This window comes from Abramis brama, assembly GCF_963993115.1.
Source record: "Abramis brama genome assembly, chromosome: 5".
Classification (NCBI taxonomy): domain Eukaryota; kingdom Metazoa; phylum Chordata; class Actinopteri; order Cypriniformes; family Leuciscidae; genus Abramis; species Abramis brama.
Window position 1 is genome coordinate 38,342,725 of NC_139967.1, and position 72,089 is coordinate 38,414,813.

General features: G+C 37.4%; 2 protein-coding genes across 7 annotated transcripts in view; both read right to left on the reverse strand.

Moving 5' to 3' along the window:
- Positions 1-535, reverse strand: part of slc30a5 (solute carrier family 30 member 5) — a 9,934-nt gene extending 9,399 nt beyond the window's left edge. The window contains exon 1 of the mRNA XM_084115671.1: positions 156-535. Within this exon, the coding sequence (XP_083971797.1) occupies positions 156-226 (71 nt within the window). The 5' untranslated portion in view covers positions 227-535. The remainder of the gene's footprint in view (positions 1-155) is intronic.
- Positions 536-21,677: 21,142 nt separating this feature from the next.
- On the reverse strand, positions 21,678-48,299 carry pik3r1 (phosphoinositide-3-kinase, regulatory subunit 1 (alpha)). 6 transcript variants are annotated; one of them, XM_084114995.1, is made up of 16 exons: positions 47,960-48,299; positions 46,213-46,835; positions 33,526-33,621; positions 33,361-33,435; positions 31,384-31,515; positions 29,473-29,674; positions 29,303-29,385; positions 24,666-24,768; positions 24,446-24,544; positions 24,147-24,327; positions 23,922-24,047; positions 23,692-23,834; positions 23,426-23,602; positions 23,240-23,314; positions 22,986-23,156; positions 21,678-22,757 (listed from the first exon to the last, which is right to left on the reverse strand). In XM_084114995.1, exons 2-16 carry the CDS (start codon positions 46,541-46,543, stop codon positions 22,568-22,570), a joined length of 2,184 nt encoding a protein of 727 aa, XP_083971121.1. In that variant the 5' UTR covers positions 46,544-46,835; positions 47,960-48,299; the 3' UTR covers positions 21,678-22,567. The 6 variants fall into 6 exon arrangements, with proteins under 6 accessions (XP_083971121.1, XP_083971122.1, XP_083971124.1 ...); XM_084114996.1 differs by having other exon boundaries at positions 24,446-24,540; positions 24,662-24,768; XM_084114998.1 differs by lacking the exons at positions 29,303-29,385; positions 29,473-29,674; positions 31,384-31,515; ... (2 more) ...; positions 46,213-46,835; positions 47,960-48,299 and adding an exon at positions 27,444-27,867.
- Between the last annotated feature and the right edge of the window lie 23,790 nt (positions 48,300-72,089).

Here is a 72,089-nt window from a genome sequence, read left to right on the forward strand (position 1 = left end):
CATCAGCACTTACAAAAAGGTATGTTTATCTTTAAACATACTACCGTGGTAAAACCAGCGTCACCACCTCATAACATCAGTGTAACGTGGTACTGCCATAGTACTGTAAGAGTATTATTTAGTGTAATATTTAGACACTCTTGTTTTAACGTTACCTGGCATCTGGAACCTCAACTCGCCCCAGCTTCCCACTGGAGATGACATTACTGCTGTATTTTTCATCCATACTTCTGCTGCTGTGTGTTTAAGATCTTAGACTGTTTATCTAAGAGCTCATCTTTGAGAAACAAAAGCTGTTATGTGTCTAACTGCGTTAGCCTGTTTAAGTTAGAAAGCTGAAACCGAAAATAAGAGCACAATTCAGGGCCCTTTGGTGCTGAAATCGCTCATGAAGTGGTAATCCACAACAGTGAACTCTGAAATAAAAACCGTTGATTTTCGAAATACATACTGAATGATAAATCTATTTTCACTAGATAGCAGCTACATTATGAACTGATGTGGTGGTTGAAGTGACGTGAACATTTCCTCATATGGCTACAATCTATGAAGCCTTTCAAAATAAAAGTCATGTATCGCCGAGAAAAAATATTTACATGAAATATATCCTGCTAATTATGTTATTTCTGAATACAAAAGTTACAATTTTATTGCTAATTGTGATATATGTAAAAGGAAACTTTAAAGAGATAACTATAAGTCCTTTGATTTAAACATTTTACGTTGACTTTTCAATAGCTTTGAAATTCGGTTGTAACGTCATGATCCATGTGTAGAAATGGTAAAAACAGGTCATTCCTGGGATTCGGTGCCTCTTGTGTCCCCACTCAGTAAAGCTCATGTCATGGTGATCACTGATCTTACTCCCTTAAAATGCTGGACAATGTTTTAAACCGGTCTTAACACCATTTGAGTTCATTAAAAGTTCATTTAAAAAGAGAGAGAGAGAGATTTTACAGCATTTTGAACCAACATGTAGGCGTATCACCATTTTGCCTATGCCCCCATCCCAATTTCACGATAAATACACTTACCATTGGGGATATTTTCCGTGTTTTTTTGTTTTGTTTGTTTTGCATTGTTAAGCATATCAGTAAATATTCTATCTAATGTATGTATTTTTTTTCCAATTATTAAATTTATTTTAGCAATTATAATCAAGGTTTTTAGCTTGTCCCTCAATTTAATGTCCACCCTGTTATTTTGACCACTTTCCCTTTAAATGAAAGTTGGAAAAACATCACATCATAAAGCTGCCATCACTTCTTTGGAGGGAAAACAACTTTTGAAACTTATTTTAATTGTCTATTTTTTACCAATTTTATCTGTCAAATTTGATGTGGTCAACCTAGTACATCCACCCTGTGAAGGGAATTTTTTTAAAAGTTAGTAGAAAAATCAGTTTTAAAATTACAATTTAAAAGACCATGCAATCACTATGATAGTGATTGCAAAAGTAATTCATGTTTAAAGTTGAAAAAATGGTGTATTTAAATTTCTTTGGGAATGTTTACATTATTGCTTCCCATCTAAATCCAGTTCAAACTAAAGTAATATAACTGGTTGTATGTGAGACATAGGAAATCATCCATCCATCCCTCCATCCATCCTTTAACACTTTAACACAATTCTTTATCCATTATTTTGTCCATTCTGTTATCACTTTGTACATGTTAAGCATTGTTTTTTTGTGTGTTTTTTTTACACTTATTTCATAAAATCAGCAACATGCTAATAATTCAGTGAAAATGAAATTATGAGTAGTTTAAAAAGTAAACAAAATGCCTTTTAGGCATTTGTACCTGAAAATGAAAAATGTAAAATTATGTGTTTGTGAGAAAGTAAGAACAATTCATACACAATATTCATATTTTCTGAAAATGTATTAACTGATATGCTTTTAAAGGGACAAAGGTACATGAGTTTCACTAAGATAATTTACACAGTGCCCATATATTAGAATAACACTAGAATGTCCCTAATAGGGTGGGCATTTTTGATCTCCCATTTCATTTATTTTGTTTAATATGGTTACGTTTATTTACTCAAGGTTGACCAAAATAATTTTTCAAATGTTTTACATTCCCCTATCATGACTACACAAAATTTTAAAAACTGAGTTTAACTTTCTATATTTCATACTCTTTGGCCAAAAGGCCATCATACCAGGAATGACCGAAACACGACATTTCATTCACGTCATTCTCGTGGTACTTTGATGTCAGACACCGATCGGCCTACGCAACGCGATTAATAAACAGAATTGCATGCGTCTTGCGGAAGAACATTGTAGCTATTTTTCTCTGTTTATATACAAGACGAGTCATAAAATAGTCTGAATATCCTGAGTGATTCAGGATAAAACAAAAACACAGTTCAGAAGATTCATGATATCCTTATAAAATGTTGTACATTTTGAACAAAAAAAAAAAAGTTACATAGTGTACCTTTAACATATTTATTTTTATTGCTACAAGGTGAATCGTGTGTTATTGATTTAGAACAGGCTACAGATGGAGGCCATGACGTCAGAAAGATGTTGTGTAAAGTGCCATGACTTTTCTCATTGCTGCTGTCCTGCTCATATATCTTCATAATGTGCTCAGCAGAAATGCTCACTTGAATAGACTGTATATCTTTAATGTCTGCAATTGTCACCTGATTCTATTTGCCATGAGCAGTGGCCTTTTAGAGTATGGCTTGAGGTCACGGTACAGTTTAGAGACGTGCTATTTTCTTTATCTTAAATAACTTGCATGTAAATGCACTTTATACACTAAAAAAGACTTAAGGTTATTGTTCCACAGTGCACTTTTATTTAAGATACAGTGGAATAACATGATTCATTGTAACAGTTGGATCAGGGGTGATTAAACTGCTGTTTTCTTTCCATTTCTTTCAATATCTTAATGCTAGTATTGCTGTTGGTGCATATAGGCCTTGATTTTTCTAATAGCAGGCAGATTTGTGGTAGTCTGTGAGTTCTCAAAGAACATTTTAAATTATATTTTTTTTATTTTTTTTATTTTTTTTTAAATCAGTCTCCTCAAAATGGCCTTATGTAACCATTTTCAAAACACAACCTCTAGATGGCAGTATGGTGCAAAACATGGTTTCAAACCCCTCTCAAGAGAACCACGTGTCAATCTGTTAAGTACTTGAGGCCACCATGAGGTACAATCTTAAAGTTAAAATGTATTCTATAGATTATAATACAAGGAATGGAGTAGATACATTCATACATCATGTTACACTTTCATGTACGCAGAGACTCTAGTCTAATGCTTGTTAAAAAAATATATATATTTTTATTTTTTCAAACGTGCTGCAGATTTTATTCTTCAGACTGAAAGGTCAAACTAAATCTTTACTATTAAATGCAAGATGTATTCAGAGGCTGTCGAATGCTATGCTATGCCAACATTCGAGTTCATGTCTCCGGTCAGCCCTTTTTGTGCTTTCTCGAATGATGTGACCACATAATTATATAAGATTGCAGTAAAACTGGTTTCTCCTGCCAGAAATGCAAGCAAAGGGACAGTGGGTGGAGTAGCAATGACATCACCGAGTCACCCAGCGTTCAGAATGCATTTAGAGGGAACAGAAAGGCAAAGCACGCTAGAGTTTTTTCAGAGGAAATGAGTTGCTTTCAGGCAGAACTGCTATATTAAGTGCACTGCAAGACTCTGCACAGTGTGTGACCATTCATGCTTCACACACATTAGCTGTATTTGGCAAGAGCTGTGGCTTTCAGTGCCAAGACGGAAACTTAAAGGAGGAAAAGAAGCAGGCAAGGGCTGAATATGTAGTAATTAAGTTTTTCTTCCTCCTTTACCCCCTTTTTCCCACTGCTCTGCTCTGCTTCTTGATTGACTTTTGGCCACTTGGAACAAACTGTTCAAGGAACAGGCAAGGCCTTTGAAGGCTGGAGGCCGTTAGACAGAGCAACTGTATCAACACATTTCTCCTGCTTAGAACAACACAGAACACATGACAGTCAACTATGTTTGCTTTCTCTGGCTAGGTAAACATTTTGCAGTGTACCAGTCTTGCAGAGATCAAACCAGATAACTGTTTAAAAAAACATGCTGTTTTCAAAAGAAGGCCAAGCCATATTACTAATGCTCATACTCAATCTTTCAAAATACTCCTCTGAACTCCCCTAAACTTTGGCGCCTATCTTGGCGTTACATGTGATGCCGTGACCCGGATGGCAGTGAGGTTTAGGGGGATGAGTGTAACTTAGGGCAGTAAGAGTTGTGCGTGTAAACCTCACTCCTCTGGCCTCATGAGGTGCGCTAGCGACTGACATTAAAGCTGCTTTCTTTTTAGCACGCCTGCTTCCCATGCCAAAGAGACCCTGCTCGGAGCGAGTTGAGTAGGACCGGTTACATTCAAACTGGGGTCTCTGGCATGGGAGGCGGCCTGGCCTCAAGAGGCCAGAGGAGTGGGGTTTACACGCACAGCTCTTACTGGCCTACATTACTCTCACCCCCCTAAACTTCACTCCCATCCGGGTCACGGCACCAAATATAACCGGTCCTATCCGTCCCGCTCCAAGCGGGATTCGAACCGGGGTCTCCCACGTGGGAGGTGGGCGTGCTAACAAAGATGGTAAGACTGCAGCATCTAGCGTCATTCGCTAGTGCGCCTCTTGATGCCAGGGGGGAGCAGGAGAGGAGACTTCAGTAAAAATCTCAATTTGTTCTTATATTAATAATACAAAAGATATCTAATTCATTAATTTTGAATGGCTTTTTAGTACAGAATACCGGAAGACATTGTCAGAAGCTAAAAATATGACTGTGTCATATTCATCATAAAGTGTTAAAGGAAGAGTAAAAAAAAATAAAAAAAAAATCTGTGTGCCAAGTATCAGCACTCCAGTCATGTTGTTAAAGTAATGATTATAATAAAGTAATGATTATTTACTCATCATCAGCTTTTTGTTATGTGCCACAAAGTGAAAATTATAACCAGTGTACCTTAGTCCACCAAGGCACACAATGATGTCAGGATTTAGAAAACAATAATAATCCTAAAAATATATATTTTTAAGTAGATGTGAGTGTTGCTTAGCTAGTTTAACCTAGCTAGACATGGCTTAACCTTGCATGGTGTTCTGTGAGGTTGCTTACTGACAAAAGTCAAAAGAGCCCACCTTACTTGTCTTCAGATATGGCTCAGGCTCTTCCTTCAACTATTTGTAATTTTATCATTCACCAGGGGAAAAGTGGAGTAGATCACAACAGCACACCTCTTCTCAACAAGCCGCATGATTTCGGGTATCATTCATGTCTGTACCACAAACAGTGTAGGACAAGGTTTGTTCAAATGCCTAGCCCTAAGTATGAATAACAGCCATAGCGATGCTTGCCTTAGCAAGCACCACTAATTAAATGTTATTCGGGAATGGTGGTAAGGTTGGGCTATCCAATGTCATTTTGTAAACAATAATTTTAATTTAAAATAGGAATGCTTTAATAATATTTGGATTAAATGTTTGAATAACTCCATCCAAATTATATCTTGTTGACAATATCTACAGATTTGAGGATTAGTGTTAATACAGATATTCTATCTGTATAACTGTTTTTATAATGGCTGTTGAACCTTACCAAGATTTTATTTTGAAAACATGAACCAAAGCCTTGATTTCATCTGTGTGTGTTGTGAATAAGAGGTCTTAGCACTGTAAACCTTTTGTCACTACCACACAATATTCTGCTTGAGAAATATGGTGATTTCAAACTCTACACTATAAAAAGTAAAGTAGCCACAAACACATCTGTTATTTGTTGTTTTGGTTGCTTTGCATGCAAGGTGCATGCGAATTACGTTTTCACTTGTTTTTAACAATCTTGATGACCCCGTTCAGATATTCTGTATTTTAGGCCTCCAGGAGGGCAAGGCATGATTAAAGTGAACTTGCAAAGCATTAATCAGTTTAAAATATATATATATATATATACAGGTTGATAGATGGGGCAATAAAAAACTACTAAAGATTTTTTTTTTTTTTTTTGGATGCTGTTCACTTTATTGAAACAATTCATTTAATTTAACACAGTTGTATCAGGCTTCTTGTTCAGACGTTATTGCTTCAGTCAATGTTTTCCTTTTGAAATTTTCAATCAAGTAGCTCAATCAAAAAGGACACTCAAAAAATGTATTTTTAACATCCAGTTAACTTAATCCATTCGAGTTGAGACTACATTAATGTTTTTATTTGTGTTAAAGTAGCATTATAGATAATGTTTAATGTTCTATTTTGTTGGTATTTGAAATAGTTAATGTTACATTAGTGTTTTAGGGTAGCCATCAAGTAAAAAGTAACATTTAGGCCAATTCCTTGCACTGTTATGTGTCGTCAGCACACATGAAAATGAAGGAGTTAAAATTAAACAATCCAAAATACTCAGGAGATCACAGGAATACACATTATGAGAAATGTAAACCACAGAATATATAAACAAGAACTGACAAAGAACAACTGAAACACAGGGCTATAGATACAGTGGTAGAACAAACAATAGCATAATCAGTAACCAAGGAAACCAAAACTAAACGGGGAAACCGGAACTAAAGGAACTGGAACAGAACTTCAAAATAAAAGATGACAGAACAAAATCATAACATACACCTTGAGTACATGTGCGTGTTCACTTAATAGTTTCTTATAATATTTATAATATTAATAATTATTGTAAGCTTCATTGTATTATTGTTTTCATATATATGTTTTCATTATATTCATATTTTCACATTGTTTTCTTAAGTTTTAAAAAATATCTGTCAATATTTGTATTTATTTTTTAAAGATTTTTGGGAACTGCACCACACGTCATTTTATTTTTAATATTCATGAAAGCCTGCAGATGTAGAGGAAATTATATAATTTTCTGGTTCATGTTTTTTTTTTTTCGTTCTGCATGTTTCTTCTTGTTGATTATGATACATGAATTTGTTGGTTGCACCAGATGACACTGACTTGCTGGATACTTTGACTTGCTGTTTTTGAAGTATTAATAAATATTGACGCAGGGTTTTCCTTTCAAGACTGGTTTAATATGAATGGCATTATTATTACACATTTTAATGCTTTTTTTCTTCATTATGATACCAGGACAGTTGTATCACAATTTTTGTTACTCAATCTTAATTTGCAAACTAAAAACACACTCATCATAGAAGAGGTGTATTCAAACCACATTCACAGTATGAATTGCATTTTGCTAAATTGCATGTGAAAAAAAAAAGTAACTGATTCAGTGTTATATCATTGACCCAGATATCTTATTCGGTCAGCTGTTTCAGATACTTGCTGTCTTCTCAGTGGAAAGTTATGATCAATTTGTTCTCAGAAGTCATAGGGTTCAGAAGAAACCCCTAACTTTAAGTATAAGATCAATGATAACTGATATGCTTGTCTTAGCATGCACCACTAAATAAATGGGTAAACTCCCACAATCCACCTTTAGTCGAGATTAGCAGATGATCCATGGAACCAACAGCACACCACATTACAGCTGCCAGTGTTTGCTGTCAAATGTTATGTAATTATTTGCTCATTGAGTTTCATCCACTTACGACAATTTGTCCTCCAGTAATGTTAACACCGCCGTGGTCACCATGAAGAGTTATGCTCTTAAGTGGCTGAAGACCAGAATCAGTCTTGCCTGTGGGACTGAGAACACTGAGAATTGTTTGCTTACCAGTCATGTTGACATTTGCATTGACAAATGAGAAATAAAGAGCAAAAGCAAATCAATTAGGAAAGTTTTTCATCTATGTCAAGGTTTTCTGATGATGTAACCTCATATTGCTACATTTCCAGTGTAAGAACTGGATCAAACTATTTCAACACACAAATGCACACACGTACAAAGGTTGTGATGTTACTTTTCACTGATAAATAATGCCATTCTGCCATTGGATTGGCATAATTTATAGAAAAAAATCTCCATCCAAAGGTCCGTTCACAGACCAAGATTGATAATTATTACAAACTATAATTTATTATTTTATTTATTATAAGCGTACACTTCATTTCTGTCGTCAGATGCTTTGAATGCTCTAGCTTTTAAGGTCAGTGGATTCTGATGGGCTGTCAATGTTTTTACATTCATTTTAAAGTCCCCCTGTGGTGAAAATCAAGCTTTTAATGTTGTTTATATACTGTATGTCTATGGGGTGTTTTTAATATGCTTTGTGCAAACCATGTGCAAATTCATTTCTGAGCATTTTCTCCTTAAAACTGCAGTGAACCAAAGACAGTCTCAAACTATAACTAATCATCAACAAGTGGATCTGTGAGCTGGTGTGAGTGAGTGGGGGCGGGGCTAATTTGCATATTCATAGAACCGCAAATACTAAATGAGGCAAAGGTGTAGAGTTATGAAAGATGTGGCCAGTGTCTGTGGGACAAAAGTGAAGATTATACCAGACCATGCTTTGGTTGGTTGATCATAGGAAGCTAAACTGGTTTTTGGAATGTGTTTTTTTGTTTGATCCTTGTCCAGCTTTGTCTACCAGCTCTAACCAGCTTGACCAAAATCTACCAGAAGCTTTAGGACATGCAAGCCAGCTTGTATGGTCAAAAGTGGTCAATCTCACCCTTTGCAGCAGCAAGATCTGGATCCAAATGAAGATCGAAAACGTAATTACAGCTCCAAAAGTGTTTATCAGCAGCAATTACCAGGCCACTTTAATTGAAAGCAAAGTCCATATGTAACCTTCATGTGTTTGCTAACACATTACATAATTAAATTCTAAATTGAACATCTATGTGCTAGGATTTAAGACTTCTAGCTCTAATTATAGTAAAAATGAGCAATAAAACACACAGCACTTGAAACACTTCCAATTACTAGTGTTGCTATTAGATTACATGAAATGTGTGAAGTTCATGTATAACATATCAATGATCTTGTAGATGTTTTTTCCATGTTATGGTGTCATTACTCAAATACATTTTGAATTATCCCCCTTAATGGCTTTCATGTAATCATAGCAGAGTTATGGTGCTGTTCATTTAGATAATTGCTCTCGTCAAATTTATGGATTCCACTTCTAGTGTTTCTCTCACACATTGTTTCACAAAAGCAAAGCAATGTGCTTACCGCATGTTAACAGGATTGATTAAAGTTAGAAACCTCTACATGAAGGAAATAACTTCATGACATTTAAAGTCATGCATGTTGTGTAAGGGCAGCAGAGTTTGAATCTTAGGCTTTTCTCATCTATACTTTCAAAGCAAATGGTGATATAGGCCTAAGGCTTGTGGTTTCAGACATATGCCCTTTGTTTGGTGCACAAATGAGCTGCAGTTCATTACAATGTAAAGAACAAAGCATGCATTATATTAGAAATTAATGTTTTATGTGTTAGCCTACTTATATATATATATATATATATATATATATATATATATATATATATATATATATATAGTTTATGTGATATTTTGGGTTGGGTCAGTTATAGCAACATCCATCCACTAAGTAGTTCTACAACCAATTAAAACCAGCCAGAACAACTGGAAATCAAAGCTGTAATAACCACTCAGAACAAATGCTAAAAAAAGCTCTGAATGTCTTTGAAACGGCATACCATGGCAACCACCAACAACACCTCAGCAATACCTTGGTGAGCATCAGTGACTTTTTCTTCAGAAAATATAAAATCTATATATAACACACTGGATGCTTAAAACCATTATGTCACTGCTGAATGGTTACCCAATAAAATGGGAATTTCAACTTTACTCTAACAAGCGCCATGACATCATCCAGTGGGCCAGTCTGGGTAATAGAGCACTGGGATTAAAACGCTATTGCATTGAGTTTATTTTGGGACTACCAATGGATAAAAAAAAAAAAAAAAGGATTGGAGTGCAATTAATCCACCAGAACTCTTAGTGCTAAGGGCCTCAAAAGCCTGCTGCTGTGACAGCTCATATTCTCAAATCTCCATCTGGGAATGGTAGACTTCTGCTAAACATAGATTTGACATCCTATCTGATGAGAAGATTTGCTGTTTTAGGTGTGCTCGACAAATATACTGGCAAGCTGAATGGAAATCTTTAAAAGGGTCATGAACTGGATTTTGTCTCTGAACTCTGATGTCCACGTATAATAATATTATCAAGACTTTTACTTAAAAAATATATCATAAGAAATAAGCAATTCTCTATCCTGTTTTGAACCCTCTCTTTCGAACACTACGTTTTGATTTCGTGCCGCATTCAAGACTTGGCTATGATTAGGTAACAGTTTTGCATATTAAAATAATTTTCAATGTTCCCGTCATTGTTTGGAAAACTTCAGATGTTGAAAAATATCTTGTTACATTGTTGAAACACAATGTGAAACATTTATGCACTTTTAACATGCTTTATAAGTCTTGGTTGTGGTGAATAAAGTTTAAGTACTCTGAGTTACCACAGTTGTAATTGACAAAGGATGACTTACGGTGTTTTGAGTAAACGGAATTATGAATGAATGTACCATTGTTTGTCGGACTGTTGTTCTTATAGGCTATTTATAGTTCATCCTTTTCAATAAAGTGAAAAACGTAGCCTATGCATTGTCATTTGCAGTGTCGTGTTTTAAATAAAATGAAACGTGGTGTAATGTTTTACTGATGACAAAACAGAAGATGTTGCTCACTGAAGCTTTGATTCAGGATTGCAGCGAATGGCTTCGATCAAAACAATAACAAAAGCAGAGTTCTCTTTCAGTCTGTCATGTTTTACATACGTCAGAACTGAACTGACGAATTTGGATCGCAATTCGTTGGTTCAGTTCTGACGTACGTATCTGTTCCCTCCTTCAGGTAATGAGGGTTACATATGTAACCGAGACGTTCTCAACGTGCTTTCTTCCGTATCCAATCATCCAACGCATTAACCCCATAAGCAAAGGAAAGAACGGCAAATCACAACTATCACATCAATTCAGTTTGACTACGGTGTTACAGTAAAAATACTCAGAACATATCAAACGATCTGTATCAGACAAAGCAATAGTGACAAATTATAAAAATGAGACTGTCGGATCCAATGTAGTTGTCATTACATCATCTTTTATATTCATTCTCTCTGAAAAGCCTGTGTCGAACTGTATCTTGTTTAAAAACGAATTCGCAGGAAAATGAAGCAACAAACAAAGTTTTCTACTGATTCAATCTAACTGGAACATCATTAAAAAAGTTCATGTCGGTGATAAAGACATATAGCGCGAGTCCGGCTCGTGGACTTTTCCCGACCCCCCCCCCGCCCCACCTCACTTACGGTCTATCTACGGTCCTATTCTAATCAAAAATAAAAAAATAAAGTTCATCCATGCTTTTCTAATGCTTGAATCACAACGATGGCAATGCAAAAACTGTTTTTCCACAACTTGGCACTTCAAAACGTTTTGTTATCCTAATTCTGTGTTTGCCACTGTCTCATATTTATTACTACATGACATAAGTGAATCAATAGGCTGGGCTAAAGAGGCAATGGTGTAGAAGTAGGCATTGATCTTCATCTGCAGAGGCTGTCTTTTGTTGCACTATGGCGTGATAATGTGACAATCCGAAACGAGTCGTTTCCTGAGCTTGGTTTCAATAAAAGGTAATTTTGGACTAATGAGGAACTTCTGAGTTCTGAAACTTAAAGGATATTTTTATAGTACAATGACCTCTTATGTCGGTTTCTCAATTCATGACCCCTCTAAGAACAGAGTGTTCTGCCTGCTGAAGTGCTTTAGATATTTGATGGGGAGGAGGAGGTATCTAAAAATAAGCTAATAGGCGATGACCGTAAAAGTTGATCTTCAAGTTACATCTCATTAATTTGGACTACAGAGACAAAGTTCCAAGCAAAGTGAATTTAAATGTATTATTTATGCATCACTTGCAGAAACAAAGGAGATCAGGTCACCTTGAAAATGAACATAGCGATTGACTGCACTATATTTTGATGATAAATATCTTAATTGATGTGAAGAGCCTTTCCTGTGTCAAAGACCCTTCTCTGGCATTATTAAAAGTTTTGGTGCAATAATCATGTAAACCGTTCATATTCAGATCACTTTTAACAGAAATGTTTACATTTACATGTATTCTTGTGCACTAAATTACACTTAGAAAATGGTTTGGCAGTGGAAATGTTGCTATAAAAATAATTTTCCATTTGGTGATGTGTTGTGTTTTTGGTGGTTAAAGTGTGCGATAAATGTTGAGCTGTGAAGTTGCAGACGACACAAATTTGGATCTGGCCTGCAACATTTTTGGATCACTTTCTCATAATTTCTGGTGCACTCTGTATTTTATTTTATTAAAAAGTGAAAGGAAGACAATATTCAAAATTAAAATAAATCTCTGGAGAGCATTTAACACAATGCACATTTTCTGAATATGTTTGCCCATGTAATAAACATAGATTGAGCTCTAAAATTAGTTTATTGCCACACTGAGATAAAATAAATAAATAAATGAAAATCACTAATCATTATTTGAATTGCAGCAACAATTCGAGACATTCAGCCAAACTCTTTGCAAATATTCTGTAACAACACAAGTATTATTTTATATTCCATTTCAGTGATTCTGTACTATAGGCATAATGAAAAACACTCATGTTCAAAAAATAATTATAATTCATTAATAGTAAAAATCAACCTAAAAATAAATATTAGATAAACTGCTTACATACACAGTTATACAGTTGTTACACAGTTGCCAATTAACACAGCAACTTATATGGGCCATTTACATAGAACTCAGGTCACACTCAAGTACATTAAAGTCACAAATCACTTAGTGTGCTGGATCAAAATTGTGTCATTGTAATTGCACATTACAAACAGTTAATTAAGTGCAATATGTATTCACAGCAACATTGCTTTAAATTAAGTTTGTGTCAAGGCACATTGCTAAAGACTAAATGAATCATTAATCTGGGAGGGAATTACCATGAGAGATATCAGCAGGGTTACTGAAGGGGATGGCTGATAGAAAAGGAAAGGGAAAGAGAATCCTTTTTGAGCACTTTCTTTTTCTGTTCATAGTTCTTGGTAATAGCACTGAAGTATTTGCACCTGTATTAAACTTCGAAGTGCCTCAGGTTAAGCAAGATTAGTGTCTTGCTCCAGCAGAAAACAGCGCAAAGCTAAATCCTTTTCCTAGAAGCTAGCTTCAGCTTTTGACCTGGCGTACGCTAATGACACTCATTGAACATGGGATGATAATCACTGCTTATTATATGAGCTGGTGGAAATACTTGACATGAACTCATAGCATGCGTAACCTGCACAGAACTGTCGATCTGTTGGAAACAGAAAAAGAGGATATGGGGCCTCATTTATAAAACGTGCGTACGCACAGATTTGAACTTAGAGTGTTTGGGCGGTAAAATCCACGGCAACGTCATATTTATAAAAACGGTCTTTGACATGGAAAAAGCTTAGCACCACATTAGAGTCTAAGCAGACGTACGCACTTTTCCTTTTTATAAAATGATAAAATGATCTTGAAATAAAATGATCTTGAAATTGTGCGCAGCTGAATGGTTTCAGATCTCGGCCTTGTAAACACCGCCTAATTAATGTCACTAACATAAAAAATCCAAATCCTTTACTTTTATGTTGACAGGTGCTCTTTTTTATGTTAATGACATTAATTAGGCTGTGTTTACAAGGCGGAGATCTGAAACCATTCAGCTGCTCACATTTTCAAGATGATTTAAAAAATTTCACATCTGGAGGTGAGGCGTATACACGCTTTTTGTGTGTAGGCTACGTTCGTTCTCTGAGTCACACACATTTGAGAAATGATCATACGATCAAATGTAGGACGGTTATTATGCAACATTTTATAAATGAGGCCCCATATGTGTCTAGTTTTCATTTACTGATTAATTTACATGTGGCTCTGGCATATATTTAGATAGTTTGTAATTAATTCACATGTTTATTGTAGTGAAGGCTTTGGGTTAATTCACGCAAATTGACTTTCTTTTGTTACACACACATTGTGAAATGTTGAAAAATGTACTGACTGTTCTGTTACATACAGTGAAAATGGAGTCTTTGGCTACGAGTTCTAAAATTACAAAAAATCACTGTAAAAGTATCATAAATGTTGTGTGCTATTTTCCAAAGCCAAACACAAGTTTTTTCTCTCATAAAATTATCATTTGCTGTCAGACCACTTATAGTCATACAGACTACTTTTATGGTACTTTTTCTGCCACCATCTAATCACTTTCATTAAATGGAAAAGTGCAGCAAGGACTAAATATGTTTTTCATACTGTTTTGAAATTACATTGAGTGTGAGTATATGTTGGCTAAAATTCCTTTACTGTATTTTAGCTCATTAACCCCTAAGTAGACTCACAAGTTCATTGCTTCATCTTTTCCATAAAGGTTTTTTAGTAGATACTTCTTCTAGATACAGGAGCAGCATTCAAATATCATAGATATGCCTGGCAAACCATTAACAGCTTATTGCATAAGAGTACACTAATGGTCTGAACTGTTTCAAGTGCACTTTGAACCTTTATCTTATCTTCATACCACACATCGGAACCTCAGGACCCTCAGTCGAGTCAAAAGCACCCAATCCATTCAATGCCAGTGAGAGTCAATATTAAAATGTTGGCAAAAAAAAGTCTAGATACTGATACATCTTGGCAAATGGAATTAAATTACTTTTTGATTTGACTTTTTTGCTGAATTACGCTTGAATTTCAAACTGTGAATTGCTTTTTGAAACTGAAAGATTGTTATAAATGCTGTTCTCAGCATTCAAATCAGACTTGTAAAACAAAGTCAAAAATCTTTTTAGTTGAGATTATTTTTTGTGAACCCATTGTTCTTCATTAACAAAATCCAATTGGGACAACGGTCAGACATCATAACACATACATAAAAGACACATGGACCTCTTCCTTTATCACACAAACCAGTGTCTGGCAACCAAAAAAGAATGCTTAGTAAAAGATAAGCTTTCAATTACCAAATTACAAATAACTGACAAATAACTTCAATCACCAAGTGACAATAAATACAGCAACAGTTTAAATAGACACTGTGTGTGTTTGATCATTACATGGACAGTATTTATTCGTTTATTACATATCTATTTATCCATTCTCCAAACTGCTTGTGCAAGGGTTGCCGGGATGCTGGAGCCTATTTATTCAAATCAATCAATTCGGTAACACTTTCTATGAAGACCATGTTTATAATACATTTTAGCTCCATTTATACTTATTTATAAGTAAGTATTACTATTTTATAAATATATTTATAAAGACTCATTAAGCCCTATTTTCTATGGGGCGATGACAGGTTTTGACACTAATGAACAGACATTAATACTGGTATGGACTGGTGGTGAAAAGAGTTTGTGGGTGGGCAGTGTGGGGTGTACTACCTATATTTCCCAATCGATAAACCTCTTATCCGTGTCCAGCTCCACCAACACTCCCTCTGGCACAGATGTTGACGGCTCACACACCTGGTCAGACTCACTGTGGGGCTTCGGCTCCGGGACGATGGTCAGTGCTGTCCTCATCACAGGCACATCCATTGCGTCAGGCATTAGCTCCCCGTCTGTGGTGGGCTCTGGCTTCTAATCTGTGGTGCAGGGTGAAGGCTGACTGGGCTCTGGGCTTGGCGCAGCAACTGGTCCATGACTGGTCCAGGTGGGTTGACATTCCCCTGGCATACATGAATTCCACACACTGGAGAATTGCCTCTCTCCAGTTACCTTCTGTCATATTAAGTCCACTGGAAAATAATAGTTAGCTCCAATCCAGTAAAGGGATTTGAGATCTTCGTTATTCAAAGAAGTTTGCTGGGCGATCTGGCAAAAATGGCAGGCATATTCCACTTTGTAGAGTCGGTTCTTCTGTCATGCTTCCAAGCGTGGAATAGGTAGAAGGCAGGGCGAAGAAGATTAATTCAAATAGACTTTATTAATAGAACGCAAACCTTAACCAAACTCAGAGTAAATGTTAACGAGAACAAATGATACAAACAATACAAATTAGGGAACTGGTGAGTAACCATAGAGTAACTAGAACATAATGAGTAACCAAGGAGACAAATTAGTGGCTGGAAACTGAGAACAAGGAGACAGGAAACTGACGAGTGCAAGCTAAAAGTAAATGAAAATGAAACTAACTGAACATGATGGTGACAAATCAATGGCACAGTCATTGCACCTAAAATATACACTGCTCCTTGTTTAATGTAGAAAAAATGTACATGCTATTTGTCAACAACCTATGCACAGTGTACTTATTTTTAGTGATTTCTTTTCCAGTACATCTGCCATGTTTGTATTGGTTATATGTAGAAGTATCAGTATCAGTATCAGTATCAGAATCTGTATATATATATATATATATGTTGACATTAAATATGTTAGCTGACACTGGATGTTGTGCTGCTGAATTAAAGTTGTTGTTAAAAGCTTTTATATGCTTTGGATTGATCAGTTTTTTTTTCAAGCTATAAGCGGAGAGTCTGCCTTCTGAAAGTAGGTTGAGAGCTACCAGGAAGTGCAAAGTCTCTAATGAATATTTAACAGTGAGAGATTACAGCTCGGCACACTGACAGTCACGATGCTCATGTAGATCTGAGCCTCTCAGCTTTACTGACAGATCAGCAGCTTAGTCAAAGATACATTATACCAACCCAATCGTTAAAATGAGATGTAGAATGAGCTCCAAATGTTGAGTCTGTTTTGTATTTACTAATTTAGTACACATTTTTTCAGTAATACAATTTAAGTGTTGAAATTAACATGAATGTCTCTTTTGCTTTAATGAAAGCAGCACTCAAACTGCATGAACTCCACAAGTTCATCCGCAAGTTTGTGTACAAACCTGATCATCATGTAAGGTTAATATGACCTTACAAAATACTCAATGGGTCTCATTTTTACTTTTTTATGTATTACAGATGTTGTGGAAAGACTAGTTACACTATAAGTTGATGTTTCTGCCTGTCATAAGCTCCCTATTCCATAAATCTCTGTAATAAATCACTTTATGTAGATTAGAAACATTAATCTGAAATGTGCAAACTGTTATCATCTGTAATCCCATGTACAATCTACACACTACACACCATGTGGCCAAAAGTATTTCATGAGTTCACACTTACATCAAATTAAACAGAGTAAAGATTATAAGTATTTGGCGTGCTGTCCGGGGGGAGGGCTCCGACCTCGGAATTTTTTGCCCAAACCCAGAATAACCCCCAAGTTGTTGTAAGAGTAGTTAGAAAATCTTGCACGTCAATGTGCATTGGCTCGCTTAGTAACACTCGAAAGTGATTGGGCTCTCAGGCGAGATCACAATTCGTCAGTCATTCTGACGTTACATCGAACGTGACTGACTGAAAGGGAACTACATATCACCTCAAACCCAACATATTGACGAACACAGACTGCCACTTTAAGTGTTGAACAAGTAATGAAATCTCAGTCTGTCAGTCATACTCCAGATATATTTTCTGCATGCCATTCCGAACCTATTGCAATGTGCATGCTGTGATGAATCTGCAATGGGCATTAGCAATTCGCAACAATAAAAAAAGACCATAGCCACAAATAGGGAGCAAAGTGGTCTTCAATTGTGACCGTCTTTGTTGAATCTTGCTTAAGCAAGAAAAAAAGTGATCTCAAGCCTTTAGAGGATAAATAAATTGTAACAGATAAAAAGATCAAGAATCATTTTCCATTCAGGTAAAATAACGGGAAATAGAAAACATTCCAAGAGACATCATGCTTGAGCCTCTCAAACTGACAGAGGACCAAAAACAACACCACCCTTCCAGGGTACAATAAGAAACAAGAAACTCACTAGACAAGACATACACTGAATTAATAGGAGGTGGCATCAAAAACAAAAAAGATAAACAAAACCATACAAATTATGACAACAGTAACAACACAAACCCTGGAATGGACATAATACATTGAACTAAATTTAGAGCCATGGATACATTTTAGTTAATGCAAAAAGGAGTGACATAAGTCACATTGATCAAGACATCACATTTTCCTATGTCCCCTCTAATACATCAAAGTTGGTACATTGCAACTTCCTTTAGAATTCCCATAAAACATTTCCATTTCCTATTTGAACCTCTTTGTCACTAGGCTGGTCCATTTCCACAACACACCAGGTACCAAACATTTCATGTCATCTTAATTAAAAATGTAACTTTAACAATGTTAGTTTTGTTTTTAACATTACATTTCAACCAAAGAGGATTTTTAACTGGTTTTAGTGTTTTAACCTTTAGCCAAATAAATTCAAGCATGTGCACTGACTCAGTACAATGACAAATAAAGATAATAAAACAAACCAATATAGTAATGTTTTTTTTTTCTTCTCATTTATTGATCAATGCAAAGATCAATATATAAGAATCATGTGTGGCATAAATTCTTGCCATCATGGTGGAACATGCATGGCATGCATCTATATCAGATATCAGATATCTATATGTGTACACTCTTCTCTTTTTTCTGAGAACAGTGCATTTGACAATGCTCATGTCTGTGGTTTACTGTTTCCGTCTCACAAACTCATGCGAGTGGCTTTGTAAAGAACTGCATGGTCAACCAGATCCTATAGTACAACAGAAAATGGGTCACAACTTTCAAAGCCACTTCTCAAGTCTTGCAATATCAAAGTCATTATTTTTCTTGAGCAATTCAAAGGGTAAGAGCTGCAGTAATTGTTGCTGTTGAGAAGTCAATCATGTGAAAACATCTGACATCCGGTTTTAGAAGGTACACACTATTGTAAGAGGGGGCATGAATGCTGTGTGTGCTATTTAAATCTCTTCCTTAAAATTATCCTTTCAGCAGTTCATCAATATGACTTCGGAGTACTTCAGGGACATAAGAAGTTGCCAGACCGTTTCTGCCCTTATGCACGTGTGACAGATTAAATGTCTTTTGTATGCATACTGTTTTTTTGTTTGTTTGTTTTTTTTCACATCAGAACAGTAAAAAATAAACAGTAAGCTTACAAAAGACATTTCATCATTTTTATTTTTTATTACATTTGTTGTTTAAAGAAATTGGATAATTTTTTGATCATTTGATCAGTTTATAGAAAAAGTGTCTTTACTATGTAACAATATTTAAATTAATAATAGTATACAAAGCGCTTATTGTGTACATTTATTAAAAAACCTTCATGTAATTATAGCCGTAATTAATTTCTATAATTACCTCTATAATTACACTGCTGACCCTTCCCTTTCACCTTAACCTTCAACCATAAAAGAAACCTGTCCCTAACTGCAGAATAGTTTAACATAACTAATATAAAGTGTTACTGAAAATACTTCAGCCCAGCGAGTTTCAATTGGAGGGTCACAGGTAGCAAGTAAAATAAAACATAAAATTACATTTGCTCAATATATTGGTCATCTGCCAATAGTATTCATATTTTAATGTTTCTCCATTGGTCAATATTATTTAAATATTGGTGCATCCCTAAAGTCAATTTAGTTGTGCCACTTCTTTACATTTCAAAATTAAGCATTTGGTACAATGTACTAGTTCACCTGTCACTTGTTTGAAGCTAGTCACATCATTCATTTTCCTATTCAGCTTGTCATGTCAATAATTTTGCATTATTCGGCCAATGTAGGTCATGGTAATAACACACTTCAGTGTTTTTTGAAAATCAAACAATGTTTGTTGTTGGATTGTCACATTTGAAAATCTCAGAAGAACCAGTTAGGCACTTTAGTGAAATAACTTCACGAATTGTTGGCCAGGAACGAACTGAAAAAAAGTAAAAGGCAACTGTGAGAACAAAATGTTCTATAATCTTCAGCCCGTTTAGTGACTGGTGACATCAATGTCGTGCATCATGTCACACCACAACATTTGCATAACCCCAAGTCTCTAAAACAGTAAATGAAGTTCAACAGTCAACTGTCAAATGCTAGACATCTATAGAACAGACTACAAATTATAATAAAATACTTAAGACTTTTTTTCTAAAACAAATTTATTTATCTTAAAAAAGCCAATACAGATCTGAAGATTTTTTTTAGAACTGTAACACACTGGTTAATCTCAATTTCAACATTGTGTTAACAATGACTGTAAATCAATACTATACAATTTCAAAAAGAAAAGAAAAAACTGGATTCACAAAATGAAAAAAAATTCTTAGAACAGGGGCAGCAGACAGAGGACTAATCGCGGAAATGTGAAACATGGAAGATTGTTGGCTTTAGCAAGAGGTGAAAAAAAAGCATAAAACATTGAACAACAGAAAAATGGGAGACAGAAAAGAAAAAAGCCCCAGATAAGATACCATGAAAGACTCTTTTTATTTTTCATGGAAACTGAGTGTAGGTTTAGAGGGACATTTGCAGAGATTCAACTGAAATAAATTCGTAGAATTCGATTCTCGATTCTTAGATTTTAAAAATCACAAGCTGTAAAAGTTTGAAAAGAATTGGCATGTGAAGTTCAAATATTTACCTCTCAAACCACAATCTAGTTTACTTGGTCTAATAATCATCTTATCATTCGAGAACTCATTGGGCAAATCATAATAGTGTATGACAATTGTGCGTATAGACATGCCATCAAAAAGCATTACAATTCAATCCATTATTTCAATTCAAGAAACTCAAAATGGTGGAGTCAACAGTACTGTCTGCTTAAACATATAACTGACTAATTTTAAGGCAATCGGGCCTAGTTAAAACAAGGAGTCAAATAATTTCAAAATATGTTAATGAAATGAATTACTGATGTCACATTGATGTTTAGTTATGCAAAACATCAAATGCATTTGCCAAGTGAGACGAGAGCAGAAGACAAAAGCAATACTGACATCGCTGATAATAAACTGGAAATACTGTAGCTAGCTGTAAATGTCAAGCTGGTAGGTTCCCCTGACTCTGTAGCAAAATTTTGCGTTTTAGAGAATGTGGCACAAACTATAACGTTGGGTAGTAGTCGAACTGAGCTGATCCATCTATGTAAACACTATTAAGGATTTTCTGATACAGAAAAAAATACTGTTGACAAGGAATGAGAGGGAGTCATGTTTATCACCGAAATGATAGTTTTTTCCCCCCTCATCACTCCAGAGGATCAAATCAATACGCTGTTGATTATGGGAAGAATATCACAAAATAAACGTCTATATTTCATTGGGAACCTGCAGTATTGTGTTGTTGTGACATTGATCATTCAGTTGCAGTTATTTCAAACATCATGGTTTATTCACTAATGTTTGCTCTAGTTCTTATATATATATATATATATATATATATATATATATATATATATATATATATATATATATATATATATATTTTTATTTATTTATATTTTTATATATATATATATATATATATATATATATATATATATATATATATATATATATATATCACTATTAATGAAGACAGAAGCAGCACTAATGTCCTCCAGGCTCTGCCCAAGAGAAAATCAGCTCCAAGTGAAAAAGACTAATAAAATACTCTCTCTTTAATTTTACCAGCGGCTTATAAAGAAATATGTAATAAAGTACTTTTTTCCTCACTTCTTCTGTAAAACTGAAGTCACCTTTCTTGGCATTTTGAGAGTTAAAATATCAATCTTAGATACATACAAAAAGACTTTAAGCAATAAAAACAAGTTTATATTATGGGTAGCAACATGTAAAATAAAATCACAACTCTGCAGAGAAGACGGAAAATACAGAATTTGCATAGCAGATTAGAATACAACTGAGAAAGAACTGCGTTTTTTGGTACAATATTTTGTCGTCACGTAGCTTTTGATGTATGTACAGCGTAAAATCCGTTTCAGTTCCTTTCGTGCCAATCCATAAAAGCAGAAATGGATTTAGTCACTATAATGCTTGCAAAGGAAATGCCCAAGCATCTCATTTGCTTCTCGTCGCGCTATTACAGGCGAGACGTGTCATATCAAAGTTTGAGTAGGAGTCTCTTACAGGAAAACTAGTAGATACTGTTTCGAAAGTGCCATCTTGCTACATTTGATCAGCTGATTCCATGGTCTGTTCGTGAAAGTTTAACACCAACATGTTGAACATCCCGATAGCTTTCAGATACTGTGAGTTTTGGTCACATCACATTCTCTCGTACACACGCAAACACACACATACACACAAAAGGGGACCTGAACTGAGCAGGTATGGGTGAAGAAGAGGTAAAAAAAAAAAAAAAAAATCACTCTAGAGGTTTAATCAATGTTCCACATTCCAGCAGCGGGTAAAGCTTTGAAATGAACAAGCACCATTTGGAAAAGGCCTCCGAAATCCTCCATTTTGGTAGAGTGAGTTTAAAACTACATTCAGACTGGCAAAAAGTCTCAGTGGCTGAAATGTTCGTTTTGGGTTTTGCTTTCTTGTCTTTCTGACAAGCCGTTTCAAGGCAAAAAGCAGCCCTCGGTAGCAGCCTTACTGGAGGCATCTCCATTTGAAGGGGAGGCCATTCCTCAACTCCCGTGTTTGTAACGAGTCCCAAGGGTGTGTTCACAAGTCCTCACCGCCTCTGGTGTGCGTAGACTGGGTATGCTAACGTGACATTCAAAGAGTCATTGTGCTGAACCAGGGATGTGTGCTGGTAGTGCAAGACCAGTTCTTTTAGAGAGCTGTAAAGGTTGTAGGGCTCAGCGAAGCCATATCCTGTTGGTGTCTTGTTGATGACGCAGTGCTTGACCTCACCATCCACACTGTGAAAAGACAAAGAGATGGTTTTAGTCATCATTGCCTTTTGCAATTTCCCATTTCAACATGCACTCTCAGAGTCTTAGCTTAGTAGTCAATGAATTGCAAAGAATGTCAGAATGTCAACAGATGTCAGTAATAACAACCAATATATGAACTCTCCAATAATTAGGTAAAAAAAAAAAAAAAAAAAAGCCTCAACATCAAACAAGCACAAAAAAGGTGATACATACACAACACTGCAGGCGTAACATCCAGGTTTGCTGCTGTCCCTGACCAGGAATGTTCCATCTCTCTTGCCCCGCAGAAGGGCCTCGGCCTGGTTGCGGTTAATGTTACCCAGCTTCCAGGCGCGTTCATCATGGTGTGGCAAATCCTCATCGTCATCCACCATTGAGTACTGACTGTAGTAAAGAAGTGAAGAGTTCAATTTTGAAACCAGGAAGACTTTAATATCAAACAGCTATAATGTGATAAGAATACTCACTCGTCCTGGTTTTCGTTTTTGATTCCCAACCATTCGTTGAGTTTCTTCTGTCTGACCCCTTTCTGTGTCAACCACCTGTGTAGCAACAGAAATCATTATGTTGCTCTCCATGTAGTCGTTTCTGAATGCAAGATTGTGTCCTGTGTGTTATATTTGAAGTGCTGAAACTATAGATGAGCTACTTACATGAGGTACTGATCCCTGGTCTTTCTGAGCTGGATGAGATCAGGCTTAATGCTGTTCATCCGCTTATCAATCTCTCTGTAGTCCGCCGCCTGCTTCTTCAGATCTTCCTCGAGACGTCGTTTGCTGTCCACAATTTCACTGATGCGCGATTTTAACTTCTCATAGTTGACCATGATCCTGCAATGAAACATTGCAGAGATGTTGCATTAAACTTCTGAAATGTTCTCCAAAAGACTATTTTAGAGGTTTTCAGCTTCAGGACTCACCTTTGGATTTCCTTCTCGTTGCCTTCTCTTCTAAACTTCTCAATATATTCTTTGCTGTATCGTTCTTGCGTCTGGCACTGCTCTTCAAATATTTTTATGGTTTCATTAAAAGCTTCAATAGCAGTCCTTTTCATTTGTATTTCCTAGTGAGCAGACAAAAACCATGTCAGAATGTAAGCACTTTATCGAGCTCGGAGTCAAGTAATCAAATATATTTAGGTAGAGCAAACCTGTGATGTTCTAGTGTATTCCTCATAGAGTCGGTCATACTCTTTGTTCTTTTCTTGGAACTGCTGGTGGTATTCGTGCAACTTTTTCCCAACAGCTTCAATGTTATCCTCCTTTACCACTTGATCCTATAAATAAATAAAAAAACATATCCAATAAAATGTTTCTGTTATTAACAAAATGATCCAGAGTAAAGTTCTACAGGAGGACACTCCATATTCCATTACCTGTTGGTGCTTAGATACAGGATACAGTAGTTTCACATCTAGTTTGGGGTTGTACTGGGCGAGAGACTCGTGCCGATAGTGGTTGATCAACTCAACCACAGAGTTGAAAGTCAGGGGGTCTGAGAAGCCGTACTTGCCATCCCGGTGGAAGATTTTGATTAGCTTGTTGTTGCCTCCCTTCCTGTATGGTCAGTGAAAATAAGAATTTAGAGCAATCCTTAAAGTTGGCAACATCAAGGCAAGCACCCTAAATAAAAAGGAATTCAGACACACACTTGGGTTTACAAAGGAGAATGTACCTCAGTGTGAGCGTGTAATCCCCATGCATTTTAGTGGAGGCATCTCGAACCAAAAAAGTACCATCAGCAGTGTCCCTAAGCTTTTCGTTGACCTCCTCCCTGCAACAGAAAGAGGTTCAAACTTTTAAAAGACGCAAAATTAATAATAATAATAATAATAATAATAATAATAAAAAAAAAGCATGCTTCTGACCAAACACTAGGTTTGATGAGTACTTGCCTGGAGATGTCCCCCCAGTACCATTCAGCGTCTTGCAGAGCCATGTTGTTGTTCATACCGTTGTTAGTGACAGACGTTGGTTTCGGTGGCTTGGGAGGTAGTGCTGTAAAGAGAAAAGAGAGAAACTGATTAAGAACTTAACTGCTGATGAACTAGCAGCACTCAAGGTCATTTACATTTAAACATGTGCAGACATGCCCAAATCTATGCGTCCTGTGTTTTCAATATGAAATAACAGTCCAACCTAAGAATGCTAATCTTATGAAGAAAAATGAAAACCCTCAAAACATCCTTTGGCTGTCAAGTAAGCGATGCAGGTTTCCTTCCAATGCGACAGTCGTGTTTTAAAAGCATGCAACGGGTACTGCAGTTTCCCAGATTTCTTGCCTCCTCCCCTCCCAGTGTCTTCCATTTCATTAAATGCAGCTGAGTACATGCCTCTTGAGCGCTCAGCAGGGAGTCGCATTCTTGACTCAGGGAGAATGCATTTCATTGCCCCTTCCAAAAAACCTAATTTCATCACCATTTCCTGATCTGGTCAGCATTATACCACATAATCTATTCGTGAGATGCACCGATCACACAGATGAGTCATGGAGATACAAAACAGGGAATCATTTGGATTTTAAATCAGTTATTTGAAGCATCCTTTCACTTTTACAACAACTGTTTCTGAACAGAATTAACACTGTTTCTAGAAGCAATGACATTGGACAGCAGGCATATACCCACTAATGGGTTTTTCAAAGCAATGCATTGTGCACAATCATGCAAGAATCCTCAACCATTGAGAACATGTTGCTTTGCTGGATAGAGGCAGAGAATGCATCTGATTGGCTGCTGGGCCGTGTGACGGGAAGCAGCGGGGGCAGTGCAGTCTCCGTGGAGCATGAGGCAGAGCTGAAGCGGTGGGCTATTTTTATCTTCCAACCAACCACCCCCCCACCCCCCCCACACACCACACACCATCTCATGCACACTCACTGTCTCTTCTTTTGTTCACTTCAGTCACTATCATCGCTAAGCATTTTCTGCCTAGTGCAATCACAGGGTATAAAACTCGCAGACAAAGATATTAAATCAGATACAAGAATCTAACCAACAGATCATCCCATGCTTTGTGGTACCTCCATTAAAACATACACAATATTCCACACAACGACTAATGTATCTGTTACCATAAGAACACATCAATGGCAAAACGTTAAACCCATTTTGAGACCAACAAATGCATCTAAGACCAAAGACAGAGCTGTCACCCATCAAATTTAGACTTGACCCATGAATGACATGTTTGTAATGCACCAACTTCAACAGTTACCTGGCGCGTCTATTTCTATGTAAAACAGGAGGTCTGATCCAGATCCTGATCCAGTGTCAAGTCGTGGACTCTCTAAATCCGCCATGCCTAATGATGTGTTGCATATCTGGAAGGATACGCATGCAGTTTCTTTGCAAACCTCCTTTGAATGTATACTATAAATCCAGGTTCTTCTCACTCATCCGTTTGAGACCAATTTTTGAAAAGCCTTGGAGAGTGGGGTCAGTGAAAGCCATTACATCACTTACCCCAGCCAATGGTGCTGCAGGACTGTTGCTGGCCACTCCTGCCTCATCACCTGCCTCTATTTCTTCCAAGTCCTAAGTGCAATGATGTCATTGCAACAGTGCTTTGTCCGTTCAAAAGTCGACAATGAAAAGTGCATCAAAAGAAAGATGTATCTGCTCTAATTTGTGTGATCCAGCGATATCCTTTATTTGTGCGGAAAGTGTTCTCAAAGCCGTTTTGATGCTGCCAAACAGAGGGAGTTATATCACAGACAAGGTGCACTGCAGCACAGCGTCTTTCGAATGAGAAAAAGAACTGAAGCTTTACGGTCTGTCTCTGTCACCCCCTCCCTTCCTGTATCTGTGATGCAGCTTTGCTAAGCCCCGCCTCACTGAGCATAAGCGATCAGCACGGCCTCTCTGCTGGTAGGCAGACAAAATCGCTGCTGCAACGGCACGTAGGCAGTCCCTACGTCAAAGACAAGGCCAGGTCAGGAGGCAGGCACGGCTTGCAAATACTTCTTATAATCCCCACATGCGACTCACAGAGGACTGTAGGAGGGTAGCGATCAGCTATACATGCTTGAGAGGGTACCTGAAATAGCCACATTTCTCAGTAGGGTTAAAATGGTCACAGGAACGTGGGCTATTGTCATGCTTGGCACTCTAATGACAGGTCAGAAAGGCACTTCAGCTGGGGTGCTTAACAGTCATGCAGTAGGTCAAGTGTAACTGACTGCCACTGGGACATCAAAGAAGTGTGTAAAAAATAAGGAAGTGTGTAAAAAATAAATTAAAGCCTCAATTTTGAATTTTAGTGGACTAAAGAAATTCTATACCCTAACTTTTATTGGAGCCGATGAATAATGCAACGCATTCACCTCGCATGCTCAGACATGCCGGTGTCAGTCAAACAGGTTAACCCACTTTTCGTAACAGGTCGCACTTGGAGTGCTAGTCTTGATGCACACAAGTATCAAGTAAACATTCGTAGAGAAGAGTAGCACTGATATTCAAGCCTGTCAGAGCTTTAGTGGAAGAGCTAGAACAGGACACAAAATAGGACCTTCTAAAAGAACCACTATCACGCGCTATGAAAAACCGGGTAACTCACCTAAGTGATGACATGCTGCTTTACTTTGATACATTTTCAGTCTACCTAACTGCTTTTGATAAAAGTAACCCAATCATTACACCAAACTTCCTGAGACACCAAAACCACACACTTACATTGCAAGTTGTGCATGTTCAGCAGAAGTCAAGCAGCCTTTCGTCAAGTCTGTCCGGTAAGCATTACTCGTGATTCTTGGTAAATCCAAAAAGATGGTATTCTTGTGGTCTTGAAAAATGTTCCCACTTGACTGGTGCAGGAGTCTCAAAATCACTGTAGCAGTCTGAAGAAATCCAGCAAAATCCGAGTTGGGAAAGAAAAGAGTTGGTGCGACAGGTTGCGTCCGGAGAACTAAAGAAGGTCTGAGAGGGGTGGAGAATGGCGCCTGCTCCGGGACGGCTGGGTAAATGATTGCTGGGGTCGCAGTGCTGCTAGCCGACTCTCTCTCTCTCTCTCTCTCTCTCTCTGCTCACTCACTCTCCCTGGCTCCAAGGGTTCAGTCTCATGATTAACTCGCTCAGGTTCAAATATTTGCTGAGCTGTGCACCCTTATGTTTTGGGAGGGGAATGTGGCACAGGCAGGAGGGGGCCAGGGGGTGGAGTAAAGTCCTCGGAAGTGATCGTTGAAAGTGTGTGTTAGAATGCATGCAAGACAGAACAGCCGCCGCTGCAAGCTAACAAGAGAGCTCTGTGGAGCAGACCGCATTTCAAGCCAGCCCAATTCCAAGTGGGCCTTTTGCCACCTGCTTAAATTAGCCACCTAGTAACTAGGAACATGTGCACACACGCATCCACACGCTCATATTAACACACACATCAACAGCTACACACCGCCACATGTGCAGAAATCAAGTATGGGCAGGTCGGTAAGGCAACAAGAAACAGTAAAAGGTGGCACTTGTGTGACCCATGTTTGTGTAAAAGCTTGTACAGGAAGAAACTGAGCTGCCCGAGCAGTACGGAGGCAAGTGTGCTTTTGAGTCTGGACTCGTCTCGCCCAACCCAGCCTCCTGCAGGTGCAAATTACTGACAGCTGAGTTTGCTCCATGCCAGGGTAAGGTATAAATAGGCCCTAACAGGTAATAAAACATTTAAACGGTCACACAGCCAGACTTGGGAGAAAGATAGACGGATAAAGACAGGGAGAGAAGCAGGGAGAGAGACTTTACTAGTGCTATAAAACCCCAACTAGACAACTGGTCTGTGTTCAGGGCAGCGTGCGTACACACACAAGTCAGACACAGCAGAATGTCTATGTGGTCTGTCCCATCTCTAAATGAACCTGACCCACAAAAGCAAGGGAGTGGAACACAGATTTCGACTAGAGCACTCCCAGCCATTAAACATTGATATCATAGTATCAGCTGAAGAGAAAAGGCTACTTCATTAAGAGTTTAAAAATATCAATGCTGTCTTCCCCTTTGTTGTAAAACACATCTACCTTTTTTGTACACCTCTTTTCAATACATTTTAGCCATTCTTTGGAGTAGTGTAAACATTTTGATCTGTTGTAAAAGTGTGAACATCAGTTGGAGCTGTGGCTAGCACTTACCAGTAAGCCAAGGTGTCTCATACGGCAAACCCAGGTGTAAGCCCATTACACAAATTTAAATTCCAGGTACCTTTCCCTATCTTCTCCCCATTGTTGCTATTCACTCCAATACATCATTAAATGTGCATGTGTGACAATGGTGCTTATTTGGACAAAACTGGTTTGAATCCAGATAGTCATCACTATCCCATTGCCTACACTGTATGCAAAGCTTTAGAGAAATGTTTCTCAACCCTTTTGACTCTATGACCTGGCATTATTCAAATAAGACATCAGTTTAATGTTGTACTTTTGTGTTTTTTTTTCCTCCAGCATTAATTAGGATTCTTAAGAAAACTAAATTTAAATAATTTAAAAGGTTGGTTGAGAACTGGTTGAGAACCATTGTCTTAAAGTGGTTTGTTATCATCGTTATAGTGTATTTACCTGGAGCTGCCTGACTGTCACTCCATTCGCTGGTCACCAAGACTTCAACTATCCTGATGTGTGCCTCTGGGCTGGGCTCACAACTGGGAAAGGAAAAAGAAACATCAGTTTTTTTGCTAGCAGGCTAGCTGGCAACAACATGATTCATTAGCATATGTGTCGGGATGTACCTGGTGGGCTGATGTCTGAAGAGTGCCGGACTGAAGATCTCAGCGAGGGCACGAGCACTGAGCAGGTTAGCTGCTGAGGCTTGGCATACACGAGAGAAGTGGCGCAGCAAACTCTGCAGGGTCAGCCAGTACTGCGGGGGAAGTGCAGAAGAGCTGGCCACCAGCCGCAGGTGATGTGCGCATTCGTCTGCACCCTGCACTTCTGAAGAGAAAGACAGACAGACAGAAGAGTGTAAAGCAAGGGCTTTCTAACACCCACCAACAAACACTGAAAGTGGCGTCATGTGATATATATATTTAAAGTGAGCTAAACATACCAATAATCAGTGAGGCCATATGCAAAAAAGTGTGGAAAATTGCACTCTGTGTGCAACTAACCGCACAAGATCTTAAGCGAGACATTGACAGAGTGAGTAAGGTACTCTGAGAGATGATTGGTTAACAGCGCTGATGTAGCAGATAAGTTTTCAGGTTTGCTTTAGGTCTATTAACCACAGATATCCTGTTTCCAGCCACGTGACTTAACACTACCCAAAAGAGAAGTACAAAGCAAGAAAAAAAAAAAAAGAGCACTGTTCTCTCTCAAATTGGATACATGCTAGTTTACACAGCCAAAAGTTTGTTCTGCATATGTACAGAATGTTCAGTCACACAGCGAGGGCAGATAAATTAAACGGCCAATACAACACCTGGAATACTTTTCGCAGTTGAATTGGCTGGGGTTAGTAGACACAAAATCAGATAAGTGTTGGAACATGTGTACTCATAAAAGTATGCGCTGTGATGATTCAACCACACAATCTTAACAGATGAGCCTGGTCTGCTGCTTTTAGAAGGTCACGAGACTGTGACACCTTGCGTTACTTAAGTACCATTGTAAGAGGCTCACCATCTGGCTAACAAAAATCTTGAGAACAATAGCACCACCCTGTGGCTCTTATAATGAAATGAGATCAATGAAAAATTATCTGAATTTTCCAGGCATCATTTGGTTTTAATGCCCTTAAGTTTGGTATAAAGGACCATAGGATAACTAAATTAGACAACTAAACAAAAAAAAAGTTATTCAGTTGAATTGAATTTGTCTGTTGGGTAGGCTGTGCCGGTCAGCGTGAGCATCGCTCTGCCACGGTGTTATTCCAAACACATTTTTTGTGTATGTGAATGCTGTTTTAAGTGGATATTGGGACACAAGATAAGTACAAAGACTTCTTTACATAATAAGCAATACTTTAGTAGTTAGTGGTTATAGTAATAACAGTTTAATAACGATTCATTCATGGAAACAATTCATGTCGAATGAGATGTGCGTGAGCCCACTGTAGGGTTCAGTTTCAGTTTCAGTATAAATAATATTGTTATAGGCTTGGAATTTAAAATAAATGTTGTTTGTAAAATGCGACACACACCACTGCAAATTATCTGTGTTCTTTTTCTCTCTCAACAACGCAAGTTTGACCTGCTGCGACTTACAGGTGTGACTTATTTTCCGGAAAATACAGCTGTATTATTAAAAAAACATTTAGGACCAATAAAACAAGCACATTATGTTCATTACTCCCACCCGCATTAACTTTGGTCACTGTTATAATTATGACGGGGTCCTTGGAATTTTTTCTCCCCTGTAAGGGATCCTAGGCTCCAAAAAGTTTGAGAACCTCTTACTAAGATGATCACTGAGTGAACAGATAAAAAAAAAAAAAAAAAAGAAAGAAAAAAACATAAGAAACAGCATTTCATGTCAGTTTAAACAGTTTAGGAGCAAACTGAGAATGGGAAACTCATCCTGGTGTAAATCCAATGATTCACATGGCAGTACTAACGTGGATTAATACTATGTCATAGAAATCCCATGAGAGTTTTAAGGCTGTTGACCTAATGTTTATGTGCCGTAATCCTATGGAAACTCACCTTGAGCGATGCGCATCATCTCAGTGTAAATCATAGGGGGGATGACAGGCTGAGGTAGATCTTGAAGATACCTCCTCAGACCATCACACAACATCTGAAGGTCCATCTGCTCAAGATCCACCAAGGCAGGGTCTGATTCATAGAACACACACATCAGTGAGACAGGAAGGAATGAAGCTAGCACCGTATGCTAATCAGCCACAAAGAGACAAACAATAAATCTTTTCGATCAAATAATTTTTTCATGTGATAACCGATTTCGACAGACGTTCGGTTTCTTCATTGAAAGTGGTGCTCAATGTTACAATGCTAGGTTGTTCTGGGTGGTTGTTGATATGTGGTTTCTATTTCTACAAAATTATACTCGTGTTCAAGGACAAGCATTAAGCTGGTTTAGATCATACTTATCTGACCGCTACCATTTTGTCTATTTGAATGGAGAAAAATCGATCATAACTTCAGTAAACTATGGAGTGCCGCAGGGATCTGTGTTGGGCCCTCTATTATTCTCAATATATATGATGCCACTTGGAAATATTATAAGGAAACATGGAATTAGTTTCCATTGTTATGCTGATGACACTCAAATATATATTTCATCACGGCCGGATGAAAATGCTAAATTATCCAAATTGACAGTGTGTGTTAAAGATATAAAAGATTGGATGACGCGTAATTTTCTTTTATTAAATCCAGACAAGACAGAGGTACTACTTATCGGTTCAAAAAACCGCCCATAGAACCTCTCACAATCCAACTTTGACATCGTAGGATGTCCTGTTACTTTATCCTCTACAGTAAAAGACCTGGCTGTTATACTCAATTGTAACCTGTCTTTTGAAAATCATATTTCATATGTTACAAAAACAGCCTTTTTCCACCTTAGAAACATTGCTAAGCTATGTAATATGCTATCAGTTTCTGATGCAGAAAAGTTAGTTCATACATTCATGACCTCGAGACTAGATTACTGTAATGCTTTATTAGCTGGTTGTCCTGCATCCTCAATAAACAAGCTACAGTTAGTCCAAAATGCAGCCGCTAGAGTTCTTACTAGATCAAGAAAATATGATCATATAACACCGATTTTATCATCACTGCATTGGTTACCTATAAAGTTCCGTATTAATTACAAGGTATTGCTACTGACTTATAAAGCCCTAAACGGCTTAGCTCCAGTCTATTTAACGGATCTTCTATCGCCCTATAATCCATTGCGCTCTTTAAGATCAATAAATTCGAGGCTTTTGGTCATACCTAGGATATCCAGATCAACCAAAGGAGGGAGAGCATTTTCACATTTGGCTCCGAAACTCTGGAATAGTCTTCCTGATACTGTTCGTTGCTCGGACTCGCTCTCCCAGTTTAAAACTAGATTAAAGACGCATCTTTTCGGCCAGGCATTCATATAATATTTTTAATCTTACAGGTCAAACTACAATCCGGCCTCTAGTTCATAAATGCCAGAGGAGAACTGGCCCCCGACTGAGCCTGGGTTCTCCCAAGGTTTTTTTTTTCTCCATTAGGTCACCTGATGGAGTTTTAGGACACCATTAGGTCACTTGATGGAGTTTTTTCGGTTCCTTGCCACTGTTGCCTTTGGCTTGCTCAGATGGGGATATTTTGGGGATATTTAATTTTATTTTATCAATCAATAAATTCTACTAGAAACAAACCTTGTTGTATTATTTTATTTTAATTTAATACTGTGAAGCTGCTTTGATACAATCTGTATTGTGAAACGCGCTATACAAATATACTTGATTTGATTCTAAAATAATTCTGAATGGCTGAGAAATTGTGTGAGACGAGATGTCATTTTTAATACTTTGGGTTGGAGCGTTTGGAAAATTAGTACAATAGGAATATCCAGGCAATGCTGGATAAGGTTGTGATTTTGTTGCATTTCGCACTTTGTTGCATTAGCATGGACAGAACAGTTAACAGTGGCTACAGCTAATGGAATGTGTCACTTACCATTATCAAAGCATTGTCTGACATCCAGTCCTCCTCCAGCAGTGAAATTTCTATAGAGAGTAGGGTTGTCTAGACCTGTACAGAATTTATATGCGAGTTAATACAGGAGCACAAAAAATAAATAAGTAATAATTACGACAAAAAAAATATGCGGAATGGATTCACCTTTCCTTTCGATGGCCTCAAGGAGCTTGAGCAGCATGAGCGGTGCCATCTCTGGAGGAGTAAACTGCTCCGTCAGGTCTAACAGAGTGCTTGAGCCTAAAGGAGAGAAAGTTAAACAATCATACCAAAAAGCCGCCAGGTACCTTTGAACAACTCTACTAGCTTTTCATTAAGCACCAAACACCATAATTTCAAAGCCTCCAAGGAAAACAAGAACTTTAAAGCATGACCCACAGTCACAGGACGCTTAGATCAATAGTCATCTTCATGTATTTATGTGGTGCAGCAAGGAGCACGTTTGGACGGCACATCTAAGTGTGTTTAAGGCTGGTGCTGACCGGTAGGATATGATTAAGTATGCAGTGGAGGTGGACGAGAAGGATAAAGTAAACAGACTGTAATATGCAGCCTCTGGTGTTGGGTAGAGGGTTACTGAGATCTACAAGTCCAGGTGTGAGCATGAAAGGGCTGCGGGACTGGCGTGAGCTTTATTTGGATTCGGTGCACAGCATTTTAAAAGGCTTGGATTTCTAAAAGGCTTGACTGTTAGCAGCGTCCGAGGCCACAGATCCAAACACAGCATATTATGAATGGATTCCCTTTACAGAGTTTTTTTTTAATAGAGGTATCAAGAGGATCTTTACAGTTTGCAGAGTTTCTTAGAATGAATGACTCAAATTAAAAGCTTGGAGGCTGCCTAAATGGAAAAAACAACCACACATGAGGAAATGGGTGTTTAAGCCATTAGAAATAATAGTCTTGTTTAGTCCAAAGGATCTGGGACTTTTTTTCTTCTTCTTTTGCTAGCCTGGGAGATAAGTAAAAAAAGTTATATTGCTCATATCACACCCCTTCTCTTGAACTCAACTTTGAAAGGCAACAGCCATCTGGAGTCCATTACTGGCAAAGCGACATCGAGCATAAGGAGTTATTCATTTTCTGAGAACTGCTGAACTCGAGGCAGGGGGAGTGAACGACAGATTCCTCATATAGAAATTTAGAGAGTAGTACCACTTTGGTACGCCGCACTGAGCACCTAACCTTGTGCCCAGACGGACACCTTATCCAGCCTGCTACTTCTTAGAATCCAGATTCAAAGCGCTGGGCTAATTTTACATTAGCTCAAAATGTTCTGGTCAAAAGTGACAAATATGGTTCTGGAATATAACAGATTCTTCACATTTACCATATAAGTTTGGTGAATTAGCTTAAGTCACTATGCTCTCTTGCAGTTGAGACTGGCTTAGTTTAAGTCACACTATGGTGGTCTAATTACAAAACAATTAAACAATTACATCATAAGTCATAATGCACACCCCATTTCATCATAGAACTGAATATTCCAAGAGTCTTGTGTTTATTTACATGCATTGGATGGGCATTTCCACAGAGGGTGCGAGGCTGGAAGGGGAGGGGGGGATTAAGTTGCTTCTAAGTAACTCAGGGTGACTTGATAGCACTGGCCTTCCAATGGGGCTAGATTGAATGACATTCAGGATTGATGGTAGTGGAATTGTTCAAATGTTTTGGTTCAAGGTTCCACTATGTCCCTGAGACACCGTCTCTAGGATCTTGAGTAAATAAAGAAGAACTAGACTAACTTCCTAGGTGTACGACCATGCAAAATATACCGCAATGGAAAGTTGCTTAAAGGTCTAGATCTTAAAGTCTTAAAGTTAAAAGAGCCCATCCTAAAGTTTTACCCAGAGTCTGTTCTTCATTTTAAGTCAGGCTAAGTAAACACTCTCCTTAAAAAGCTGTGTGACTGTCCATGCTAAGTATTAGCAAGCAACACTAACAACTGGGCAGTTCAGCAAGAGTGTCGTGATCTCACACAATATTATACTCGCGCCACGCTCATCAACCCACTGTGAGTAGCAATAGTGGTAACTTAGTGAGTGTTATTGTGAACAATGCTCTAGAAAGATCCACAAGAAAACACCTTCTGTTTCCAACTACTACCCTTAATTTATCCAAGCTGTGCAGTTCAGATCACACAAACTAGGCAATGGAAACGATTAAAGATGCATTCATGGTCAAGCTCAAGTGCAGTAAGACTTTACGGGTAAAGAGTAAACATTAACTATTTGAGCATGAAAAAAAAGCTTAAAAAGCCTCTAGTTCTCTGCAAGAAAATTAAACAAACAGAAAACAGGCCAAAAAAATAAAAAGCTCAGATTCAGACAGCCAATCGGTGACTGCAGATTTTGGTTGCCACAGCAACTCTTGGAAGAGGAAGAGAGGGTCCATGTGCAAGTCTGAACATGCGTAAGGTCTGAAATGTGTTGGTCCTGTTTTTTTGTATGCCATAGGATGCAAGGAAAGGGACCACAGGTTAAGGAGGGAAAAGCAGCTGTCTGGGTTTTGTGGAACAATCTCAGCATGTCTGAACCACAGAGCAAGATCAGAGGAGTTGGCATATGGTGCTAAAGATAGTTTCCTCAGCAGTTCATTTTAGGGGTCTACTTGTGTATCTAGCATATCCATCACTGACTAGTTCTACTTTGAAATGTCATTCTAGCAAACCACTAAGTGATCACATTTCCCCCAGAAATCAATAAAGGACTTTTTTTATTTATTTTTAAAGTGGTTAAACCTGCTTTTGAGAAACAAGTTTAACTGCTATCAATCGTCAAGGTGTAGCAGAAATCAGTGTTTCCATTAGAGTCATCAGCTGCTCAGGTTACTGTGAATATTTGTACCATGTATGTTACATGTACTACATGTAATTTTTCCTCTTGGTAGCTTGACAGATGGTCCCTTCAAACTTAAAAAAAGAAAGAGCAGATTCTTTAAAATGTTGGTGTTCCAAAATAATAATAATAATAATAATAATAATTTTCAACAGTTTCATTTTAGTGAACTATCCCTTTAAAACTGTAAAAAGTAAATTGCAATTAAAGGGGTGGTTGATTATGATTTCACTTTTTTAACTTTAGTTAGTGTGTAATGTTGCTGTTTGAGCATAAACAACATCTGCAAAGTTACGAAGCTCAAAGTTCAAAGCAAAGGGGGATATTTTCTTTTAAAGAAATTGCTTTTTAAGGACTACAACACATGGCTGGTAGGGACTACACGACACTCCTCCAGGGTTAGTAACATCACCAACCCTAGAATTTACATAAACCCCGCCCCCTGAACACGATTTAAAGATTGTCATGACAGAATATGCTAATCAATGCCTAAAATATAACTACACATAACCTACATAAATTCAACAACTAACCATTCAGAAATGTCCTGTTGCTTCCTCATGTTGTCACTTCTTCTTGAGTCTCTCCATCATTGTCTGACTCCGGTTTCAACATAAAAGGCTGAAAGTTTTATTTTCAGTGCATGTCTGTGTGAGGTAAAATGACACAAACTGTTGTAGCTCCGCCCCCTGTGCCAGGAGCAGCAGCTCATTTGCATTTAAAGGGACAGACACAAAAACTGTGCGTTTTTGCTCACCCTCAAAAAGTGACAATTTTAACATACTATAAAAAATATCTGTGGGGTATTTTGAGCTAAAACTTCACATACACTGGGGACATCAAAGACTTATTTTACATATCGTGAAAAGGGCATTATACCACCCCTTCAAAACAAAAACTTTATTGATTCCTAAATGTAAATTCGAGGGACTTGGAGCATTAACTTTTTCCCTGCCCGCGTTTTAAATGTTGCCATCCACAGCCAGCATTTTTGACCATTTTCACAACTTCATGGTCCCCAGAATATTTTGTTGTATGAATATTTGAACATGCAATATATGACATTCTGAAGTGTATGAATGCGTGTATTCTGACTGTGAATTGAATGCAGACAGAAGCGTTTAGCTTCACTGGAGATGCATGATCGACATGCTTCAAACCCCTGATTTCAAACTATGCTGCACTATATTCAGTTGCCCACTATGTCATATTCATGTCATTTTCACTGTGCTGTAAGTCAAAATTAGTGTTACCTGCTTTAGTGTTATGCCTAATAGCGTCCCAGTACAGTGTAACAGTAAAAACAAGCGTTGTTGCAAATGACAGAAATTTCCATCAATCACGGGGAAAGGGTTAAATAAGTTCATGTCTCCTATAAATCATGTTTATGCAATCAGTTGTATACATTAAATCTTCAGTAACATGCAAAGAAATAGGCTACCAAAACTTATTCAAATAGCCTAAATGAGGAAAATTCTGAGTTGCCCCCTATTGGTTACAAAAATATACTGTAACACCTCAAATCAAAAGAAAAAAGAGGTTTTCAAACAACTCACATTTCAACAGCGACTGTGACACTGAAGACAAAAGGCACTGCTTTAGTGCTGATGGTTTGAAACATCTACTGTATTGGCAATTTGACATTTTACAGTAATGAAACTAGGCCTGTCACGATTATGAAATTTGGCTGACGATTAATTGTCTAAAAAATAATTGCGGTTATGCCGATTAATTGTCAGTTTTAGGGCTTTGGCGATTAATTGTCTGTGTTAGGGCTTTGGCGATTATGCCGATTAATTGTCTGTTTTAGGGCTTTGTGCTTCATTCATTAAATAATTGTGATGAATTTAATCCTTTGTAAGTTATCATTTTGCAGTGTAAGATTACAGTTAACACCTTTAAATATTAAATAAATATATTCAATAGCTATGACAATTTGTTTATTAAGCTTAGTGAGTGTATAAATCAGCAGCAAAAAGTAATTTTTGAAAACATCTGCACAGTAATTTAATAAAATCTAAACATGTTAATAAAAACAAATGTGCACAAACCATGATAATATGATACGCTTCAAAACAGCGGAACAAAGCGCGTATGCGCATCGCGGGTGCAGAATGATGTGCTTAATGCAACATGGAGTCACAGTGCGCAGCGCTGCACAAGTGCGCATTTAAAAGTTCACGGCACAAAGCGAAGAAATGTCGAGGGCACAAATCCTAGTGTATATCAGTCCAACAGTTTATTGATCATTTGTTTCTTCACAGTTTTAAACTCCAGTTATTGTGCGTCTGATGCCAATTCATAGTCCTTGTGCTGTGTAGGCACATAGCGAGTGAGTCATTTAGAAACAGCAAAAAAAAGTCATTTTATGCAAATCCACAGCCCTTTATCTACAGATCAAGCATTATAACGTCAATGTCACATTGGAGAAAGTTTTACCGTGTATCCTGTCGTAACCGGACGACGCGCGCTGTTTGAATGCTGAATGGAATGATTGACAGCTGCAGACGAGTTTGTGAACTTTAATTTAACAATGTAAATATACTACTGTCCCTCACATTAAGCTATGGAATGGCTTCAGATGACTTTGAATATATTGCTGGAAAACATAATTAGTGCTTGTCTATTTATTTTGGTCCATGACTCCCCCTTGTGCCGTAGGCCTATAAAAGAGCGCAATAATCGCGGTTGTCTGAAACAATCGCGGTTAGATCAAATAATCGCGATCAGACGGTTATTTAATTATCGCGACAGGCCTAAATGAAACTGAAACATTCAATGTAAAAGAAGAGGGAGAGAGTCTTCCCCAGGGCAGTGTGTGAAAATGCTTGATTCTCAGACAGCACACACCAAACAATTACAGCACACATGACATAGCGGAGGCTACTAATCCAGGGTTACATAGAGAAATAACGCAGTGACACAGATGGTTTAGATTTTCTATCTTCATGCCCTGAAAAACAGCATGAAGATCTTACATAAAGAAAACGGGCTCTACATGTATGTTTTTCCATTTGCTTTAAGAGCTGCGTTTATGGTTTAGTTTGCATGCATGGTTTACTTGCTCAGTGTTTGTTCAATGATGGCAAATCAATATTATATCAGTCAACACAACACACACCTGCTGCTGCCAAAAGGGATGGGCGTCTTCGGTCCCAGGGCCACTGTCCTGCAGAGTTTAGCTACCTGTAGCTTTCTTTTTATCCTGAGGACATTGATTACAAACACACCTGAACAAGCTAATCAATGCCTTCAGGAATACTAGAACGCTTCAGGCAGGACCACAATTGCCAATCCCTGATCTAGGAGCTGTCCACACTGGATGCAACAAAGTGACCGCTGAAAATAATTTGTCTGTGTCAGAAGTAGCGCAGGCATATGGAGTATGTCAGAAATAGAATGGACTGTGTAGACACAGTGTTATGCTACATAATAGTTGTATAATTTGGATCAGTTCTGTAAAACATTGTGATGTCCAATTTGTAAACAAATCAAACTTTAAATTTGTAATGCTTTAAAATCATCCATAACCAATCTACTCGCAAAGTGTTTAATCATTGTGCTGTAAGGGAGGACTTTGCTTTTGAGAAAGTATAAAGTGTGTAATACGTCTGAGAGAGTTATAACCAACACAAATTTTTCTTAAAAAAATCTAAAAAGAAAGTCACAAGACGCAAGACACAACTTTCCTTAAACATACTGTACATTTGAACCTAATAACTCTAGAAATTTTGATATACGAGTATACAGATATGTCAACTACCCACTAAAAACCACATATTTAAAATAAAATAAAAATAATAATATAAAAAAAAGACAAAATACCATGTCTGACTTCTAGGAAAATCCAAGCAATGACAAATTATTTCCCCCCATTTCAACAAACAATCCAAAGAAACAGAATTAAAGTTGGACTGACTAAAAAAAAAAAAAAAAAAAAAAAAAAAAAAACGTTACGTCTGATATGTTCTCTCCCACTTCTGGTATTTAGTTTGTAACTTAGGCTATACAAACACTTCCATGTCTCCTCACATAACCAATACACACATGACACTAAATGGGGGATAGGGGCAGTACCAAAACTCTGTGCATATTTCAGTTCTGCTTTTTTTTTTTTTTTTCTGCTCTTGCTCCACCTCTTGCAATGTGTTGCTAATCCGCCCAGCAGACATGCTTGTCCTTCAGTAAGACGATTTGCCAATTCAGCCCTGTCTCTCTGGAGGCGAACATTAATGAAGACCACATGTACACACTCTCACGCACATCTCAATAAACACCAGCTTTCACCACGGTACCACCTCCAGATCACGTCAACTCTACTGAAGTCCAGTCCTTGCAGTTTGACAAAGGTTTTTTTTTCAGGTTTGGCTCCACCTCAATTTCAATGCACTTTTGACCCAGAGTCTTCAACAGATATTATCTCTTGTGACTTATGCAATGCAGCACTTAATCCTACAGAAAGAATTATCTGGGCTCAAAGAACGTCAATTTAAAACAGTGGATGTTTAATGGCTGCTCCATACTCTGGAAAACATAGTGAACTGGATCAGCATTCTTTTCGCTAGAGCACTTTTCCGCTCCCTACTGCACTAGCATGGCGATTGTACCATTTCGTCATGATGCTAAATACAGCGACCGGGAACAGGCTGTTCAAGCTAAGCCACAGGAACGTGCACCATTACGCTCACGGCCACAAACCAGTTCTGCCCCGGTTATAACCACCACGATCTAATGAGCACCTTTACCCTGCATGGGGATGAAGTCTTTAACAGGGCAATAAACCTGGCTGGGCTTTGTCTATCATTTGTTGTCCACCGATGGAGTATATAATGGAGTGTGAGTGTATTCAACGGCTAACCAAAATTGGAAAATAAAAGACTGGAAAAAATGATGCCTGGTCTGATGATTGGTGACTTTGAAGACTTTTATTACATTCAATGTAAACGGCGAATGACAATGTATAATGTATAAGGTAACAAGTTCTTGCCAATTAAAGCTTGTGCAGCCTGTCTGTAAGACTCTTCTGGAAATGAGTGCAACAGCACAAAGATACTGTGAATAAATTCAAAATGTTAAGTTTTTATATTTATTTATTTATCCATCACTTCTGTGCTTCATTATAGTCTGTGTAAATACATCATAACATCAGAAGTTGCAGCTTGGATTTTGCTGATACTGATTTCATTTGATAGTGTCTTATTATTCTAACTGAACTAGTCAAAATAAAGAATTTGACAAGAAAGAAGACATTTAATAAGGTTAGGAAAAATATGTATATGTATATAGGTACTTTGGCAGATATATTGGCTTACTGCTTGGTTGGGGAAAACTGCACATTCTTTACAAAACCCAGCAACAACTCTCTCTCAGAGAGCTGCTCCATGCAGCAGATGTTCCACCGAGTGCTGAAGAGGCCCCTCAAAAAGGAGAAAAGCACATTATCTCAAACACCAGCAATGCCTTCCCCCAACCAGGTCACACTTTCAGTTAACTGCCACAGCTCTCCCTGGCAGTTTTCACGCGCACTCTCTCGGATAACTTTTGTTGTTTGAAACATTTTTATGGTTGATTCATTTGTTATGTCCTGCATTTAGTGCTGGTTTCAATTTCGTGTGTAAACGCCTCCATACCGATGCATAGCTAAAAAAAATTCCAGCACCTATTCAACGGCCATGAAGAGCGATATGTAGTGTGTAGGAATGCACCAATCATATATCCAGTATCGGTATTGGCTCCGATTCTGCATTTTTTTCTGAATCCGGTATCAGTCAGACAGGAATGATCCAAATCCAATACTGTGCGTATTCATGGTACTGTTAAGCTCCACAAAAGGCAAAAAGGCATTATAAAGCACCATACATGTTTTTGAAATCTGCATGTTCTGCGTATCTGTGGATGAGAACCTCAGAGTTTCGTCTACTACACACATATACTGAAGCATGTGTGATGCTCATGGTTTTTTTTTAGCATCTGTCATCTCATTATGAGGACACTCCACATGAACTTCATCTCCAGAGTTGCTCTGAGAGTTCACTTTATAAACATTTTGCCATTGCATTCAAGAAAATCTAAATCACATAATACATTACTAAAAGGTTTATAAAATTATAACACATATATATTACCATTGCTCAGTAGAATGTACAATTGATTAAAAAAATAAAAAATTTGGTCATACTGCCCAGCACTACCAATTTGATCGAAATAAATTCTCACTGCATTACATGGACCTAGCAACAACCACAAGAGACCTGCATCTCAGATTGAGATAAAGATAAAATAGCAGATAAGCATATAGCTTCTCTAAATTTAATGCACAGACTGCATTCACCCCTGCAAACTGCATACTAAAAGACTGCCATATCTCACAAAGTACAGGAATGTGGGTCTTGCATGGACTTGTGGTTGGATGAAAACTGGTTAGTCCATACAAGGTTTGATCACATCATCTACTTTAATAGGCCATGGAAATTGGCAACAGAATCCTGAACTCCAGAATACCGAAACAAAGAACATTTAGTGGCTTTACTGAATGTTTTATCTCTAAAGCAGGCAAATACTGAATGATCAGCCCCACATTTTGAACATATTCCTTGGTTATTCTGTCTAAAAGATCCCTAAATCTAAGTGATGTATACTTAGAAGAAAGGTTTAAATTTTAAGGATTTTCAAATGTAAACCGCTTAATTGCTAAAGAAAAGCACGCCAACTAAAGCACCACTACTAAAAATAATCAAACCTAAATGAAAAATATTAGAATAACTTATCACTGGTTGGTTGTTGGATGACTTGACGACTTTCATGACCATTGTGGCCATCATTTATTTAGCCATTTTGTGTCTGTTCATATTTTTTGTTATTGTATTATACTATATTGATAATTGAAAAAAACATTCAACCGTTATTAAGTAGGCTATGTTGGAAAGAATTCATAAACAGTGTATGTTTACCAGCTCAACTCATTCTCCATGCAATAAAACAGAACAGTGTCAGATAAAGAGGAACTCTAATTTCCATAGTACAGAAGAAGTTAAAGCCATAAAAGATCTCATTCCTTGTTTGGAGTCACGCAGAGAAAGACAACTTGGAACCGAAGTGAAGGAAAAACTGAGCAATACAATTTGTGGACCCAGAATGCAGTTGAAAGCTTTACCAAGAATGAGTAAACAATAAAACAAGAATTGCGCACAAAGCTGGGCTGGGCACATATGGATCCTCTCACTCTAGACTAGAGGCCCACAGAAAGGAGTATGTTAGAGTAAAAAAAAAAAAAAAAAGCCTGGGAGCCAAAACGGACAGAAATTCCACATCTGCTGTTCTCTTAAGTGAGTCTCAGCTGCTGAGAGAGAGAGAGAGACAGAGAGAGGTCCCATGCTAAACACTCCCCCTCAATCTCCTCAATCAGGTCTGACCCCAGAAGAATAATCCAAAAATTCAAAGAGGAAGATGGAGAAATGAGAGAGAACGAGAAAAATCTGGAAGACCCTTCAGTGGCGGCTAATAAATCTGAGGCATCTGAGGCAATGAGAAGTGCCTTAAATATACAATGCATTCACGCTGATCTCAGTAATGCCATTTAACAGTATTGTTGGTACACTGTAAAAAAAAAAACACCACCACCACATTAATTACAGTAAAAACTATTTCATTAACTGAAATAATGTATTTATACTAAGTTACTAAAATCTTACCTTTACAGTATACAGACTAACATTATGAATCAAAGTTAAGGTAAGTAAAATAAGGCAAGTACTCATAGTAGGTGACACTGTTTTTTCACTTCTAATACTATAAAGCTGCTTGCTTTAAAGAAATCTATTGCATGAAGTGCTATAAATAAAACATGTATGTGACTTGACTGTGTGACGAATTACAGAGCTTGTGCAAACATATCCATAATCCATATAGCTATGATCAGATGCTTTCTTAACTGCTGTTTTTTTCATCGAAAGGTTCTAAGAAGGGTAAGGAACGGTTAAAGTTATATTTCCAGTTGAGCTTGGTTCGGCACGGCACAATTACAAATAGTTCTCTGCCTGGAATTCTCCTGTGCAAGTAGAATAATAAAATGAACACTAAAGAGGAAGAGCCAATTGCTGAATTGGTGAAAATCTGTGAGATTCATCTTTAAGACATTCCAGATGTTTCTTATGCTGTGAGTCTCTGCTTCAGGCACCACACAGAAATTGTATTTACGGTGTACAGGAAAATGTCACACTGGAAAGCACTTTTTTGGCTATTAAATTCTTCTTTCATTTTTCATTTTAATGTTTAAAATAATTTTCTAAATGAGCTCAGCTAGCTCTGGAGATTCCTCAGGAATAACATTTATGTCATATAATGACACATAATACCACACACACAATGCCACATAATACCTCAAGCATCACTATCGAGAATGAGGGGCATTTTCTGGCATTTCACTTCTCTCTGCACTGATTCTTTACGCAACAGTTACACAAATAGGCTAAGAGGATTCAAGAGAAAAAAAACACGGTAGTCATTTCAAATGAGGAAGAGAAACCAGAGATTTTCTAGCAAGGCCAAAATAATCTTCCTACAGTGTAAAAAGGCATCAGATGTCAATTATCTATGTCCTATGTAGATTAGAAAAATAAATCACTGCTAAGTCAAAAGTGTTGAGTTTGAGAGCTGGAATTTTTTGTGGTTTTAGTGGTGGATTGGGTTTGAGTCCTGGTTCTAGCGTGTGAGCAGCATAATGCCATGAGCTCTGGCGGTTTTCCAGATCTGCTTCTGGTTCACATTCCTCAAAACTGCAATCTCCAAGTCTCAACCCCTGTCCAGTGTAAGCGCATGCTCTCCCTTCCCTTAACATGGACACAAATCAGAATAGTCATTCAGAAAAAAAGAGGCCATAGAGTCAATTTAGCCACAGTTATGCAGCTTAAGCAATCTTGATTCTTGACCACCAGGAAAAAGTTAGCTGAGTTAAAAAAAAAAAGAGATATCAAAGATAAAAAAAGGTAGTGTTTTTATGCATCACACCACAAAGGACGAGGAAGTAGCACACAAGTTGATTTTGAGTGCCGTATCTCACTTATGATCTATGTTTCACAACCTGACAACATGAAGAACACATGTCTAGTTTAGTTGTCACCATGACAACTGAGTTTGTCTTTCTGGTTTTTCTTAAGAACCTAAGGCAAACAAGCCTCAAAAGCTATAGTGTGAAAGTGCCCTAAGAATCTGTATTGTATCATTCACAATAAATACATCAAGCTTTTTTTAGACACTAGAAAAGAAATGACAACAAATGGCACAAAAAGACAGCATAGAGCAAAACTACAAATTAAGAGAGCTGGGTGATTTTAAAGGAGCCGTAGGGGGCTCTACGCACTCATACTGTGGCTGTGTGAAAGATGCAGCAATGCCAGACAATTACAAACTACTGTGTGCAGGCCTCCATCCAAATCTGGGCTTCCTGCCATGTTTGCAATTATGAAACATAGCCCAGTGCAAACCTTAAACAGCCTTAAATATTCAGGCGACATTTGTGTGCTGCAGCTATAAATCCAATCTCTTGATGAAATGGTGGTGTAAAATCTGGTCGCTAGTTACGAAAATGGAACAAGTGGTGAGTGGGTATTTTGAGAGAGGCACGTGGGTTTGGCATCAGCATGAATGGATCTAGTTAAGTGGAAAAAGGGGTCATTAAAATTATGCACCAACCAAGCTAAAATGGTTGACAATTTTTTATACTGCAAATACATGAAGATCTGCTTTGTGACCACTGGTTAAGGTCAACTCTGGTGACCAAATATTAATCAAAAGGTTAACTATTGAGAAACTATCTAAGCAGCAGCTCAAAATGGTAGAAAAATCTGAGGATTTAAGACACAAATACTTTGAATTCTAAAGCTAATTTGCATCATATGCAAGGCATGTTTGAGTCCAGTTAGCAATACTTCCAGATCCCTGGATGTGGCAAAAAGGCTGACAATATAATTCAGGGGAATTTTTTTAGCTTACTCACTTTGCTCAGAGTCCGAGTCTGGCCTTGCAGTGCCCGGAGCCACAGGTAGAGGCCTTGGGGGCCTTGGTTTGGGAGTTGGTGGAGAAATCTTTTTCTTGCCGATGAACTCCACGTACGTACCAGGAAAGTCCCCCTTTTCTTGAGTGGTTTCATTAAAGCCAGGCAGCCATCCGATTTCTTCTGGTCTCTCCTCTATGCCCTCAACGTAGCCAACTGCAAGCAGTGCACCCTTGTTGACTGTAAGAATGTCCCCTACATGCAGGTTAATATCCTCCTCCCTTTCTTTCTTGTAGTCATACAGCGCTCTGTACTGATATCCTTCTGCACTCATTTTGATGGTAAAGTTTTGGTGTCACAAAAATGATAATGACTGCTCACAAAGGTTCTTTAAACCAATATTTTTATGAGGCAACAGTCAAAGAAAACAAGGTTTTATCCAAAGACTTTACACCTTTATTATCATTATCATCCACACTGGATAGTCTGTCTGGACAGTCTGTCTGGACAAGTGGATTATGTGAAACTAATAGTCCAATGATTGGGTGCACCTTCAAGGTGCTTCTTACAGACTCTTCCCATCTGTGAGAGGCCTGTTCCTCTGGATCTCACAGAGTAACTCAAACCTGCAACACAGAAGAGAAGCCATTTTATACAAGCCACACAAAAAGCATTTCAAAAAGCAACTCAACTTCCATGGTGAAAAAACTAGAATATCTACTCTTGTTACACATTATTTGACAGAATATAAACATATACGTTAATATAACAGTAATACCAAAAGGAACAAAAAAAAGTGTTCCTTTTTTTTTTTTTTTTTTTGGTAGTAGCTTAATAGCATAAACAGAAATAGGTTATACATGTTCTGCAAGTGAATACCTTTTATCCAAGTAACGTTAGAACTAAACTAGCAAAATATTGAGATTATTTATGGCGTGATCCTTTGTTCTTCTGTCTTCTAACGAGAAATTTATTTTAAAATGTTAAGCAAAGTATAACGTTACCTATATTAACTAAGAAAGCGTCAAATGGAAATAAACACTTTTTGAAAATGTGCAAATAAATTAACAAATGGCGCAAAAGAAACTCCAAAGAGTCAAAATGCTGACAGAGGAAAACTCTCCTTTGAGTTTCACGTGACAGTACAATTATTAATCGGCGCAACATTAAGAACGAACGAACATGAATAACTTAGCCAAACATAAACTGAATAAATTCAAACATCAATTAAAGTGTAAGTTTATAGAATTAAAATGTAATAGTAATACTAAAACCACAATCAAATCAGTTAAAAAAGCACACACAGCAGATCCATCAAAATCGAACTGACTGTTATTCAGAATGACGACTCAATGCATTAAGCGTTGATAGAAGACGCATAAATGTAAATAGATTTATATTAAATTTGCATGTTCGGGGTTAGCTTATTGGCTAATGTTAGCCTTAAATAATATAACGGATTATTATTAGTGAACCATATAAATGTATACGCACAATAACATTAGAAATATTACAACTTAATTTACGATGCTAAAAGCACAGCTGTAGAAAATAAACCGCCAGTGTCAAGTTGTGAAGTAACGTTAACGTAAGTGGAGAGTCAGTAGCTGCTAATAGAATTCATTTTGGACACGCTGTACTGGAACAATCGACACAGTAAAGCGATCCTGCCAAACATCCCATAATCTCAACAATACAATACACACCCATCCTAAACACATTGTATACTTCATAAAACAAGCATACCTACCGAGCAATGGTTAAAAAAGAGAGAAACTGAAGTATATCTGCGAACTTTAGTAAGTTGTAAGGGGCCCGTTCATGAAAACCAGGGCCGAGAAAATCTCCTTCGCTTCCCGTAACTCCAGTTTAAGCAGCTCTCCAACAAATCCACCCACCACAACCGCTAAAAAACACTCCACATACGACGCTTCTCCGGGGAAGTAACATACAGTGCTGGGGTTAGTTTCAACCCGCCAATTGAGCTCTTTTTTTTTTTTTTTTTTTAATTCTTTAACTCAATGATTGAGCTCGTTTCCCGACAGTAAAGCCGACTCCGCCCGAGTCACCACACACTGAATCCCCTCAATGGCAGAAACACCGAACGCAAACCACGCCCTCTGCGCTGCGTCAGCGCCAGTCCCCCTTCACGCCCCGCCCCTCTAGTTAGTTGTGCTTGCGAAGCAAAGCATTACTGTCTATCTTCTTCTTCTGGACAAAACTTCGGCGCGTAATGAATGAGGCGTCAAATCGTACGAAGTTCGCCTGTCGGGCGAAAATGTCTCATAGACATTGGCACGAACGTTGACGGGTCATAGCTCTGAGCGAGGATTTCGTAGAAACATATGGGTTACCACATTTGAAGAGGCTGGAAGGCTCGATAAGAACATACCTCGCAATGGGGTATAAGTTGTACCCCTGGGTGGGCAAGTGGTGCCCGAAATTGCCCCATAGACATACTATGTTGAAGGGACTGCCCATGAAATAGCGAAGTGTGCGCAAAAGTGTTTTTCCTACTATGGTAACTTGCATTGGAATTTTGTAGTTCTATCACAATGTCATAGAGGCTCATTTCACCTAGCAGGGCTGCCAACTCTCACGCATTGAGCGTGAGACTCACGCAATTGACACTTTTCACACGCTCTCACGCCACACATCCATTTTCTCACGCACAGAAAAATTGTGGAGCAAAGAGGTACTTTTAATATTAAACTAATTCTCAGCTCTTAGATTCCGTCAATAGGGCTTGGGCGTCGTGACGTCATACTTGGCGTGGCGGCCATGTTGATGGCCTCGCGAATGTAAACATACAGCAAGTCGAACGAGGAGAAGCAGAGTTGGAAGAAAGAAAAAATATGTTAAAATCCCGAAAAGGATGTGGAATTTACCGGGATACGTTAGGGAAACCAGGGACCAGTATGTGGACAAATTTTCCTGTAAAATATCCCGTATTTTAATACCTTACTCTCTCATAACATTAATGTTAGCCCTTCCATCGGACCTGTCAGTCTCTGTAACGTTACTATTGTCCTGTTGCTACCCCCTTGCCCTTCCAGCGAAACAGATGTTTTCAAAGCATCGTTTTGCTTACTTGAAGGCAACCTTAGCGTGATATTGGCCTTTTTAATATAACAGCGTGGTTGTTGTGAGAGCACGATCTCACGCCAATCTGTAAGCAAAGTCACGTTAGATCTAGCTTAACAACTCGCTTAGTTAATGCTGCAGTTTTGTAGTACGAATTTTTGCTGTCAGCAGAGGGATAGCAACAGAAAGATGAATGTTGAAATTGTCATTTTTCGGGATATTTTATAGGAAAATACTAAAACGGGAAGACAGCGGGAAAAGAGCTCAAATGCGTGAGAAACCCGGAAAAAACGGGAGGGTTGACAGCTACTAACTACACTTTTTTGCCGATTTTGTCCACATAACGTTACTGGTCCCTGGCTTCCCTATTTAACGTATCCCCGTAAATTCCACATCCTTTTCGGGACTTTAATATCTTTTTTCTTTATTTTTTTTCTCCCAACTCTGCTTCTCCTCGTTCGACTTGCTGTATGTTTACATTCGCGAGGCCATCAACATGGCCGCCACGCCAAGTATGACGTCACGACGCCCAAGCCCTATTTTATTACGAAATTCAGACAAAAATACGTTTGGCGCTGGTAAATGTGACGTGACAGATCGCTGAGCGCCTCAGTTCAAGTGCACGTGAACCGATCATCTGTTACTTTTTTTTTTAAAGATGCAGTACAACTTACCGAAAGTATATAATATCGACCAATTAGTGTTTTTCAACCACGGAAAGAGGTCAATATAACAGCAGGAGAACAATTATGTCACATAACGTTACATTTACCTCAGGAAAGCCATTTAACGACCATAGCATGTTAATTGAATAGAAAAAATAGCTAGAGAGGAGATTTTGCTGAGCACTATATTATATATTTATTATATTTTTACTTATGTCATTAAATAATTGTTATTATAACAAAAACTGCATTATATTTAATTTAATGTTATTTTTAATAATACCAGCAGATTGGGCCCTCTATGTTTACAGCATTAGGTGAGATTATTTTTTTAAATAAAATTTAAAATAAACATGTATCCAAATTAGTCAATATTGAATCAAAATCGGAATCAAATCACAAGAATGGAATTGAAATCTTGAAATTTTTGTCAAGCAATAATAAAAACTGTATCCTATACCAGTCATTGTACAATGTAAACATTGTAACATGTTGTCACTAAACTTCATAAAATTCATAAAATGTTTTGACAAGTACACTTTGTTATTTGTTTTTACATACCCCCCCAGCCCCCCCCCCCCCCCCCCTCACCAAAAAAAAAAAAAAAACTCACTCCAAGCTAAACTCAAAAGTTGGCAGCCCTGCGTAGGCATTCAATCATTCCCTCAGGATCATCTTGAAACTATCAAGCCACGCCCTAGCAACCATTTAGAGGACCCTAGCAACAAGTTTCATTGAAAGAGATCGAAGTAATATCTTTGAATAGAAATGTCAGAGAAATATGAGGGTTGGCTCGTTTGACTATTGGGGCAGCAAACAGCCAATCACGAATCACCTTCAACTCTTCTTAGTCACGCCCTAGAAACCCAGACCCAAAGAGTGATATCTTCAAATCTTAATGTCATAGAGGCATTGGTGTTGGTTTATATCATGTGCAGCTGCCAAGCCATTCCCTAGCAACCGTTTAGCAAGACCTATATCTCAGCATCAGAACATCGTATACATGGGGGTTGGCTCTCTTGCTAGCAAACAGGATTTCCATCATGTTACACATGCTAGCAATGAATAGCTACATGCTAACCGTGATTAGTTAAGTGCTAAAACATGATAAGAACATGCTAAAAACTCTATAAAAACTCTATAGTAACCATCTATGACAACTAGCAACTGCCTACCAACACCCTAACATCCACCCACAATACCCTAGCAATGTCCTTACAACCAATCATAACACCATATCAACACCATAGCATCCACCCTGAACACCATAGCAACCACCTAGCAACGCCCTAGCAACCTCCTAGAATACCATAGCAACAGCCTAGAAACGCCTCAGCAACCACCCACAACACCTTAGCAACACCTTAGCAACCACCCAGGGTACCCTAACAACAGCCTAGCAACTCCATAGCAACCACCCACAACACATGGCAACCATCTAGGAACACCATAGCAACAACTCAGAATACCTTAGCTGCCACCCATAACACCTTAGCAACCACCTAGCACCACCCTAGCAACCACCTATAAACACCCGAGCAACCGAGTGCCGAGTTTTGCCATGGCAAGCACCACTCACATTTTCTTCAGAAAATGTTTGTCTAGTTAATAATGTTATATTATTCACCTTTGTTCTGAACGCGCAAGTCTCGGCCGCCTCATAGCATTTTAACAATGGGTTCAAATGGAGACTGAAACAGGACAGCATGGAAGTTAAAATCTGTCATTCTAGTGGTTGAAATGCCATAATTTTTGTATCCTACTGTTTTGGATTGCAATTAATGTCCGATGTAAAATCTGGGTTGTGAGCCAAAACCAGACGAGAATCACTAGGCTAGTGCAAAATAATATGGTATGGTATGGGTTCTCTAAATAATGCAGTTCATGAATATGATAATCATTCATTACGATATCAAAGTGCCATAACTTTGGCACATTTTTATGTGTATTATAAAAAAATTAAAAAACAACAACAAAAAATTCCAAATAATTCACATTTTTAAATAGTTTATTTTCCGAATGTTTTGTTAATGTGTTTGCTGCATTATGTGCAAGATTGAAAGCATAAGAGTCTCTCAAGCAATGTTCTCTCTGTAAGTGCCTGTTCGTTTGCCTATTTAAATCAAGCTTAAATTCTTCCAGTCACCCTGTTTCTCTGTACTGGAACACTTAGCCCTCTCAGAATAGAGCAGAAGGTGCACTAAGGAGGACACTGTGAAGCAGTGATATTGCAAAAAAAACAAAACAAACCAGACCTTAAACTGGGTCACATTCATCTTAATTCATTCACATTTTCCTCATAAAATACACAGTAACGAATTTCAAAGAAAAGACAAGACACTGAATTAAATGAAGTTTAATATACCATGTTATGTCTGTGAAAAGGATAAATGCAGTGTGATCTTATTACTTGATTTCTTTGAATACTTTCAGCAAAATAAATCACAATTAGTTATTAACTAACTATTTAACAAGAACTATTTTTAATTTATTAATTTATATTATTATTATTTTTTTTTACAATAAGGTCACATTTGTTAACATTAGTTAATGCATTAACATAAACTAGCAATGAGCAAATATATTGTATAGCATTAATTAACCTTTGTTAATGTTAGTGAATATAAATGTTCATCCTAATGTTATTTCACATGCGTTTACTAATATTAACAGAAGCAACATTTGATTTAAGAAATGTATTAGTAAATGTTGAGATTGACATTAACTAAGACTAAATGCTCTAGAAGTATTGTTCATTGTTAGTTCATGTTAACTAATGTTGTCAACAAATAAAACCTTATTATAAGTGTCACCATTATTTAATTAAAATAAATTTCTTTATAAAAATCATTTCATAAAGAAAAATACCATCTCACACATCTATGACCACTTGCCCTTTGATGTTAATTTTTCTTTCTCTGAAAATAAATGAGATTTCCTTCAGCATTTTCAAGCTGATGTAGGCGGGGTTTTGTTCAACATCCACAAAATAAGTTTCAGTGGTCATTCCAAGCAGGGGCCATTTCCTGTGTTCCATTTTTCCTTGTCAGTCAGGATTCAATATGGAGTACACTGGACTCATTTAGAAGGGCCAATCCCAGGCACATGACTATAAATGTGGGTGGCCTGATCATGGGGGAGGTTAACTTGCAGAAATTCCCTGGTGTGAGTAGCCTACCTTCCAAAGAATAGAGAGAGAGAGAGCTCACAACATTCTATGCTAAAGAATGAGTTAAAAGGAGCAGTCAACATTACTGTGATATTAAAATGTAAAGCAATAGAGTGATCACAATATGATGTGAAAGTTCTAAACTTTTATTATCCGTTTTAATAGGACATAAATCCTATAAAAGATGCAGTAAGTAATGTTTTGTGTGTAACCACTTTGATGTAATTGTTCCCAGATTTTAAACCTGACAACATGAACCAAGCAAATTGCTACCACATAATAGTGGATGTATGTTTCAGAATTATTATTTTTTAATCAAATGTGTATCCCACCATCATACCATCATATTTGGGGGATGCAGTGTTTATTTTTATTGTTATTGTTCTCCAAACATTTCTCATATTGGGAAAACTTCCTATTCTGTCTCACTATGTATCAAATTCTTCCAGTAGCCATCTGGATCATAGGTCGAGTTTGGCAGACCTCAGGCATGAAGTAGTGTTCTGTTTGGATAGCTGTGGTTTCATGGTATCCTCCCATGCACACCACCTTTCAGTATTTTCTGAATGGTGAATTCATGGAGACTAACCTTAGCCAGCATGAGAAATGCCAGCAGAATCTATTGGATTATTATACTGCTTATTCTTTTTGAGTTGTTGTAATCAGATAAACATATAAGAAGGTTAGCAATGGTTTTGAATGTTCTTCATTTGTACATATTTCACCTGGCCAGGGTTTTATGGGAAACACTTATTTTGGATAAGTAAATGATACACACAATATAAGCATACTGTATGTTGCAAAGCATAAGCATATGCAATTCACTTCAGATCAAATTTGTGCTTGTTTTAAAGGGCACCTATTATGCCCCTTTTCACAAGATGTAAAATAAGTCTCTGATGTCCTCAGAGTGTGTATGTGAAGGTTTAGCTTAAAATACCCAACAGATAATTTTTTACAGCATGTTTAAATTGTCACTTTTTGGGGCTCAGAAAAACATGCTGTTTTAGTGTGTATGCCTTTAAATGCAAATGAGCTCCTGCTGCCGGCACAGAGGGCGGAGCCTCACGAGCTCTCGCTCAGAGCCAGGACAATCTCATCTCACAGAATGATAATAATATCAAAACAGAAACTCTCAGTAGCAGTGTTCATTTCGACCCGGAGTCGGAAAATAATGCCTACAGCGCCAGAGAATATTTATGCTATATGGAAATAGAACAGGTATAGTTTAGTTTAATTACGGTTATAACGTATTATCATCTGCTTTTATCCACTATTAATACAAGCCTGCTTGTATGCTTGTTCAATTAAGTTTATTGTACATCACACTAAAGATGAAGCATTAGTTTTAGGCCTACTCCAGAAAATCACTATAAGAGCCGAATAAACACCGTATAAGACTTCCAAAAACAAAAACCCATTCACTCCCATTATAAAGCTTGGAAGAGCCAGGGCATTTTTTAATATAACTCCAATTGTATTCGTCTGAAAGAAGAATGTCATATACACTTAGGATGGCTTCAGGGTGAGTAAATCATGGGCTAATTTTCATTTTGGGGTGAACTATCCCTTTAAGACTTCACTCTAGTGCAAAACTATAGAATGCCACAATAACAAGGAGGGACACCACAGGCAATCTACCTCTACTCTATATACCTCTAATTTGTTTGAACATGAATCATACTAGAGATGCCTATAGAAGCACCCATTCAAAGTGGAGCATATATCCCTACTTCAAGACCCAACAGTATTTGGGGAGGGAGGTAAATAAAACAGAGGGACTCTTGCTAACTGCCCACTATAATTCGGTTCAACCTGTCTCCATCCTAGGGGGTACCTGAGATTCCATCATTCAGGAAAGGGAAGCAAACAAAAGCAGCACATATTGCAGCACCCATTCAAAGGGGAGCATATATCCCTACTTCAAGACCCAACAGTATTTGGGGAGGTAGGTAAACGAAGAGGAAACTACACTGCCAACCTAATTTCATTTAACTTGCATCAACCATAGCCTGTCGGAGCAGGTGAAGAGAGCAAGATATAAACATGCGATCACTCTCCAACACCTCTCCGAATGAACATGGCAGCATTTTGCATATAAGAGATTTTATTCTAAGCACGACAAAGAGAGTGGTTTTGTCTCTTCTTGTTTTACTTTAAAATTAACCTACTCAATCCCTGTGAAATTCGGTAAGGTAGTTATAGTCACCACAAGCCAAAGAAAAGATGAAATAATCTCAAATCTCTTCAATAGGGGTGACAACACAAGGTCCCTATTGTTTTTCATGCGGAATCCTGTGTAGTTTGTACCATCAAACTCCCAACTCTCATAACCTCACAGCTATTTGCTGGAGGGGAACTGATAAGAATGTCATATATTTCTTCATTGTCTTACCAATCCTTAAAGCTCGGAGCATCTCGTTCTCCTTCTCAAGGAATCGGGTTGAATACACAACCTGAGATGTTTGCACTGGCACAATCTGTTAAGATTGAAATTAAGAAAACATCTTCATCAGTTTCACAACACACGTGTGCTCCAAATACTCACAACATTTCCATAACACAATATTTCCATTGTGGTCTATGCTATTTGCAGCGCGTATCTGTATTTGGTTGTGTTGTGAACTTTTGCAGGCGTTTCTGTATTTGGTTGTGTTATTTGGAGCACACGTGTGTTGTGAAACTGATGAAGATGTTTTCTTAATTTGCGGGTGTTTTTTTCTATTTGCATGTGTTTTCTTCAGTTGCTGCACGTTGAGCTCTCTCGGCCACCGTATGAAACAAACAGTCTCAACTTTCAAATTTGGTAATTTTTTAACGAAATTTAAAAACTAAATAGCGTTTTGTGGCTCTTTAATGTGTCTGACAGATTGCTGTAGAGCCTCAGTTAAAGCTGCTCGTGAACAGATCATCTCTTCCTTCTAGTTAATTTATTGCATCAAATAAACATTAATGAACATCAGAAGGAATGTTGTTTTAACCGCGGAAAGACGTCAGTACACACGCCGTTATTCAAGTTCAAATCCTCCAACGTTAATCTACTAACTCTCCTGACTGCTTTGTCGGACGCAGATGGCGGATTATGATTGGTCAGATCGCCTGTCAATCAAACTCCCTGCGAAGGGCCAATTCAGCTCCAGATATGTTATTTTCTGTTTTACTCCCAAATAAAATAAAAATGTAAAAAATAACAATGTTATGTAATAAAATAATAATGTAATGTTAACTATATTAACAGACGTGAGAATAATTCTTAAGAAAAACAGCATTTCAGATAAAATTAACATTTTTAGTTTGTAACAGTTATCTAAAATGAGCAAAAAGCTGATGTTGTAAATGGTATAGTGATGTAAATAGTTATTTTAAAAGACCTGCCCCTTTTTATCAAATCTAAAGTTACTTAATTGATAGGCCTACAGGATCTTAAGGGGTAAAAATAAATAAATAATAATATTACAAATGCAAAAAGAGAGAATGTAAAAATACACCTGTTAAACATTTTTATCTCTCTATATATAAAGTTACTAAATAGTTGCAAAATATATACAAAAAATATTAAAAATGAAGAAAACACAAACAAACACAAAAATAACAAACTAACAACCCTAACAATTGCCTTAAATTTATGATATCAAAACTATATCAATAGACATGTGAGACTAAAGCATTAAAGACTTTCACCAGGAACTTGGAACTTTGGGGTGGTACTCGGTGTGTTTCGCAGGAACCAGGGTCTAAAAGTTCTGGGTAAAATTTCCACCTCAGTAAGTCCCTGCCATAGGTCCCTGCTTGCGAGGTAGTACTTTTTCAAAGTTCGGGAACTTTCGGGGGTGGGACTTGGGCGCTGATCATGCTGATTATTCATTATTCTGATTATTCAAGATCATTGCCTAATCTTCACGGTAACGTTACTTTAGACCGCGGTGGAAACGCAGACAACAACAGGTCTGGGGGAAAAAAAGTTCCTGGGAAAAAAGATCCTGGGACAAATTGTTCCGGGTAATTTTGGTGGAAACGCGGCTAAAGAGAAAAATAATTTAAAATAACTTAATGGGGCTATCATGTTTTAGTGTACAGTTCAAATACATTACATGCACTTTATTATGTTAGTCACTTGTACTTTTTTAAAGCATGACAAAAGATTAAAACATACTGATTTAAAATGTATTTACATTTAAGTAACATTTTTTATTTGATTACAAAATTTACTTTTTAAAAGAGTTTTAGGAAACAGTCATGAATGTGTACTATTAAGTGGTGCTTATTTACAGTTTTTTTAAAATATGCATTGCAAGTGCACATTCAATATTAAGCACACTTTTTTCCCACAAGAGTATCTTTAGGTTGGATTTGCACACAGTGCTTCTCAAATCGTGCACAGTTAGAGAAGACAATCCACTCATATTGCACGATCATAAATGAGCCAAACTTATTATGACATATGAGTATTCTGCATGAGGAAGCAGACAAAAAGAGTATGGCTAATTGAAGTGTGCTGAAGTTGGCAACATTCCAGCCCATCAGCTGCAGGCTCTCAATTGGAAATCCAGACCAGGGGTCTGAAACCAAAAACATTGTTCAACAGATAGAGGCTGTTTATGACTTGTAGAATAGTTTGTCCCTGAAATCCTGCTGCTTTGTCAAGTCAAGTCAGGTCAAGTCACCTTCATTTATATAGCGCTTTTAACAATATGTGTTGTTTCAAAGCAGCTTTACAGTGATAATATGGAATTACAGTAACAGAGATTGTTTTGGCTTTACAGCAGCTCTAGCCCTCTGATGCTCTTTATTTATGTCTACACTCGTGTTTTTTGGGGTCTCCAGAGACCCCAGACAATAACATTTAATTTTGTAACAAGATAATAGTTTTTTTTTTTACAAATGTAATTTTATTCTGTTTGTTAATGTTTTTACTCAACATTTGTGCAGTTTTTGGAGAATTTATGATTTATGAATTTATGAAATTTCTATAAATAAATAAATAAATATTTATTTAAATAAGCTTTTTACAAAAAAACAGCATTTGATGTAAAATTCACTTTATAAAAGACCCAGATTTCTAACTTTCATTCATGGGGATAACATGGATCATTTTAAATGGTTTAATGTAACATTTTTGGAAAATGCAGTAAAAAAAAAAAAAAAAAATCACTTTAACCACTAGTTGGCCATAGAGCTCCACTATATGCTATTTGCTATTTGACTACCTGAAAGATATCTTTTCACAAGTTGGATTCAGTTGGATTCATATCTAAATATTATAAAATCACAATTATAACAAAAATAAAATATTTTTGTCAAAGTTTAGCATTTTTTTGTACTGAACCCTCACCCCCCCCCCCCCATAATTTTGACAAATTATAGCCCTACAAATGTTCCTGTGTGTGTGTGTGCATGTGTGTGTGTGCGTGTGTGTGTGAGTGTGCACATTTTCAATGTGTCAGTGTCACCAATTTATTTTTGTGGTGGTACTGCATTTTGGATGATTTTATTTGACAAATGATAAGAGAACAGTTTTTATAGTCTCAAAAATGTATTCCTCTATATGTGTGTGTGTGTGTGTGTGTGTGTACGCGTGTTGTGAGCAAAATAATTTAGCATTGTGGATGTTTTTTGCATTGGTGGAAGTGTGCCACTTTATTTGTGCCATTTCTGTCGATGTGTTCTGCGTTGTTTCTGATTTTGATGATGAATTTTGTCTATTTTGATTGCGGGGTCTCCAGAGACCCCGAAGACCACGAGTGTCACAATTTTTGTCACGCTAACATAAAAACAGATATCATTCCAATTTAATTTTTTTTTTGTAGATCTAGAAAGTGTGAAGAGCCGTAGAAGGTTTCATACCATTTGGACAAAGGGAACATTTTTTTTAATTTGAGCAAAAGTCATTTGGGGTCAAAAAGACCCCGTAAACCACCTGAGGGCTAGGATAATGTTATTGTCCAACTAAAGTTAGTTTTGATTGATTGATTCACTTCTGTTGCGAAGATCATTAGTTATTAACTTAGGGGCCGCTAACACGACACCGTTCTAACAGAAAACCCTCAATGCGCTCCGGCCGCCCATCCGCACAAAACAGTGCCTGGTGACTCGAGAATGCACTCCTGGAAATAGGTTGCAAGGTGCAAACGATTATCAGTTATCTCTGTGCAAACCTCTGCGCAAACACCGACGTCGCGCACATGCGCATCACGTGTTCAGTCCATAGGTATGCGCGTTTGAACATATATGTGCGTAGGCGTGTAGTCCTTCTTTACAAATCAACCCTCAACAAACTACTTGTCTGGCCTTAAAAATTTATAATACAGAATTATTTATTGCGTCCGTGTAGCCACGTGGTGACTGTAGAGATAAAACGTTGTCGTTTTATCTCTACAGTCACCACGTGGCTACACGGACGCAATAAATAATTCTGTATTATAAATTTTTAAGGCCAGACAAGGAGGAGGGGGAGGAGGCCTTCACAGGGGAGATCCTAGTTGACACTTCAGGACTGCGTTGTTGTCGTGTCCAGGCGCAGGTCCTTCGTCAGATCTGGATACTAATATTAGTGTAGATGCCATCCTTCTTATGATGTAACAAGCAGGGTGGGAATTATGTAATTTTAGGGGCAAGGCCATTTGGCCTCCACCTTTTCTTTTTTTTTAGGGGCACCAAGGCCATATGACAGGGCACAAAGGCCATTGACTACAATTCGATGGTTTTCCCATTCAGATTGATACCATAACATCCTAATTTGGAATTAGACATGGATTATGACTTTTTTAATTAAAAAAAACATTTTTTAATGAGAGAGAGAGAGAGAGAGCGCCATTACATTCAGAAGGTATACACCCTCACACAACAATAGAAACAACATAAATGCCAATAAAAGCATTCAAAATATTCATTCATATATCATGTGAGAATGTGAGTGTGAGAGAGAGAACCATTTCATCCAGAAGGTATAAAATAATCGGATAAAAAAAAAATTTGTGTGTTTTTAAACAACCAAAACAAATAATGCATAACGAAAATGATGTGGCTGTAAAATGATCAAGCATTTAGCTTTTATTTCTCAAAATAAAAAAAATAAAAAAACAAACAAAAAACAGAGGTAGGCTATTTATTCCAACTCCAACATTTGGTTCCAAAACTAAGCCTATTTATTGTAATTTTTACCCATTTAGTGCCAGTGCCAACAATTATATAACAATACAGTTAAGTCAACTTTATACTGTAAAACATGTATAACATCTAAAACTATGAATACAAACTTAAATAGTAAAGGCCATTTGGCCTTAGTTTTGACTTCTTAATACAACATTACAAAAAAAGGATTGCACCTTCTTCAAATTACCCACCGGAGAACAAAAATAAATGAAATGAATATAAAATATCAAGCCAAACAGGTTCACAATGTATACAATTTATATATATATATATATATAAATAAAAAAAAAGTGTAGCTTTGAAAAGGGGAATGTTTTATTGCAAATATGCATTTTGTTAAATAGAAAAAGAACAGCATTTTGTTTTTCACTTAGGCTAGTTGAAGTATATTAGCACGTTTTGTAGTATTATATTTTTTTGTTAATTGAAAATGTTCTATGCTCAATTACTTTGGTAGCCGATTATGTCTTCCCCAAAAGTACGAGTGGATTTGGATAAGCAGGCTGGGGAGTTTCATTTTTTGTTGTTTTTTTACAAACAAGGTCTCTCAAAGACTGCAATACAATATTTGTTCCTCCATCACGTCCCGGTGTATACAGTGAATGCATGCTGAAATTACTGTTGCGTGACATAAAAGTTTAAGCATAGGCTATGTGATGCATTGCCGCAATTGGTCTGACTGGCGCGTGAGAGAGACGAGGGTGCGTGTGTGCGCGCGCGCGTGTGTGTGTGTGTGAAGGGGTTCTTTTTTTAGGCTATACTCTCTTGCAATTGAACGTGAATACGTTCGTTTACTACTTAAAAACATCAAAGCTAAACATCATATCCAGTCAACCCGCATCACGACATCGCTACAAATACAGTATGGGATTAAAATCAGCGAGCATCAATGTGTAGGCTTCGGCACGGGCGGAAATATTGGCGCTGGGTTAAAAAAAAATGCGAGGGACAGAATCGTTACCTTGTTTCAGCGACGCTGAAAGGAAGCGATCCCAAACTTTAGACATTCTCTGCCGTTTATGGATCACGCGCTATAGTGTGCTTCCTGAACACCAGTGGTGTAGTCTAGTTTTTTATAGTGAGTATACTGTAATATACTGTAATAAAAAATGGTGTTATTGTTTTGGCAAGTTTAGGCTACTCTTTAAATTAAAACATGTATGAAAACTTGTGTGATATTCCCTTAAAATAACGTTTTAATAGATTTTATTATTATTATTATTATTATTTTAAAATTCATTTTTACTTCTTTTTAATTTCTTTGAGTTAGACCGAACTTTTATTTTGGTGGGTTGTAGACATTTGAGTTTCTGTGTGTTTTAATAAAGTATTATTATTATTAGGCCTACTTGAAGTATACTCTACTGTGCAATAGTAATATATTTCTGTTATAATTTCTTCAAGTTATACCGAACTTTTATTTTGACAGGTTGTCGTAAAGACATTACAGTTTCTATGTGTTTGTATATGAAACGAATGAATGACTTTTATCAAATGAAATGGTGAAATTCTCGTGAAGTGACTCTCATAGCAGCTCTGCGATGAAGTGCACATGTAGTAGCTCATGTCTCAATACAGTGAAACGCTGAAAACACCACGAGCGTGATCACGCGTGCTTCAGTGTGTGTGTGTGTGTGTGTAGTGGAGCACACATTGAGCGCTCATTCATTCCCAGAGACGCGTAGAACAATTGCAGTCTCTTTTAACTTTAATATTCACAGACACTAGTCCATATCGAGATTTGATTCATTGTACAGCCCTACTTTTGATTTATTCATTCAAAAATAGCCAAATTCGGTGACGTTCTGCTTAGCAAGCTCCATTTGTGACTGGATTCCGCGATTCGGTGTCGCTTCGCAAACACAGACGGGGTGAATTTATGAATGAAAGTGAAAGTTCTGACACAAAACGAAGTTGTTACGCATCCTCACGATTTTTTAAGTGGGTATACGGAAATCCTTGGCCTTTTCTAGTGGGTATACGGCGTATACCTGCGTATCACGTAGACTACACCACTGCTGAACACTGAACAACGGTCCGTGTGAAACAATCAGATCCCCGCTCGCTGTAATTCAAAGCAAGCCCACTATGCCGCACTGGCGCTTTATACATGGAACTTGGACAGGACCAGGGCACACAGGCCACTGTGGCCGTACGATGATTTTTTTTTCACGGGGCATGAAGGCCAAAGTGTAGGGCAACGGCGGCCATGGCCGCGTGGCCGCGGTATAATTCCCACCCTGGTACATCAGGATTTATGGGAAGTGTTCCCGGTTCCGGCTGACCTAAACTATGCAGCCTAACATTGAATTAAAGAAGTCAATAATGTGTTATGTGTATACTAGGCCAAAGATATGTGTTTTTAGTCTAGCTTTGAACTGACAGAGTGTGTCTGCTTCCCGGACAATGTTAGGAAGACTGTTCCAAAGTAGACAGAGGTGCTAAATAGGAAAAGGATCTACCGCCAGCAGTCGATTTTGATATTCTAGGTATTATCAACTGTCCGGAATTTTGAGATCGCAATAGACGTGAAGGAGTATAGGCCTAATGTGTTAAGAGCTTGCTCAAGTACTGGGGAGCTAAACCATTTAGTGCTTTGTGCTTGTGTTGCATTTTCACCTATAGCACTCTATATGAATTACGCAATGTTAGATAGCAAGGAGTTTACTGTAGTTCACAGAAAATGAGCAACAACAACATTCACTCACAGTGCCTGCACTTTTGAGCTGAGGAGACAGACCTACAGGCAACATGCAAGTTAAGGTACTGACACCGCTATGATCCCATCCACTGCTCTAACTTTCAGGGGTGGAGCATAATGATTTAAATTTTTTTCTGTTCATTAGCAGTTGTACTGTCAAATCACTTTTAATATGATTTATGTCTTATTATGATTTATGATTTATTAAAAGTACTGTGGTGGTATTATGGTATGATTTGGTTGATATTTACCAAATCCCTGAATGATAATCATATGGATCTCCATAGTCCAATAATAGTAAAAAAAAAAAAAAAAAAAAAAAAAAAAAAGTTTCAGACACCAAATATTTCCTTGCACTGAGAGAATGAAGTTATATTTCTGAAATAAAACCCCGATTTTAGCCTAAGTTTAGAAATCAATTAGGCCTAAATTTATCAATATGAAGCTTAAAAGATTATTTAATATCAAATAGAATACCCATGTACTTATAGCTAGAAACGCATACAATTTTTGTTCCCTGGAATATACAATATCAGGAAGATTCAATGGTAGAGCTTTGGAATTTGAAAATATCATAAATTTAGTTGTATCTGTGTTTAAAACCAGTTTAAGTCGACATAGACGAGACTGTACAAGATCAAACACTGATTGCAAGTATTGAAGAGCCTGTGAAGCTGTTGCTGCATAACAATAAATAGCGGTATCATCTGCATAAAGATGATACTTAGCATTGGGAATGTTATTTATACACAACAGATGTTATTTATACAAGGAAAATAAATAACATCTAACATTCCTAATGCTAGGTATCATCTTTATGCAGATGATACCGCTATTTATTGTTGTGCATGTAAAGGGTAATTTTGCAACATAAAATTGCATGTATTCTTTAAAAGTGCCTTGAAGGACCATGAAAAACTGCATTCTGCATCTCTAGTACACTATCTAAAAAAAAAAACATGTCATTGTTTTTCACAGTGTTTTACATTTTATCACTGGTTGTAGCTATCAAACACATAACTGCAATATTTGTATATGCGGTGACATTTTTAATTGGTACTGTTTTATAAAAGTAGCACCTCACCTCACAGTATCCACCTCACCTGTATGTTACTTTTCACTTTTTGGGAGTTGAGGGAAACGAGGAGAAGTGGATAAAATTCTACTATCTATTATTAACACAAATAAAACAAAGAAGGTAATCTAAATAGTGAAAAAGAACGCAACATATTTACAAAATGTTAAGACAACACTGAACCATGAAACAAACCGAGGGCTTAAATACACAAGATAATGAGTATCTCAACAAGAAACTGGTGCGCAACACAATCATGGTAACAAACCAATGAACACAAGAAAATGGAAAGGAAGCGCATGACAAACATAGAATACAAAGTAATAGTCTGTGACAATGAAACCCAAACAAAGGCTAATCATGACACTATTTTAAGTCTTCTGAAGCCAAATAATAGTTTTGTGTGAGAAATAGCCAGAAACTTTGTTCACTGATATTCTTCCCTTCTGCTGCAGATTTTTCAGACTTGCAGCATGGTGAATGGTCACATGACAGATGTTTTCATGTGGCATCAGATTTAAATCACCAGGGCTTGAATAATAAAAACGTTAATAAAAATAAAATAAAATAATAAAAAAAAATTATGGAGGAGAATTCATATGAAATATTTCCAATGTTCCAATGTTGTTGTTTTTTCTTCAAGATCATGAATTCAGTTTTTTGTATTAATTTTAAATTCAAAAACCTAATGACAAATTTGACGTCATAGGATTACTTTTTGTTTTTGTCTGTTCCTTACACAAAACTCCTATAGATTCATACTGAAAAGAGTACTTCAGATATTCTCCCTATAATATAAATTTATGTTTCACAGAAGAAGGAAAATTAGGGTAAATTTTAAATTTGTGGTGAACTATACCTTTAATGCATTTGTAATTGAAAAATCTACTTTTAGGAGTGGCCTTGAAACACTTTTGTATCCTGAACATGTGCATTATAAATAAGAACACGTCTCCACTGAAATGTGCCACGGTGTTTTAAAGCAAGTTCAGACATGTCTGATAAAGAAAAGCCTCATCATGTTTCTAGCTGCACTGCCTCTTTCTCTCTATCTTTACCTTTATGTTTACCATCTGCAGACATTTACACCCAATGCATTTTTACGATGCATCATTACTGTTTTGAAAGAAACTGAATAGCCTACTTTATTACTTATTAGAAGAAACTGCAGACTAAAAAACACCTCCCCCAGTTCACTCATCTTTTTCTCACAGGCTGAAAGTAAAGCAAATCAATCCTGTCCGCAGACTGTTGCTCTTGGCTCTTGCGAGTTAGTGTAGTTATCAAAATGTGTTATATTAATGTCTGTACATGACCACAGAGGGGTGTATCATAACATTCAGTGTATGCATGTTTGACACTTCAATAACATACAGAATATACTTTTGAAAGGATTTTGGAGAGAAGTGAGTGAACTAAGCCTAACCAATTTTGACTGGAACTGTCAGCTGGTCTTTTGTTCTTGCTGTAGATTAGTTATGCTGAGGCTCCAAACCTGTTTGTGACCATCTCATAAAACGGGGGGCCTCACTAAACCAGGAACCTCTGCAGTGATGGCTATTCTAATGCTAATCAAATATGGATATCAAAGCATACAGGTCCTCACAGACCACCAACTGCCACTCAAAGATGTAGATGGGAAGTGGGGCACACACATAGCGTGAAGAAAGCAGTGATACTAGCTTAAAGAAGCGAAGAATGTCCTAAAGACATGGTTGAATTGTTTACGCATGGACATAAAGGGTTATTAGAGTTTATTATTTTATTTTATGTTTAATTCAATTTTAAATATTATTTTCAATTTGTTATTTTCATTTAATTTTGTAATAATTTAATACTGTAATTGTATTAGTTTAGTTGGGTTTCCCAGTTTCAGTTTATTGGATTTTCTTTTAGTTTTAGTTTTATTATATTAGTTTTATTATAGATATATTTTGGTATTGTAGGACTGTCAAAGTACACTAAATTGGTATAATTACAAAACTTAAAATATATACAATAATAATCGAATTTCTAATAGACAAAAGGAGCATTTTCATAATATATTATGTATTAAACCCTATTGTTATTATATAGTAATGTATTAATCCATAGTCATTTTTATTTTATTTTATTGTTAGTTTTGGAGTCATGAACATGTATTCAGTTTCAGCTTTTTCCTCTAATGTTTCCTGTAATAGTTTTATTTAATGATAATAACCTCAAATCATATGGCTTTTTGAGGAAATGTGTTCTATTACTCTTCTAAACAATCAAATTTGTGGTATCCGTCAGATTGGTGATAAAATGGCAAACACACACACACACACACGCGCACGCACACACGCACACACACACACACACACACACACACACACACACACACACACACACACACACACACACACACACACACACACACACAAGAACATCCCGACTTGAGCAACCAGAACTGAAATTGAGCTGCCAGTTAAAATTTCAGCCATACAGTAAGTACATGTATTCAATTATGACACATTCCTAGAATGTATAGCTTGCCTCTTCTGGACTCATTGTTCTGCCCTCAAGCACATTACAAACCTTTTGCACTTTAGTTTTTCTCTCTAGGTTTGAAAGAATGCTGCAGGTAGGCAACAGAAGGTCTCTCTACAACGCCCCCTCAGTAAATGTCTAAACCCTTTTTAAAAATTCCCTTTGCAAAAACTGGGCCCCCTAAACCATTAATTGGACCCATTTATTGCTTACTCCACTGCTGCAGCGACGGCTCCTTTGACTCTGTTCTTTCATTTTGCCTCCCATTCACTGATTCTCCCACTTTTGTGAGCAAGCTGAGAATTCTCACACAGCCTATCCCATAATACCCAGTGACATGAGGAACCTGTGAAATGCATCACCCACCAATGCTTATTTAAACAAAACCGGAAAAGAGCCCTCTTTCTTATGCATCTCTCTTTTTTCTTTCTCCCCATCAACCGCTGCTGTACTGAACATTATACATGCATGCCAAAGCTTCCATAAGTCCCATAATTCATGCATGTCAACGCTCCCCCACACAGACGTTAAAAGAACCATCTTTCTTGCAAGACAACACCTCGGTTGTCAACTTAATATATTGAAGAATATATCATATGTTGACATTTATACGGGCAAATATGTGAAACGGGGCATTGAAGACATCAAACTTATCTCTAATAACATAAGCAGCTAAGTTCACAGACCAGTACAGAGAATGTTTATTGCCATAAAACCTTTGTAGGTTGTGTTTCTACAACTCCAGACACTTTTATGTCTAAGGGTTAAAATTTTCACCATTTTCAGTTTTTATTTTTTTTACTTTACAAAAGCCTTTTGTATATACACCATTTAAAAAAAATGTTTTTTTTTCTTCTTTTAAAAAAAATAATCCATCATATTAATCACATTTTAAATACTATGCTAATCTAAACAAAGAGTGAAATAAACTTAAACCATTTCAAAATAAATTGAAACATTTAGTCGATATGATTCTAGGTCTAGAATGAATGTATCTCCCAGCACTTCATATGAGAGGTTTCATTGCGCATTTTATTATTTGCTGCATTTGCAATAAAGAAAGACATAAAAACAGCATGTAACATTTTGTCACAAAATACGTTGGAAAAAGGATATTACCTTCATACTCCTGAGCACTGATCAGCAGTGAATACACAGCAGTATTTACAACAGTATTTCCCTCTTTTAAGCTGGTACTTACATGACGCTATCCTGTCTCATTGCTCTTCAGTGTATTTACATTTTAAAACCTTTAAAATTTGTAAAGTACAGTGTTTTTAATTTTTAATTTAATTTATTTGTTTATTATTTGACAACTGAAGAGGGAAACAGGGGGTGAGCCGGGTGAACAAAGACTGAAGACTCCAGGACGGTACCGGCAGTACAGGAGACCAGGGCAGGTCAGGCTGAACAGGCGGCCAGGGCGGGTTGGGCAGATGACCATGGTGGAGACGGGGGCTAGTAAATAAGGGGCTTAGTCTCGAGGACAGGTTCAGGTACAGGTTTAGAGGGTTCAGGCGGCGTGGTGGCGGCCATTATAGGTGATGGGTTCGGGCGGCGAGGCGGCCATCTTGGCCGGAGACGAGGGCTCGGGTGCGACGGCGGTCATGACCAGGGGTGCTTCTCATTTCTTATTTGTGCATCCTCGTTTCCTTTCCTCGCTTCCTTTCCTCGCGTCTCAGCTCCGCCCCCTGTAGGATGCGAGGGAAGGCTGCAAGGAAAAGACGCGAGGATGGAGGATTCGAATGTAACTTTTTTTTATACATTGGAATACTTGATCACTCAAGCGTCACTTCATCGCGTCATCAGCAGCGCTCAAAGGATCTGCCCTTATGTTGTTGAAGTTTGTTTATTTAAGAAATTCATAATAAATAATAATAAAGCAAGATACCCTGTTGAAATATGTGAGATGTGTGGTTTATATAAACTGCAAAGGTAAAGTATAAATTAAAATGATTGTGACCGATGTGAAGGGGGAGGAGAATTTAGACGTGCGTCACGTTTAAGTCGATAAAACTCTTCCGCATAGGATACACCTGTGTATCCTCGCTCATGACTCCTCAGGAAGCCTCCTAACTCCTCGATCCTCGACTCCTCGCGGTGCAATTAGAGAATTGAGATGTCCTTCAAGATGGCTGAGCTCGATCGGTTTCCGGGTCATAGGATGGAGGACGGAGGAGCGAGGAGACGAGGAGGGATATTGAGAAGCACCCCTGGTGTGAACAGTCTCTGGCTCGGCAGACATGACGTGAACAGTCTCTGGCCCGGCGGGCATGACGTGCAGTTCAGGCTCGGCAGACATGACGTTAAGATTCTCAGGCTCGGTTTCAAAGTCAATTAAGATAATTACCTCAGAACTTTGGCTGAGGGTAGGAACAGGGGACTCATGAAGAACGGTCTCGGTGAAACGGGACTCTGGACAGGCGGTCCCGAGTATGTCGTCCATCCCGCTCCAGAAATGCTGTTTTAGAGACTCATCGTCCCAGCGCGCCTCGTGGTAGAGTTCGAGGTAATCCTCTACATAATCCTCCAGCGACCAGCCATTCTGTGAAAAGCAGTCCTCCATGTTCATGATATTTGGTCAGTTATTCTGTCACGCTGTGGTTCTCAAAAAGGACGATGGAGGCAATGGATACAAAAAATAACAAGATGATTTATTCTAAACAACGATTAGTTAACAGTGAAACAGTGTGATCCAACACAAACAATAACCGACAATGACACAGGACATGAAGGGAACTTAAATACACTGAAGAACAATGACGACAACAGCTGAAGATGATGATTGATGATGACGATGATTATGAGATCAATTTCCCGCCTAAAGTATTGCAGCCACGGATCAAAAAATAATAAGCGTGAATCAAAAATTTAAAAACACATGTAAAAATACATTGCACAAACTGAAAAAAATAATGCAAAATGATCAGAATAGCAAACAACGTGGTCACGGATCAAAATACAATAAGCGTGAATCAAGAAATAACAAGCATGAATATAAACTTTAAACGCATTAAAAGTTATTTTGCACAAAACTTGTTAGTTTAGTTAACTTATGGTCATGCTTTCTTAAAAAGTATGTTTTCCTTGGTTTTATTACTCTGTACTTTGTGCTCTCTTGCATTTTCTGTTCATTTTTTACTCTTTTGTACGTTTGTGCTGTTTTTCTCTTCGCTCTTCTTTCTATGTTGTGCGCTTGCTTTCCCAAATGTTGCAGTTCCAGTTTCATGTAAATTAGGGCGGGCTTAAGTGTCACCATTGGTCCACTAGTTCTAGATTGACAGCTACTCCTCTAGCCAATCAATCGAAGAGGGGAGTTGACGTCCATATTATTTGTTTTGGTTCAGTGTTCTGTCACATACTGTGGCTGTAGTAATTGCACAATGAAGTAACAGAAGAACACTTTAATTACAAAATAACTCAGAACATGTAGGAGATTACAGGAATAATGCCATGGACACAACCACATAGACATAAATAACAATGAAGAGAGGAAACTAAGGGCTTATCTACACATAACTAAATAATTAACAAAACTAGAAGCAGCAGAATGCATAACTTAATCAGGAACCATGGAGAATAACAAAGAACATAGGCAAACAGGATCAGGGAAAACAAAACCAAAACACAATGAAACTAAACAGAACTAAACTTAACCCTGACAAATGCCTATTTTTTTTAAATATTTTTTTATTATGAAATAAGGAAATAAATGAAGTTCAATTAAATGTACCTTATGCTAAAACCCTAAAATTACCTAAACCACTCAAGTACTGTAGTTCTAGTACAAATTAAACAATTAAGCACATTTCTAACAGGAGAGGTAGAATGATGGTGAATTGTGATCTATTGATATATAAAGGTGCAGGGATGAGGTGAGCAGGTAGGGAAAGTCCAAAGGGTGATCGAGGGAGGCGCTGGAGACCATCTTGGACGAGGGCTCTGGAACGGAGGCGGCAATCTTGAGACGAGGCTCTGGAATGTCGGTGGCCATCTTGGGATGAGCCTCTGGAATGGCAGTCTCAGCAGGACAAGACTCTGGAAGGGCAGTCTCAGCAGTATGAGACTCTGAAAGGGTGGCGACCATCCTGGGACGAAGAATTAGGCGTGCCCACCATCGTGGCTGGAAACTCCCCTCTTTCCATTTTTTCAGTTTTGGTCCGACCTTCTGTTACGGATGCAGACACAGGAGAAGTAGAATGATGGTGAATGGTGATTTATTGATAAATAAAGGTGCAGGGATGAGGTGAGCAGGTAGGGAAAGTCCAAAGGGTGATCGAGGAAGGTGCTGGAGACAGGGAGATCACTGGAGGGATCACGGGAGATTGCCGGAGACAGGGTAATGAGTACACATAACACAAATAAAAAACACACATTGTGCCTTTATAGTGGCAGTGATGAGGGTGATGATGAGGTGCAGATGTGAGTAATTGTAGATGATGTGCAGGTGGGGATCAGGAGGGATGCCGGGAAGTGTAGTGAAGAGGATGGTGGCAAGGGTGATCTGTGACAAAGAGTAAATTAAAGTTTCCAGTAAATATCAGTAAAGTCATTAAAATAGAAAATATGGAAATATATTTTGTATTATTTTTCTCTTGGTTCTGGTCTTGGTAATGACTCATATATAACATTTATCTTATTAATTATAGAAGACCATTATTTATGCATTATAAAGGATTGTGAGGCCAACATTTGAGTTGATACTGTTTGACCATTAACTATTGCTTAACTATTGGACATAAACTATTGGTTCAATAAATGTGAGAATTTCTGCTATTTTGCTATTTTTGGCAAAACATCAATTTGGGGCATTAAGAGAATTGTAATTTTCAAAGAAAGTTTCTGCAGAAAGTAAGACTTGATTGGACTAACCAAATGTATGCATGTAATGTGATTTCTGCCAAAACATTTTTAATAATTTAAAATAGATACATTTTGCATTATATCTGAGGCTCATGAGACTTCATAACCAAATTAATCAAGACAAAAGAAAAATGTAGCAATACAAGAGATTATAAAGTCTTCCCATCAAAGACATGAAATATTGTTTCCAAGATGTAACCACAAACTATTTTCAAACTTCAGTTGAAATGCCTGTTCATCTTGTAATGAAATACAAGCCTTTCTGAATGAGTGGGTACATAATATACATTACTGTGTACAAAGCGGATTTGGCTTATATAAACCTGCATTTGTACAAATGAGCATATGTGCATTTAATCAAATCAAAACCGCCTGAAGCTACTGTGACTAATACATGCACTGTTTACTTTTCTTATATTGGTACATGAAAAAATGGAAGGACCTAAAAAAACAAAAAAAAGAGCATATGTGCATATATATATATATATATATATATATATATATATATATATATATATATATATATATATATAAATGGTCTTAAATACTTTTCCAGTACTGTTCTCATCTTTGGCTTATCAAAACCTACTCCTGACAGTTTTATGAGTTGTCTGTGGAAAAACAAGAGAGCATTTTGGAACTTTGTGTTTTGACCAGTGT

Excerpts from the sequence above, each read along its gene's own strand:
- pik3r1 (XM_084114995.1), bottom strand. The coding sequence starts at position 46,543 with ATGAGTGCAGAAGGATATCAGTACAGAGCGCTGTATGACTACAAGAAA. Across the intron at positions 33,436-33,525 it reads TGAGGCCATCGAAAGGAAAG|GTCTAGACAACCCTACTCTC; the intron begins GTGAATCCATTC and ends AATTCTGTACAG. Across the intron at positions 24,048-24,146 it reads CTGTATCTAAGCACCAACAG|GATCAAGTGGTAAAGGAGGA; the intron begins GTAATGGAATAT and ends ATTTATTTATAG.